Source organism: Hevea brasiliensis, chromosome 4, assembly GCF_030052815.1.
Source record: "Hevea brasiliensis isolate MT/VB/25A 57/8 chromosome 4, ASM3005281v1, whole genome shotgun sequence".
In the NCBI taxonomy this organism is placed as follows: Eukaryota; Viridiplantae; Streptophyta; class Magnoliopsida; order Malpighiales; family Euphorbiaceae; genus Hevea; species Hevea brasiliensis.
Window position 1 is genome coordinate 112,679,716 of NC_079496.1, and position 70,305 is coordinate 112,750,020.

A 70,305-nucleotide genomic window follows, 5' to 3' on the forward strand; every position below is an offset into this window, starting at 1 on the left:
TCCTGTCTCTGCTCAGATTCTGCAATCATTGCTGCCATTTCCCTATGCCATTCTTGTGATCGAGTCCCTTCTGCCATAGCTGAGAATTGTGAGCTCTAATATCAAATGATGCAAACTGAGGTTTTATTGAACTAGAAAGAGAAGTACATAAGGAAGAAGAAGAAATCAAGAAAGATTAAAGAGAGAAAGAATAACTTCATGAATACTCACACATGACTTCTCTACAATTACTTGAGCCTATTTAACAAGACCCAAGAACAGTTACAACAATGCAACAAACCCACAACAGAATGACAGCTCATGCATTCCGTTACAACAGCTCCCATCCTTCATGCAATGCTTCTCTCGCTATTTCTTCTACTTATTGATATGACATTGTCTTGTTATTGCTATCACAGCTCTGCATTTTTCTAATTAATCTCACACCCAGCATCTCGAACTTCTTCAATTCACGTTTGTATCCAAACTTGCGATCACTATAAACCCTGTGAATGATGACAACAAGCTATTTTTCTTTGGGAAACTCAACAGCAAGCCGACTTGCAACTTGTGAACTTGGAGCATCGATCTGGTCGTCTCCGGCATCGAATCACTCAAAACTTGATGCTTTTCTTTTACTTTTGCCAATAGATATATGTATGTATAACTCAAACTAAAACTACTGTCATCAAAATTAAATGAAAAAAATTAAGCTCATATGTTTTTAGTCGATGATCAAATAAGTTTAAAATTAAATTTTTGAGTAAATAAATCATTATACTTTCTAATTAAGGCTAAATAAATTATTACCGAATAATTTTTTTTAATAATAAAATATTATTTCTCAATTTTAAATATTAAAATTATTTATTATTTTTAATGAAAATAAAATTAAAAAATATATCAATAAAAACCATTTAATATTAAATTATTATTTTTAACATTTTATTATTAAATATTTTGAGAAAATAGTATTTTATTTTTTCTTTCAAACAATTGGTTTATTTGGCTTTAATTAAAAAATTCTGTCCTTATATGATTAAATACTTGATTTTGGACTTATTCCGCGCTCGATTGAAACTATAGGGGCTTCTTTGACATTTTTACCAAATCAAAATTATAGGGAATTAATCGGACTAAAATCAGAAATCAGATTTGAAATTGGACCGTGACGGCACCCAAGAAAGGTAAAACAACTGAATCCAACCCGTCCGTCTGTCTCACTCTCTCTCCCTCGCATTCCGCAGTAAAGGTAAGCGGCGAGGGAAGCAAAGACCGTGCTGTTCAGTCTCTTTGCCGCCTTCATTGACGCTTTCTCCATTTTCCTTCTTAGGTAAATCCTTTTTCTATTCACTTTCTTTGCTTCGATTTCTGAGATTACTCGGTTGTACTTAAAATCAGCCTTTTTTTCCCCATCAGATTTTGTTTGGTTGCTCTATTTACTTGTTTCTATTGTGTTAGATGCTTATATGCATGGTCTTGCATATTGTAGCTAGGGTTTTGATCCGTTGGCGTTTGTGCTTTTATCCCGTGCTTGTTGCTTATCCTCGTTAATGATAGCAATTAAGGTTTAAGTTTGATTTGGAGCTTCTTTTGATGCAAATAGTTTGCGAAATTATATGGATGCGTCATTTTCTTGTGATTAGTTAATTGGGTCTGCCTAATTGGCTGTTTTCTGATGGAGGAATCCCGTTACTGCTTGTGTTGCATTATCATATGCTTAGTTGAATTTTCTAGAATTCCTGTTTTATGGGTGACTTACGGGTCTTTGTTTTTGAGTAGTTTTTTTTTTAATCTGAATTTATGGTTACTGAATTTGATTTTTTTTTTGGTACGGTTTTAGGCTTAGTTTTTGGAATTGATGGCGTCCAAGTTGCAGCAGTTGCAGTCCAAGGCACGTGAAGCTTCTAAGTTTGTGTCTAAGCATGGAACTGCCTACTACAAGCAGTTGTTGGAGCAGAATAAGCAATATATTCAGGAACCTCCCACTGTTGAGAAGTGCAACTTGTTGTCAAAGCAGTTGTTCTACACTCGACTTTCTAGGTTTTTACTTCTTGTACCCTTGTTATCTTGGAATTCAATGTTGCTGATGAATGGTTTCGTCTTGCTTGGTTTTTACTTCTTGTACCCTTGTTATCATGGAATTCAATGTTGCTGATGAATGGTTTTCTCCTCTTACTCCTCCTTAAAAAAATTTAACTGTGATATGAATGGAGAGTTACTCGCATTGGAGGACTTGATGTATGGATTTTATGTTTTTCCTCACCTTAAAGTGAAGATTTGCATTATCGTTGACTGGATGTGCTAGCCAAGTATGACACTTCTTGCTGAAGAATGGATGTATCATTTTTTTGTTAGATTAATATATGCAACTATTGTTATGTAAATTTTGAAATGTTTTCTATGTCTTTATCCAGAACCTCATTGATAAACAAAGAGCGAAGCATACGGTTTGTGATTTAAGCTGTTTGGTGAAAATGAAATTCCTGAGCACATGGAATTCTTTTCGGTTATGGATTTATGGTTGGGTTTGATCAGATTTCATTGGCCATTCATAGTATTTCTGTATTTGAGTTGTAGAAAACTAGTTATTGAAAAGTTTGGTTGAAAGATATTACTGCATAAAGAAAAAGTGCCTTCTCTGCTAAGTGTCATTCTGTTATCTTTTTGGATGAAGAGTGTGCATTGACTTTTTCATTGCAAGCTCAATCGCCTTAACATCATCCAGATTCTTTATGAGCAAATTTTCAATCAATCCAATAAGTTGTTTTACATCTAGTGTTTCTTATGAGGGTATTTTTAGAAAATATTTGGCAGTACAAAATGGTTCTCTGTTTTTTAAATTTTATCAATCAAGTAGGGTTATGGTATTTTTCAAATTGGATGTATAAATTTATCTATAACATTATTTCTTTTTAGTTTCCATCATCATTAATTTGCCATCTTCGTTGAGGGTGGGCCTCTTATCGGTGCTCTAGTTACATCTGCAAACAACTGAAAATGTCCCTATAGATATGAACCCACCCGTGTTGGCACCTCAATCACAATCATATATTGCATTGACATTCTCATACTTGACATTGTTACAAGTGTTGAAGCCAAAGAAAGATTTTGTATATTTTTTTGGGTTGGAATAGTTACAAACCAAATGGAAACTCTTATCTTCTTTTCTAGTATCAGGCTCTCACAATCTCAGTAGGACTTGAATAGCGTCTAAGACTTAGAAGCCTAGTTTAATTTTGTAGTGCAATTGTATTTATAATTGATAATTTGGTTATTATTTTTCATCACATGTTAAATAAAGTTTTCCATGGATTGCATTTTCATAATTTTTGAAGTTCAGCGTTATATAAATGTCCCTTAGTGTGTGTTGGACTAGGTTAGCATCTCATCGATTAAGTGGCTTCTGATCTAGTGGAGTTCCATTTTACTGTTGTTCAGAAAAGGAGAAAGAAGTTCAGTTTTGATGGCATTTCATACTTGGCTCTAAGACCTTAGAGCCACAGTGATTCATATTGGATGATGCTGATGTCTTGGAGAAGGCTGGATTTTGATTTATATGGGAAAAGAAAAATAGTGAATAGAGTCAAACTCTGCTGCCTTGGTAATCAACTTTTGAAAATTTGTGTTAGGATCAAATAGAATGATTGTTTCTTGCATTTTTTGAGAATTATCCAAGGAGATTAATATTATTTTTTTTTTCAACCTTAGAGCATTTCTGTTGATATTGATGTGTTTTTACCAACTGTACCCTTTTCAAGTTGCATTTCCATTGCTAATTGAGTTAAGTTTTGCCTTTTATAAAGACTCATCAGTTGCCTTTTATTGAAATGATTGGTGATTAAGCCTGAGCGCTGAGTGTCTCTCGCATTTACTTATTTACTAATGTACTAGTGGAAAATATCAAAGTGGACGACTTAAAATTTTTATATTAATTTGTTTCTTGACATTTCTTTTATTTTTCTTTGGTACAGTATTCCCAATCGTTGTGAATCATTTTGGAAGGAACTTGACTATGTGAAGAATTTATGGAAGAATAGACAGGAGCTGAAAGTCGAAGATGCTGGCATTGCTGCTTTGTTTGGGCTGGAGTGCTTTGCTTGGTATTGTGCTGGTGAGATTGTGGGAAGGGGATTTACTTTCACTGGTTACTATCCTTGAGAAGAAGAGCTTCATATAATGTGTTTCACGGGATTGAATATGTGAGCTTCTGTTGTCCTTTGAGCGATTGAATCGCAAGCACTTTACTTGCAAATTTTTGTTTTTCTGCAAAATTTTTGAAGCTGGGAAATCAGTGGGTTACTGTGATTGCCTCAATAATTTTACATTTGAAGCTGCTTAGGATGTTACTGACGATCGATTAACTTTGTTAAAGTTCATCTTTACTCATGAATGATGATAATGCTACAAGTTTTTCTATGGCTTGCCTTCTACTTGATCATGCTCAATGTTTAAACATTTAATGATGGTCCTGTCAAAAAAAAGGCCAAGTAATAGGAACAGTGGATTGTAACCATTCAATCATGTTATTGCAGTAGCAGTGCTACTGTTGGCTGCATTGATGTTGCATTTTTACTGTAGTCAAACTTCCACTTTCGCCAAGTGTAACCTCCATTCTATAATGGAAATGGCTTTAATGCATTATTTCCTTTACTGTCAATCATGGCGATGAATTATTATACTGGGTGAGATGAATTAACTATTAATGAGGTGAACTAGCTTAATTGGGAATGCCTATTTGGTATTGAATCCCCTCAAGCAGGGTTCTAACTTATGAGGTGGAGAAATGCCAATTTGCTATATATTTTGTGTAGACTAGCTGAGCATATGTAATTATGTATGATGTGTTTGTGAATCAAGTTGCTGTTGTTTTTTTTTTATTTTTTTCAGTGTTGAAATTTATCTGATGCTGACATCTTTAATAAACAATCAAAGTTAGTCTTTCATCGGCTTTGCTACTGGTACTAATACATCCATAGAAGTGAATGCAGTTTTAGCCAATTCTCCCTGCATAATTTAGCTTGGTACTGAATTGCAACTTTAGAAGTAAGCTTACCGGTTGTCAGGGACTGGTAGATGCTCAAATCTTATTCGGTGCGTGGTTCTGCTGAGATTGTGTTCTCATGGCATGATAATGAGCCATGGCGCTGAGATTGTGTTCTCATGGCATGATGCATTCATGATAACCGTGGATCTCAAAAATTTCCCTGGATTATATAGGACTACCGATGCCTATGTTGGCTTTTGAGCTTCAATTGACTGAGCTAATATAAATCCATTAATCCTAATGCGTCGTTCTCTGAGATAATATAAATGGCCTTTTGAGCTTCAACTCTCTGGGCCTTTAGTCCAATGATTTCGGGTTTTTCTCTGAGCGCGCCCAATAACTGCTCAAGGTCCAGGTCCGCAGGGCGAATTGGCATTGGCTGCACTGTACACCCGCTTGTGCTGACAAGGCATTTGCTGATTCGACGAAACAGCGTCATCCCATTGCTGATCAACGAATTTCGTTCGAGTAAGAAACCTACACGCGGACAAGAAGAAGCAACTTTCAGGAGCCAAAATCAATACAGCAGGGGGAAAGGATGCTGCTCGATTCGTTTGTTCCTGTTAGAACTCGAGCCGCGGCAGTAGTAACATTCGCCATCGTTTTCATCTTTCTCTCCGTCTTCGCCGACTCCGCTAAAAACGATTCTCAGGTCAGTTCTCGTTCCTAACTTCCTATCCTCAATATCCGTTTCCTTACCTGGTGAATGCATGAAATCTAAAATAATAATAATATTTGTTGCTTGGATCTCACGATTTTCTATTAATTACAGGTGAAATGCAGTAGAACTTGCGTTGCAGAGAACTGTAATTGTAAGCCATGGAAATTGTCATCTCATTCAGTGTAAAAATTCATCTCTCTTTGTGCCTATTCATGTAATTGATATTTTCTTTTGTTTGTTGGCCAATGCTGGAAATTTAGCGGTCGGGATTAGATACGGAAAGTACTGTGGAGTAGGGTGGACTGGCTGTCCTGGGGAGAAACCATGTGACGACCTGGACGCCTGTTGCAAGATTCATGACGAGTGCGTTGAAAAGAAAGGTATGAAATATCCTGCCAGTTACATATTTGAGGATATTGCCCTTGAATGGATTCTAGAAAATTTGATTCCAATGAATTCCCGTTTGGTTTGAATTCAAATGAATTTCACAAAATTTTATGAAATTTAATTGAATTACAAGTTTTACATGTTTGATTTGAAAAGAAAAGTATTGATTTCAATTCCTCAATTTAATTCTATAAAATTGAACATAAATTTTATCAAAATAGGTAGAATTTCAAATGAATTCCGTAAGATTAACACAATCATATCATATCATATTATGTCTTTCTTGTACACTTTCTTTCTCACACACACAATATTTGAAGTAAATATTTTGAAATTAAATACTAAACTTAATTTGAACATATTTAAATAAACTTATTCATTACAAAAAAAAAATGTTGAGGGTATTTTAATAATAAAAATAACAATTCTAAATTATATAATAAGGATAAGCTTTAGGAAGTGGGGATTTTTTTTTTTTGGTTATAATAAATTATATTAAAGATAAATGAATTTCAACTATAAAATTATTCTAAACATAAATTATATGAAATTTAATTAAATTTCACATTTTAAGTTGTATCATACTAAATACAATTATCCACTAGAAATGAATTCTACGTTTCTGGTTCACTTAAATTTATCTTTCAATTTGCTGTTGTCAATTTTTTAGGGTCCATTTGGATGGGTGTGCATTTGAAATGAATATGGATATGGATTTTTTCATTTCAAGTGTAAAAATTATAATTTCAAATATAATAATAATATTATTTGCTTCTGTCCAAATGAACCCTTTACATTTACCTGGCACCTTTTTGAACTTCGCCAAAATTATCAATATTGTTTGCTTCTGATTTATTCCAAGCAATAAGAAAATGAATTCTAGCTCTATATGATTATTGTTGTACACTGCAGAAACGTGTAAATTGCAAAAAAACAAAGCAAATACACAAAATACTAATATTTACGTGGTTCACTCTCTCACATAGGGCTACATCCACAGGCATACCATCTTCCACTATCATCAATAAATAAATCATTATTATAAGCTCAAAATTATACTATCCATAAACCCAATTACACCCAAGAGAACCCATACAACATTAAACTGCTCATAGTAAATATATAAGTTAGTCTCTCTTAGTCTCCTCTATACATAACCCAATTTATTTACTATTATAATACTACACCACAAAGGTTGTTTTCAACTATATGGGCAAGAGCCCTCTCATCAATCGACAAGAATACCTTCTTCTCGAATTCTATGTCCTTACTCCACCTTAGGCCGAAACCTATTTCCACTGCAATGGGCAAAAGCCCCTCATCAATGGGCTCATCAATGGGCTGAGCCAAATCCACAGCAATTGGCAAGGCCCCTCTCTACAATGGACGACAACTTCACTCCATGAGCTGAAAATCATTTTCTTTAATGGGCAAAAGTCAAATAACTTTTTCCATCATTCTCCTATTTATAATGTTAATTCTCTCAATCTTATCTGATTAGGAGTCCTACTCAATTTAGAAATAACACTAAAATAAGAGTTCTACTCATTATAGGAAATATTCCTCCATCCTATTAAGTAATATTTCTCCCACTCAAATTAGGAAAAGATCTCTCTTGAAATCCCATTAGGATTTTGAGTCATAATTCTAACAATTATACTATACCATATCTATCTACTCACATAGGTTTCATGATCTTAGCCTTGTTATGTGATCTAAACTTGGTAGTAATATGAAGAAAGTAGAAATGTGATAATGTCTGTTATGTAGTCCAATAGTTTGTCAGAGCACAGAACAACTGTTACTTGCCTGTTCTTTTATATGTTATTGTGTCTGTTTTGTCTAGGTAGCTAATAATTAACATTGTACTGGGAATGTTTATATCAAATGTGTAGTTTCTCTTCCTAGTTTAATTTAACGAGTAGTAATACTTTTTTTCAGGTTTAATGAGTATTAAGTGCCATGAAAAGTTCAAGAGCTGCATAAAGAAAGTGAAGAAATCTGGAAAGGTTGGTTTTTCTCGGGATTGCCCTTATGAGACAGCTGTACCTACTATGGTACAGGGTATGGATATGGCAATTTTGCTGAGCCAGTTAGGTAGTCCAAAGACTGAACTCTGATTTCTCTGTGAAGTGCATTACCTGTGCTATTTTACTCATTTTTTCACTAAGCAAAATGACTTCTTTCAAGAATTATGGACATTGGTTTTCTTTCTCCATGATTTTTTGTTAGCCTACCAGTTCTGAATACAGAAATTATACTCTAATTTTTTTCAATGGATTCTCATTTCCAAAATCACAAATTTAAATTTTTCTTGCCTAAATCTATTATCTAGATCATGTTTGACAGTTTAGCTTCTCATCTTTCAAAATTCTTACAACTTTAATCATTAATTTTTCATGGTATAGTCTTCTGGTTTTGGTATCACCAACAACTAGCCCACTTATTAGGTTCATCACAAAGGGGTAGCCATCAATGGCTGAAGGACACAAGTAGTCTTACTAGGAAAGTGAACAACCATTTTAAATAGCAATCCTATAATAGCTTTAATGCTTTAAGTGATCCTGAAAATAGTACTTGAAAATTATCTGTTTACATGGTGAAGCCTTTTCCTTGGGATATTGAATGCATATGGTATATAAATTCAGCATATGCACTTTATTTTTGCTCTGGAGCAGATATTGAAACTATGAGGATATGATGACAAAAAGGAATATTGAAAGGGAGATTTATAATTTAATATCTACATATTGCCATTATTTACAAGCCAGTCTATGTATTTTGAAAAACTCACTAGAACGTCATTGTCCTTTGCCACCATTAACTAAATGGTCTTTCCATCCATTTTCTATTATTTTGCTGCTGAAGTACTGAAAAAAGACTAAAATCACTAAAATCTCTTTCCCCATATCTGTAAACCTTCCCGCATTTTCTTCCCTCTATGAATGAAGCAGCTTCTCCTCATCTCTTCCTTGCCCATATGACCATCAATGTATTCATAGAGATAGCATTTCATGTACTCATTTACTAAACAATCTCCTTAGCATAATCAAACAATCCAAACCTTGCTTACCAATGCATGCCCACAAACCCACAGATTCTCTTCTTTCTTATCATTTCTCTCAAAACACTCCTATATAACAACCACACATACCAACAAACCCAACTCACTCGTTTCAACTCCATTGACTCAGTCTCATCTCGCTCACCATGTTGAAAGGTGTTGAGAGAATTGAGAGGTCCGACGCTAGGTTTATGCTTTAAGGAGAGAAGCATTGTTAGTTTGTAGAGAGGAAATATGCCTGAATGGGCAATGGGCTTTGTGCGGCATCGACTAACTAGTTTTCCACCATGAAATCAATTGTGTCTCATTCTAACTCAACGATTTCACTCCAAAATAGCTTTGGTGACTGCAATCTCATGAGTTGTTGTTCTAAGTCACCCTCTCTCAACTTGAAACTTTTGTCTCCCATTACCGCGAAGCAAAAGACCAAGCACCTGACAAAAGATGACAAGAACAAGGGTGGATAGCAGCCGTTCTGTGTTATTTTGGATGGTGGGGATGGGTCTCGGGTTTTGTTGGATTTGTGGTAGCGTTGTGGCTTGAGTGGAGGAGAGCTGCGATGGTATCTCTAATGGGTATCTATGAATATTGGATATTTGTGAATTGGAATGGAAGAAAGAGAAACAGTGAACAAAAGGAAAAAAAACAAAAATGTTAATTGGGTGTTGGGTAGTTATGGATTTTAAGAATTTTATCTCTCGTCTGATTTAATGGCAAAATTGATTGAAATTGGATGGAATAACCTTTTAGTTTAACGGTGGCAAAAGACGTTAACGTTTTAATGAGTTTTTCAAAATGTAGGAATTGACTTATAAAAAATGAATGACAATATGCAGAGATAAATTATAAATCTCTCAAATTGAAATGTGGAATGATGATTCTATGCAAGGATGTGAACTTACTTTCCTTGGCTAGTGTTAAAAAATTAAGAGTTAAATATTATTTTTATAAATTTTAATATTTAAATAGAATAATTATTAATTTAATTCCTTAATATTAATATTTAACTACTTAAAATGACATAAATATTAATGAGTTAAAAAATTAATGTAATTTTTTAAATATTCAAATAATATTAATATATTTTCATTAATATGTATAATGTTAAAAGAAATAATTATTAGCATGTAATTACATTAATATCCAAATAATTGGAAAAAATATATAAATAAAAAGTAAAATAAAACATAAAATATATATAGAGAGAGTAAAAGTATCATGTAGTAGCATCATTAGAATAACTGTCTACCTTATATATGGATAAATTTATGTATACGTAGGATTTTTTTTTTTTTTTCGCTGGGGTACCGTGATCTTAGGCTAGCTTTTGCACATGACAAGAGTTTTCTATGATTTCCTTTGTGTGGGAAAGTTTTCCCTTCTTGTATTTGAACGTCTTCTAATTCCCTGGTAGTAGAGATCTCTGTTTGTTATTTTTCCTTCCAACTGGTAACACAGACATGAAGGTGAATAATTCTCCTGTATTAGGTTGTCCTATTATAATATTATTTACAATCACATTCCAAAAAGCATCTATTGTTACTTGTGGACAAGTAATTGCACCTGTCAGGTATTCTTCTTGGATAATCAAATGAAAGCTTCATACCGAAGGAAATAAATAAAATTCAATAAATGAGCGCGCACGTAATGGCTTTTGCATACTTTTTTGAATAAAAGTTTCTAGTTTGTTCCTTGTTCTAGATTGTTCAACTAGTACTATGTCCGCGCAAAGGGTTACATTATTAATAATTTAATTTAATTTAATTTTTTTATATAAAAAAGTAATTATATTGATAAAGATATTTTTTATTTACATCAAATATTATTTTCATCATTAAAAGTTTGGATATTGTGAAAATAATTTAATAAATTAGTTTAAGTGTATATTTGTTGAGTATATTTTATATATTTAAATTTTTAAATATTAAGCATTCAAAATATAAATTAATTATAAATAAATATTAATTTTTAAATTTAAAACAAATGTATTAATAGATCCATCATAACATAGAAAAAAAAAAGAACTCAAAGAATACTTAAAAATAGAAAAGTAGGTTTAAAATTCATAAATTCATGAGTAAGAAAAACTTAGCCATCCGAAATATTTCCATATGAATAAAAAACAACTTTTTCTGATAATAGAAGTGATAAATAATATAAAAATTATTTACATTAATAATAATACAACATTGTTCACCACAATTTTGATGATAAAAAGTTATTGCAATAATTTTTTTACCATTAAAGTGTTTAATTGATTTTAAATATATGAAAACAGTGATAAATTATGCACTTTAAGAATAAAATTTATTGTCTTTCATTAGAAATATTGAAAAATTATATACTGTAATTTATTAAGTAAAATCTTATACTATAAACTTTCATTAACTGAAAGACTATTAGACAAATTTAATTTTATCTCTATTTAAAATATTCATTGCTTATACAACAACTATTTCAAACTTCAATTTTCATAAATTGGAATTCTAAGAGTTTAGAATTGTTGTCAAATATCAATTTTACATTTAAAATTAAAATCCTAAGAAATTCTAAATAGTATTAGAAAATATAAGAAAAAAAGAAAATGAGATGTCATAATGCAGAAATTTAAATAAGAGTTGACATACTTATTAGCATGAGAGTTATTTAAAAATCTGTTAGACAATTATCTTTAGCAAGTTCATACAAAGGCAGATAGATCGTTCAAGTACCCCTTTGGTTTCCCCCGTTTAAGTGCAACCCTTGTAGCTTTTTTAAGTCTATTGAAATGATATTCATTTATTATTGAAAAATACAATCTTTTTGACAGTCCAGTTACCGTATGCATAAATAAAGCAGCATGCACCTCAACATCCTATAAAATAACCCAAAATGGCAATGCAAATCGTCTATTGTGATTTTTGTCACTTTTAAAATCTGAATAATATGTTAATTGATATAATTAAAATATATAAAAATAGATAATATAAAACTAAAAAATAAAGAGACAATCAAAAAATTGATAAAATGTAAGATTTGAAAGTAAAATTAAATTGAGATTAAATCGGTTATTATAGTGTTGTCTATCTTTTTAATTTTCCAATATAATGTACATGTTTTGTATTATGCATTATTTATAATTTTTAAAATATATTTTTCTCTAATGATTCACATTATACATAAAATAATTTATAATATAATTAAGAGAAAAATTACAGAAAAATAATCTAACAAAGAAAAAAAAAATTCCATAAACATAATTTGAAGAATTATGAAGAAAAAAAAAAGTGTAAAGTCCAAATAGAATAAAGAAAATTAATTAAAAAGTAGGAGTTATCAAATAATAAATAAGTCAATTTAAATTAAAATTTATTTATTTCTCTTAATTAAAGGTTGTCAAATATGAGTGAGAAAATTGTCTTTTTTTTTACACTTTTGTGAAAATTAAAAAATATATTTAAAACTCATAGAAAATATAAGTATAAGAGAGAAAAATACTATTTTCCTTTGCTTTTATATAATCATATAAATAGATGTGAATTGCAGCCAAAATTTGTGAGTTACAAAATAGTTTTTGGTTGTATCATGAATTAAATTTGAATAAACTCTATATACTAATAATAACAATGTATTAGATTTGAATGATCTGACTTAAGATTGATTTTAATTAATTTCATTTTAATTAATTTTTATTTAATTTGAATTTTAAATTAAATCAATTTAATTTCATTTTTAAATTAATCATGATCAGATTAGCTCAATACGAGGCAGAATAAAGAAAACTAATATTATAAAATGAAGGAATTTAGCTTTATTCTGAATTATTTTTGTTGTATAGTACATAAATCATTTTAATATTAACTGCTCTAATGACGTTAATCGTTTTAATAATTGAAAGTTATTTTTATTTATTGTGAATTATTAAATATTAAAATTTTATTTATTAATATTAATTATTTTAAGTAGCTATTAATGAGTAATTATTTATTAAAAAAAATAATAATATAATATTATTAATTATAATTAAAATATTTATTTAATTTCTAAAATTTAGAAAGAATAATTAATATAAATATTATATTATTAAATAATATAAATAAAAAAAATAATATTTTTATTTTAATAAAATATTAGATATCATTTTAAAAATTATTATCAAATGGGGTTTGGTGGTTGTTGAATTAATCTCTTAAATAGTCGATGATATTTTTTTTTTTCTGTTTAATTTTCAATAATAAAACCTTGACGTTGAAGATGGACACGAGACGACGTGGTTTTGCTTTCGAGAGGCACAACGGTGGGCCCAAGTGGGTTTAACGATTGGCCACAAAATCATTCAAAAATGAAACAGATGAACGCGTGTAATCCATGATAAATGCAGTGCCGTTGATGATTTGATTTCAGACGTCGACGTTGCCCTGTGGCTTTGATGGGTCGACGTCCTTTTATGTCTGACGCCCAACTAGGTTTAACCATTTAATAACTTTTAACTATTAGATTATACATATTCGCGATTTTAATAATTATTAATTATTTTAATAATTATCAAATAAAAATATTAAATTAATTATATATATAATAATTTAAAGTAAAAATATTTAATAAAAATAAAAATTAAATTAGATATTAAATATTAAAATAATGAGATATTTTATTAATTTTAATTAAAATATTTTTTTAATATCTAAAAATTAAATATGTTAATTTTTCATAAATTATTTTTTAATATTTAAATATTATATTATTAAATATTATAAATAAAAGAGATAATATTTTAATTAATATTAATATTATTTTAAAAATTATTATTAAATAGGGCCATAATAAAGCTAGCACTTAATTTTTTTTTATATATTTACGATTACAATAATGCTGTTCAAATGTCATCATAATTAACAGGTAAATTACTGTGTGAAAAAAAAGGAAAAAGATAGTAAATAGTGATTAAATTTAACGAGATTAATTTAGATTAAAAAGTATGAAAATTTCACCTTTTGTTAATTAAATTTAACTTTTATTTAACAAATTCAAATTTATTTTAAAATTTTCCAAAATAATCATTTCTGCCTAGAAATCGTCAATTTTTAATTTTCACAAGAAAGGTCAAGGTCCATTTTTTACAGGGCTCTACTATCATACTTTCACAACATAGAATTGTTAATCGTGATATCATTATTTTCAGCCGCAGGATGAACAGACTAGAAGAAGTGGAACCCTCTTTAACAGACCTTAAAGCAAAAGCGTAAATGGCAACGGACAGGGTGATTCTGAAAATGTCATGTTCAATTTCTAATATAATTAATGCTCTTAAAATTTAAATTTATCATAAATTTAATTAAATTTTATTTTTAATTATTTAAATTTATTTTAAATCTAATCATTATTATTTAAAAAATATTAAAATTTATTTAATTTTATATATTTTAATTAATAAGTTATATAAAAAATTATTTTTATTAGTAATTTATATTTTAAAAAATTTGATAATTTAATAAAATATTTAATTTTATTTTATATAAAATAAAAAATATAAAAATTTATAAATATTATTATAAATATATATATATATTTTATATTTAATTAAATATTTATATAAATAATCTTAGATAATGAATACTTAAAATATAAAATTTAAATTTAATTTAAATTTATTTTAAATTTAATTATATACTATTTAATTCTATTATGTTAAAATTCGATCGAATGAACTACTCATAAAAATTTGATCCGCGGTGATTTTTAAGTGAAAGGGGAAAAAGGTAGCACAGCAGCCGTAAGTGGTCAACGTAAAAAGTCAGAACTATGATTTGATTTCGCTGTTCCTTACCACACCAGATTTTGACCAACGCGGTTTCTTTAATAACGGAAATAAGACGAGCAGACGACTCTTTCATTGCGAAAAATCGATGGCAAAAGAGATTCCGCGAAATTTCGATTCCTTGCGCTTCAAATTCTCTGTTTATTTTCCAATTTAAGATCTCTGATAATTATTTCACGCAGATCAGAATCTCTTCTTCTCATATACAAATCAAAATTCCCTCTTTTCCAATCTATCATTCGTCCAAAAAAAAAGAAAAAAACAGAGCCTATTGAAGAGCTATGCTTCACAAGAGCTTCAAGCCGGCGAAATGGTAAATTCTTCTTTATTTGAGAGAATCGATTTTTTTTTTAATTTTTCTGCTTTATTCAGTTTGATTTTACGTGGGTTTTTGGGTAGTGTATTGAATTGATTTATTTCGTGCAGCAAAACGGCTTTGAAGCTAGCGGCTTCGCGCATAAAGTTATTGAAGAATAAGAGAGATGCACAGGTGAAACAGCTGAAGAGGGAATTGGCTCAATTGCTGGAGACTGGCCAGGACCAGACTGCCAGAATTCGGGTACGCGGAAAGATTTGTATTAGTACTATTAATGCTTTTTTTTAATTATTTTTTCCCTTTTTTTTATAGATATTGTTCACAAGTGATATTGATTCTTGATCCTCCCACGTTTTGTAATGAGGAATTGAGGTTTTCCACAGTATTGTGCTGTTCTACATGCTATGTTCGTTATGCTCTTTTGAGGCCAGACTTGAAGTATTTTGTCTACTTTCAAGACTTTGTGCTTAAAGTTAGAATGAAATTTAGGCCCAAAAATGAATTTTGTATTAGGGATGGCAGTAATTACAGGTAGAATGAGATGCTCGGAACACTTTGCAATTCTGCGTCCTGATGCAAAAGAAGCAAGCAAGAAAATCGTAGCTTTTAGTTTTGATGAAAATTTATTTATCTTGTATTATTATATTCTATGCAAGCATTGTATCATTTTGACTAGTAGTTTGATTAGGATATTGTTTTTGGAGCTCATTAGATAATTAGTCTAGTGTTGCTGCAGTGGATCTAGAGAGTTGCTGCAGTGCTACGGTTCATATTAATGCTCTTTCTTAATATTTGTTGCTGCAGTATTTGTAATCAAATGCTTGCTTACTAGAGAAGTATGTGTGGTGTTTGTTCTTTGCTGATACATGATTCTATTTGCGATTGGCTGGTGCCCCTGTTGGAGACATTGATAATGACATCTGGTTAGGTTAATGTAAGTTTCTTTTTTGCTTTCCAGGTTGAGCATGTGGTTCGGGAAGAGAAGACAATGGCTGCATATGATCTTATTGAGATATACTGTGAACTTATTGTAGCGCGCTTGCCAATCATTGAGTCGCAAAAGTATGTAAATTTTGTTTGATCTTGAACAAATTTAGTATCCTTTAAGTTGTATCCATATAAGGTGTGTCCATTTTAGAGAATCAGTCATTCAATGCATAGGTGCACATGTATTTTTATGAGTCAAGCAGTAAGTAATCACTTCAGTTCACTGGTATTAGTGTGTGCTTGTCAATGAAGGATTTCTGAGTGATCATGTGGTTTAACAACCTGATCTATTGGCATCAAATTTATCTGGCTTTGCTCTTGCGGACTGAGTCATGAAATTTAGTTAAGTGTATGGCTGCTCTATTTCAGCAAGAATTTCTAGTTTGGGTGTATGGGTATCTCATAAAGGTGTCCAAAGAACTGAAAATTTGCCCTAAGGAACGCATTTGTGGAGTGAGGAGAAAGCTTTTATATGATCAACATTGCTTTGGCCTATATTATTGACATAATCTATCCATCCTTGAATTATCTTATGAAGAGGATATTTTGTGAATATTCTATACTTGCGCCAGATAAAAAATGTTTTTCCTTTTAAATTTTGTTGGTTTATGATAAATGGTTCTGCATACTGATCTGTTTTGGAAATTTCCAGAAATTGTCCCATTGACTTGAAGGAAGCAATCGCAAGTGTAATTTTTGCATCTCCAAGATGTGCGGATATACCTGAATTGATGGATGTCCGGAAGCATTTTACGGCAAAATATGGGAAAGAATTTGTCTCTGCATCTGTTGAACTACGTCCAGATTGTGGTGTCAGCCGCCTGGTAAGTTTGTGCAGTATTAGTTAATTTGTGGGACTCTATAATTTATTGTTGCTGGTAATCATTTTGGTTGTCTTCTTGCAGCTGGTGGAAAAACTGTCAGCCAAATCACCTGATGGTCCCACCAAAATAAAAATTCTGAGTGCCATCGCTGAGGAACATAATGTTAAATGGGATCCTACATCATTTGGAGAGAAAGATATGAAGCCTCACGAGGACTTGCTGGTAAGATCAAATGAGTAATGGTCATTCATTTTTCACTTGATGTTGCTTTTTATGGCTCTGGCACAGAATAGCTCATAAAATTTGAAAGGAGCTGAATTTGCTTAATGTTTGCATTTGTTTGAGCAGAATGGACCAAATACATTTGAGCAGGCCAGTAAAATGCATGTAGAGGCTGCTAATGTCCAAGAGCGACCAAATAGTTTTGACAAAGGGCACCCTAATTTCAAAGCTCCTTCCAATTACTATGAAAAACATGAAAACGCTGTCAACTCATATGCATCCAATTCAAAATCATCACCACATTCCCAAAATGTTCCTTTTCCAGCTGTGGGTGCTAGTCAGGCAATGCCATCAGGGACATCCAATCTTGATCCAAGATCTATTGGTATGTCAACCATTTATATGAACATTGTGACTGATTTACTTTTTAACACTTACGTAAACTTGTTCTTTGTCTTGTTCTTCATCAATTAATCCTTGGATTCATGGTTCTAACAGGAACTGGATCTGAAGAGATAGAATTTAGGCATTCGTTTGCTGCAGAACAAAGTGGTTTTTCTGTGGGTATGCAGAGTTGGAATATGGAATTCAAGGATGCGACAGCAGCTGCACAGGCAGCTGCTGAATCTGCAGAACGGGCAAGCATGGCTGCCAGGGCTGCTGCAGAACTTTCAAGCCAAGAAAGGATAACCAGGCAGCACCCAACAGAATCAAGGAAGGCCTCAGTTTCCAGATCAAGAGATGAAGGGTTTCAAACATATGGCAGCTCCAGAGTGCAAGGTGAATATCTTGCCAAAGATCCTGTAACTAATACCCCTCATAGAAATAATTCTGGCATGAATCATGAACAGAGTTTTGAAAATGAACAAGATGACCTGGCGGGATTGGCTGAAAGGTTTAACAATCTTAAGAGCACTAATAAACCTAGTCAGCTGGAATCCTCTAAATCCAGCAGTTGTTGTGTGGATGATTACACACAGGGGAGTGATTTTCAAATGGCAGATAGGCATTTTAGGAAGAATTCATCTGAATTAGAGAGGAGTGACCTTAAGGGTGAAGCAAATAGAAAGGGAGAGTCTAGTGACTCTGAGGTAGAACTTGTGAGTGAATTGCATGATGGAATGAGATCTGAAAATTTTGGTTATTTTGGAGAAGCAAGCATCAGAAGACAGTCTAGCAGTGTTTCCTCACACACTCAAATTCCTAATGATGATCACTTATCCAGTTTTAGTGACCAGAAATTTAGTGAGGAAGCTGTAAGGGAGCCTTCTATTTTTGATGAAGGAAACTTCCAAAGAAATAGCAAAGAAACAAACCCATTGGACAATGGTTCTGTGGTTTTTGATGATTCTGGTTCAGATGATGATGAATTTAATCTTGATGAGAAGGGTGAACATAATGGCCAAGATTCTGGTTCATATTACCTGTCAGAAGATAGAAAATCATTGCCTCATCTTTTAGCAAATACAAATGCTAACAGCTCCAGGCTAAACATGGAAGAGTCACTAGGAAAGTTCGGTTCACAATCTCTTTTTGCATCAGACTTGCACACCACAAGTGTATTTTCTGAGGGCTTGACAAGTGATACAGTTCCTTCGCAATCTGATGAATTGTTGCCTGTGACTTTTGATGATTCAGATGGTCCAAGCTCAGAAAGTGAAGAGGAGCTCAATAAGTCTAAGCTTGTTGGGAATACATATTCCGGCACTTTTCCTCATAAACATATAAGCAGTAACACTGAGACAACCCAGAATGAGAGACCTCACTTTGTAGGATCTTCACTTGTGGAAAAGGAAAATGCGGGATCCAACAGCAAAAACCAGGGAAATGAAGTTGGGCCTGAAACTGATATGAAGTTTAATTATGGTTACTTGCATACCAATCCAACTTCTCGCAGGTTCACAAAATCTCAATCAAAATCCAATGATGATGACAATCCAAAAACTTCAGGGTTTTCATCAGTCATGGATGATATTCAAAGTTACCAATCACTGGATACATTGCAGGATACTAAAACTATTAAAGAATCGAGTTTGGAAAGTGGTAAAGAGTTGAATTTTGGAATATTGACAGGTGGCCTTCGAAATAAGGGTTATAGGCATCCACCATACCGTAGTAATCCATCAGATAGTTCTTCAGTGTCCAAACAAGCAGAGGAGGATAATTCTACCAGGTTTAAGCAGAAGTCTTCTTCCCTCAAGGTTGATATTGGTTCTGGAGTCCAAGATTCATACAATCAGATGGTGCACCCAAAAATAAATAAAAAAGGAAGCTTAGGAACCTCAGTTCCATATTCTGATGCTATTGATGATGAGTCAGATGAGGAACTTCCACAACAGACGCAAGAGCCACACATTCGAAAAGCAGCAGTGGAAGTGAACAAAAAATCAGGTGTAAGGAACTATTTTGACTTGGATAATAGTGATTCTGAGGAGGATCTTCCTAAACAGACTGAAAAGAGCAAAACTCATTCGGGTCCTGGATTTTCTAGACGAACAAAACAGACTGTTACCAGCAGACCTCTTTCAAATTCTGAGAGAAATTTGAAGTCCAGGGTACCTTCTGATTCTTCAATGACTCCAGGTTATGCTGCGGAACACAAATCATCCTCAGTGAGTTCCTACACTGCTGAAGCTCAAGTGAAGCCCACTTCTCAGGAAAAGAGCTCTGGTTATTGGGGAAGTTCTGAGCAGCGTAGATCAACAGAACAAGCTATATCTAAGCCAATTTTACAATCGAAGAGGTCCTTAATGAAGGAATCATCCTCTAGAAGTTCCTACACTACTGATACTCAACATAATCCTCAGTCCAAAAATTCAGATAACCGGGGAAGTTTTGAGCAGCGTAAATCAGCAGAATCATCTAAGCTGATTCAAGAGTCAAAGAGGTCCACACGAGAGGAAAATCTGAAGTCATCAGCCAAGGAGCAAACATCTAATCCTCCTCCAAGAACAGTATCATCAGGTGGCGGTGAAAGCAAGAAGACATCCAGTTCAAAGGCTGATACTCCTTCCAGGGGGAATTCCTTTAATAAGGCCAGTCATGTGCACCCAAAACTTCCCGACTATGATACTTTAACTGCACACCTACTGTCTCTCCGACAAAATCGCCAATAAAATACAGTTACTTTAGAAGATAGGTAGTTTTGTTCTGGTTCATTATTATTATTATTTTTTTTTTTGGTTGCCCTTATGGGTTTACCATCAAGAGTGGAGTAAGGAATAAAGTTTACAAGTTCTGGGATTATAGTTTTTCAGTTACATCTTTTCCCCTTCCTGCGATGGTGCTGTGATTATTTCTAGGGATGTAATGTAAATTGTCTTCCCATATGCTGGATGACTGTATACTTTGTGATGTATTTCAATGTCTTCTATCACAAAAATGAGGCTATATGTGCATTAAGTTGCTGTAATGATACCGTAATGTTTGATTGTAATGAGATTGTGGATAACAAGTTGTTTCAGTTAGTTGCTTTGCATATCCCATGCCTGAATGTCTTGGTTCATGGTGTTGCTTGTGTTTTGATTCTGATAAGCACAATTAGCTGTTGCAAAAGAAATCTTTGTTGGGTTGGTTGTGTGTATAGGAAATGGTAATAGCCTTTTTAGGGAGAAATTGAAGCAACCTGCTGATGAAAATATAGTTCCACAGTGCATGGAATTCTATTCTATACATGCCTTTCTATTGGACGAGTAACCTCACAAGGGCACTGCAAAAGAACAATGACAATCCATGAAATGCCTTCTTCATGGATATGTCCCCATAATCTGATTAGTTCTTGTCAAAGTTTGATTTGGGTTTGCACTTTGCTTGATAAGAACAGGAATCGATGAACAGCAATGGGATTGCTGAACTGTTAAAATGAAACAGTTCACTGGCCAGGGATTTCTTGTGGGAGCAAGCATTGTTTTATTGAATTAACGTTCACGCCAACACTCCCACGCACTTGAACTAACGGGCTTCGCCTAGTTTTAAAAAAAATTACTTATTTGTTTGCATAATTTGTCTATGGGCAACTCCTACCTTCACCAGCATTAAGAGTCACTGTTAATGGAATCAAGCAAGTAGAAATTTTAAAACAAGAAAGCAAGGTGTTGGGTTTGAAAGGAATAACTACTCCACCATTTGATTGCCTAATAAATACAATCACAGTTCCATAGATTAATCATTCAATTCTTTGGCTGCTTGAGGGTAAAAAACAGGAGAAATTCAACTATGATGGCGCCTAAGGTTGCATTTGGAATATGAAATTGGGTGCGGTTGCGAATTCTTAAAGCTATTGACTAATAATATTATTAAGTAATCAACCAGTTGTTCTTAAATTATATAACTAGTGAACTGGATAAGCGAAAAAAATTAATCATGTAATTATATTTATTCGCTTAAATTAAAATAAATATTTAGTCTAATTTAATTTAGTGACTAAATATATATCATTTATTTGGTAGAGTAATGTTTGAGTATGTAATATTCTATTAAAAAAATAAAAAAAACTCTCAAATATATGATTGGTGATATTAATTTGGTGATTAGAGTTACTTTTGAAATTAAAAAATTATGAGTTTCAATTTCAATTGAAATTCAATTAATTAAAAAAAAGTTTCCCTTACATGGCATAAGTAAATAATAAAGTAAGCCTATTTTAAAAATAAATGTTAAGATTAATATCTCACTGATACAATATAAAATAATCATTTATAATATATATCTATTTTATTTAGAATATATCCGTAAGGAATATTTCTCAAGATATATTAAGGAATATAGCTAGAAAAAGGGTTTCCCTCCTTCTCTTTATGCTCTCTCTCTTCTCTATTCTCTTCTCTTCGTCTCTATTAGAATACCACTCCTAGGTTGAGTGGATTCTTTACTAGGACCTCTCTAATGGACTTCTGATCATTCTTTCTTTATTTTATAAGTCTGAAACAATAAAAATGTGAATTATATTAATAAAACTATAATTTCAAACTTCATCACTCATTGATATAAAATCTTCTTTTTAGTGCTAATAATAATAATAATAATAATACCACACAGGAGCATCCCAAATGGTAAATATATATATATATATATATATATATATATATAGTACTTATCCTAATTTTCATTGTGAAATTGACATTGAAATGGCACTATTAAAAAATTTTAATTTGTAGATCACTTGAACAATAATTTCTATACAAATCTCACAATAGTCCAACCAATTACTCAGTCCCAAATGGTGAAATCAAGGAACTTCACTAGTAATTAAGCTTGCTAGAGTACAATTTACAAACTCTCTTAATGAATATTCAAGTTCCTGCAGGGATTAAAATTATATATTAAATATAAGAGGATACTTATTTTATTATTGGTTTTTGGGTGAGTCAATGAATTAAGAAACCATTTATTCCCAACATGTATAATGTATATTGACAAACTTTTAAAAGTGCAGCCTTTGAATGGATCAAATACAATCAATAACAAATCTAGCGGCACTTGCCATGCTACTGTAGCATCAGCCAGCAAGTTTCATGCCCTTTCCAGGATTCTCTAGGCATGGCAGGATCCTTGCCCTTTAGCACATCTTAAAAGAAATTTTTTTATATGGACGTATATGCCTAGTCATATAACTCATCTAGCAGACTAAGGTTTAAATCTCTACTCTCAATTTCTATTTTATTAAGATAATATTATATATCATATGTATAATTAATTGATAAATGACTATTTAGTCATTTATATAAAGAGAGATATATTAATATAGTATTAATAATATTGTAATTTTTAATATAAAATTAATTATAAAATATTAATATTATATTTTTTAATATTATATTATAATTTATTTTATATATATTAATAAAAAAAAATTTCTAGATACACCACTAGTATTAGATTCTTCACTCTGGTAAGATATTGTTTTCAAAAATTTCTTTCTTCTACTTATTTAGCATTGGTGCTATGAAGGGAAAAAGAGGGGATTCATAATTTCTCAATACTCCTTTTATAAATATATTTATTTAATTAATTATAAAAATATTAAAAATAATTTTAATTTAGTTGCCCCAATACCTATAATTTCCTTATAATTTCTAATTTCTAATATAAATAAGTCAAGTAAATATAATTATTTTTATTAATAATTACTCAATTAATTAGCTCTTTAAATTAAATATTTTAGTTTTTTTTTGTGGAGAGATAAGACACACACATTGGCTCAGTGAGAGAAATAGACGCTTGTTCAAATCATGAATGCTCTTTAAATATTCTAGTTCGATTTGTCACTGTTTACTGCCTAATAACTTTTTTTATTTATTTTTAAATAGGTTTTATTGTAGAAAAATTATTATCTAGACCTAGTCGACCATGAATTCAAAATACAAATATATTAAATCCATGCATTGCATTTAATAGTTGAATCTTACTATACATCTTATATCTTAGGTTCATGATAGATTGAACATAAGAAAAAAAATCTCTCATTATATAATTTTTCCTCAGAGGCATTGTCTTGTATCAGAGAATAGGAAATTTCTTACCTACACTAAAGTGTATAAACACCTGATTAATAGAAAATCACCTACATGTGTATTTTTAAGTGACACTTGTTATAGGTTGGATGTTCACACCAAGAGTGTAGGTGAAGAGAATAAAAAGGATTTTTTTTTCTTACCTAGACCCGATCTTTCATAGACCCAAGACACAAGATTTAAGATGTGATATATCTATTAAATACATAAATCATACATATTTATATTTTAAATTCAGATAAGAGTTTCTCAAATACAAAATGTTTCTTAAAATAAGCTAACCAACAGGCGTAAAACAATTAAACAAAAAGCCTGTGATAGTCACCCACCGAAACTAATTAATTATATCCTAATTATCAATTAATGTCTGCGTGTGGATGTGTATATATATATATATATATATATACATATCTCATTTGGGTGCAATTGCAAACACAGTGAGTCATAGCTATAGACCTTTTACCTATCATCTCACTCGTTCTTTTGCAAAATTTCAGAGATTTCCTCAAGTATATCTGTTCTCCTGCATTCTTTCTTTGTCTTTTGCTTTATTTTAATAGCATATATTATGATTTTCCTAATTAACCTGAAATGGAATTACAAGAAACTGATATGAATTTTGAAAATGAAAAAGAAATCCATGGTTTCTTGATCTTCCCTCTTCCCTGTTCATCAATCTTGGTTAGTCTTTTTAGAAGAATAGGGAGATATATATATCTATATATAATTCTTGTGTATTATTTGGTGACAGCTGCAATGGGAAGCATCAAAAACGAAATAATCAAGCCTCATGCAGTGTTGTTGCAGAGCCAGGAGTTATACAAGGTACCCTTCATGTTTTCTCTTTGTTTTTTACTATTTTGGATTCTAAAACCAATGGATCAAGTTGATCAAGTTTGATTTCTACATGCATGGCAGTACATACTGGACACAAGCGTGTACCCACGAGAACCCACTCCCCTCAAGGAGCTGAGGGATGCTAGTGCAAGCCACCCCAAGTAAAAATTTCCCCCCTCTCCATAACCCCCCACCAGCTGCCATTATTATAGTATATATCAACTGGAAGGTCTAAAAAAATCTGATAATTGTGCAGGTTCTTCTATGCTACAGCACCAGATGCTGGTCAGTTATTGGCTTTGCTTTTAAAAATGGCGAATGCAAAACAGACAATTGAAATTGGAGTTTTCACCGGATACTCTCTTCTCCTTGCAGCCCTCACAATTCCTGAAGATGGAATGGTGTTGGTCTTTCTTATACATATGTAGTTTTATGCACTAGAAATTTTTTGTTTTCTTTATTATTTATTTGGCAACTGCAATGTGAATGATATATATATATATATATATATATATATATATATATATATGTCCATGGCAGATTACAGCCATAGATATCGACCGGAAAGCGTACGAGATGGGCTTGCCTATCATAAAGAAGGCTGGTGTTGAACACAAAATCAACTTCGTTGAATCTCCGGCTTTACCAGTTTTAGATAAACTCTTAGAAGACGTAAGAAAACCATCCACATTTCTCTCTTTATATTTTTTTTAATTGCATTGACTGTTTGTTATAACGGGTTCTGATTGTTGCAGAAAGACAAGGAAGGGAGCTTTGACTTTGCATTTGTGGATGCTGACAAAGAAAATTACCACAATTACCATGAGAAGCTAATGAAACTGATAAAAGTTGGCGGGATTGTTGTTTACGATAACACTCTCTGGGGTGGAACTGTTGCTTTGCCTGAAAAGGATGTTCCAGAGGCCAAAAGAGATATAAGGAAACATGCTTTGGAATTCAATCACAAGATTTCAGCTGATCCTCGCGTTGAAATCTGTCTTGCTCCGCTTGGCGATGGAGTCACCATTTGCAGACGCATTTGCTGATCAAATGTAGATCATATGATTCTAATAAGTATTAATTAACTAATACATGCATATTAAGGAAAATGAATGGAAATTCTTGCCTAAATTCTGTCTAGACCCAAATACAAATGTATGGAACTTACTATACATTTTGTATATTGGATTTATAATAGATTGAATTTAAGCAAAAAAATCCAAAAATTAAATAATGGGATTTGCTTGTGTGTGTGTAATTTTCTTTGTTCTGGCTGAATTCGTAATGGATTTATATAATAAATGAATTACAAGATGGTGATTATTTGATGATGAACATCTTAATTGCCCTTGAAACTGAACAGTGTTATTGCTATTGATGTTGCATTGGATTGTTGGATTGGAGTCTAGTATGGCAATTCTTAGTTGTAGATATCATATGTTTAATTAGTCAATGACAATTGCTAATAAAATAATCAATAATTAATTTAATATAAAGTATAACTAACCTCCAACCTTTGAATTGTCAAGCACAGACTTTTTAATACAAAATGATAAATAAATTTTCTGCTTAAAAGCTCAATTTCACCTTATATTTATCAGCGAAATTTAATTTAATGCATTTTTAATTTTTTATTTAAATTAATTTAAAATTTTTAATTTAAACTAAAAATAAAAAATTAAGAAATTGACTCTTTTTATTATTTTTCAAATCAAGAAATTAATATATTTAACATAAAAATTAAGGATTTGAGCTTTTTATTTTTTATTTAAATAAAAAAATTAAGAAATTTAACTTATAAATTTTAATTTTTAAATTAAATTAAATTTAAATTAAAACTTTCAATAAAAAAAAAGTTAAGTTAAACTTTTCTGATAAATATAAAGACGAAATTAAGCATTTGCTCTTTTTTTTTACAAGAGCTTTTTTTTTTAGCTTAAAATTCAATCATCAATTTAGCCATTTTTAATTTTTTATTCAATTTAATATAAAAATTTTAATTTAAACTTAATTTAGCTCAAAAATAAGAAAATTAAGAAATTGTGACTTAAATTAAGAAATTAAAAAATTTAGTATTTTAGTAGAAAACTTTAAAAAAAAAATTAATATATAAAGAATTTTTTTATTAATTAATTTTTATAAGCACGTGCATTGCATATGGGTGTGTGGCCTATGTAATTTTTTTTAATTTCTTATTTGATAAGCTATTTTTATTGGAAGTTAATTAATTTTTAAATTAGGATTAGATTATTCTAATTTAGGTTTAATTTAGAGATTACAACAATTGAAATGTTTAATAAAAATATTTTTTTTTAAAAATAATTTTCATAAAAAATATTTTTAATATATAAAATATTTTTCTCAAAATAAATAGAATTTTTCCTTTAGGGGAGCCAAGGTTTTTAATTTTTGGTTAAAAAGGTTTTCAAAGTTTTTATGAGCTTTGTTAAAAAAAAAATTAAATGCTTTGTCAAGTAAAATCTTAAATTAATCATTAAATTTAAATTTTTATTAATTTAATTTTTAACTTTGTGTAAAATTAAAATATGCATACATTTCTTAAAAATGTAAGAAAATATAATAATGAGTGATTTTAATATATATAATTGAATTCTTCCTTTTCTAATTCTTTTGTAATAAGTTTTATAGTAATAATAATTTGTTGAAAATTAAATTGAGAAAGTGAAGATTAAAATATCAAAAATACTAATTTTATCTCAAATTCAATATTTTTACTTGTACAAATGAGAAATATATGATTTTCTCAACTCTATCTTTTTTACTTAATAAATTTATATATTTATTATTAATTAGTTAATTTTTTATTTAATGTGTTAAATTTTATAAAAAAATATATTGATAATATATTATAATCAATATTTTTAATAAATTAATAATTTAAATTAAAAATATTGATTGTCAATTAAATATTTAATAAATTATAATCACTTTAAGATTTTGATTTTAGATTATTTTTAATTTTATGATTAATATGCATTGCAAATATTTTATATAAATAAAAATAACATTTAATTTACATATGAACAAGAAAATTAAAATTATTTTTCATTTTAGTGAAATATTAGTTAGTTAAATGAAGTAATTAATAAATTTATCCTATCTTATTTCAAAATTTATTATTATTTATAAATATAAATGAATCTAAGTTTGGCCCTTCCAAAGGTAAAGGCCTAGCTCTGCCTACTGTTATGGAACACTTAGATATTCCAGAAACAATGAAGTAAATTGTACATGGAGCCCTCGAAAATGTTTTTGTAAGGAATTTGATTGTATCTCATCAGTCGCCTACATGAAAGACTTGTCAATACAAAAACTAGAGTGGCTTTATATTAAGCTCAATAATCTGGCACAAGCTAGCTATTCTTGTTTTCTTTCAAGGGTTTGAGCATTGCCACAACCCCATCAAAAGTCGATTACCTTACTAAAATAGCAAATTAATTCAACTAATTAAAATGTTAGCGAGGATTTGAGCATGAACCATTCTGAGAATCTAGAAATTCAAATTGCTTATAGCCATTGAGATGGAGATGATGGCGGTTGTTAGTCTCAAAAGTGAGCCATGGATTGAAAGAACATGGCCATTAAGGTCATTGTAGGTGCAGCTAATAAAAGCTTCACCTTCTATAAGAATGAATTTATCATATTTTCGATTAAATATTTATATTGAAATTCATGCATGATCAATTAAAATAATGAGTGCACAGATCTCGATGTAAATATTGGATATAAGTACTATTACATTTGTCCTTACAAAAAGTTGAGCTTATGGTAGCTGCACCCTTGGAAATTCTTGCACCAGAAGAAGACGATTGATGGACCAACTCTTAAGCCTTCTTATCTTCTGTGGCAAAGACAACAAAAACTGACAAAATAAAAGTTATCAAATGACAACACTAATTTGTTTGTCATCCAAGGAATTGCAGATAAGAGCCATCGATAACAAGCAACTTTGAGCAATCAAATCTACCATAGGCAGAAATTTGGAAGGTATGATCAGCTACATAGTAATTCAATGACAACTCGATACCTCGTGAGATTCATTGATAGCAAGTTATTTCTACCATTCATCACAGTTTGAACAAAATTTTAAAATTTAATCAATGGCAGACATTACACTTTTTGCCCATCATCCGCCTAGAAGTGTTAAAGGGCACCACAGACATCTAGTGAAAGTAACCAAGAACTTGACCTCCCACATTCCGACCAATTGCTTCTTCGTGGTCCAACACACCATCTGGAGTAGTTATCACAACATACCCATACTGCATGAAAGAGATTAAAAGAATGTCAATGCAAGCAATACAAAATGTTTGAAATTAAATGAACAAAACTGTGATATATTTCCCTATTTGATAGTATAACTGTATAAGATTTAGAAAGATTCGAAAATTAACCTGACGAGTGGGAAGTATTCGCAATCTGTATGCTTCTAGATCCTTTGCCTTGATGTCTTGCCTGTACGTGAGTGCCCGACAATCTTTTATCCTACCTTGTAATTCAACAGTTATCCTCCCCACTCTATGTGGATCATATACTTGAAAGTTCTTGATATACCCTAGAAATATCACACAAAGTTGAAGGTGCTGAAACATGGCACGCACAACAACAACATACTAAACATGGAAGTAAAATGAAACAGAATTGGAGTCATCTCCAAGGCTACAAGGTCTTGAGTTTGACCCCACTGGAGACCATATATATATATATATATATATATATATATATATATAACAGAAAAGCAGCAAAATACCAGAAGTCAGCAAGTTTCATTTGCTAAAGAAATATTGTTGTCAAAGGTGAAAGGTGCAAGAAAGCAAAGCGTACATGGCTTGACAAAAATACAAATGTAGACAATGCTGTGAGGCAAATGTTTATTTAAAATATGCATAAACAAATTGATCTTAGTTTCAATGTGTTAGTTTTAATAATTAAATAAGAAACCCAAAATAAATTTTAGAAAAACAATAATACCAACAAGAAAATTACTATGCTAGTTCAAACTAATTCAAAAGAATAAAAGAGCCAAAATCACCCTCTTAGATACCTTTGGCAAAAGTAATTTCTTTTCTACTTCTGAAATGTTTTGGTTTTCTATGGCCAAAGCATCCTAAATGCACTTAATCAAAACATTGAATAGGGTACTTTTCACAATAGCAGCTACAACTTCAATGCTATGCAATCTTTAGTCACAGCTCAACAAAACACAAATGTAAAATTAAAATGCCTATTGAAAACACAATATAGGCCATGTGCACATACCAGTGCAAAAAATACCACCACCACCACCAAGCAAAGCACACAAAATCACACAGGCTCAATACAACTTTGCCATTTGATTGCGTGCTTCTGTATGAGTGGGACATTGTAGTGTGACTGGGTTAATCCACTATGAAGGGGGGAAATCTTTTTAATCTTAATTAACAGAAACTAAAGAATGTCAATTGGGAAGAGCAGCAGTAGCATTGAACAACGGACAACCAATCCAATGACAATGAGATAGGAGTTGTTATTCTGCAAAAAGCATAGATTCCTCAACGTTTCTGGCATCCCCCCTTCCAGCAGTTTAACATAGTTCAAGAACAAGCAAATCAGACTGACCACATCAGTTGCAACAGAACCAGGGAAATAATTCACACTTAGATCAAGTTGTCTAATATTGCTATAATTAAATAACCAGCCCGAGTGGTGTAATCCAAGGTGTTGCAAAGATTAAGAAACACAAGAAATATGAAATTGACATGCAGAAAGCAAGAAATGAGGCAAATCCACATGAAAACAAGTATAACTCTTGTAGGGAATGAAACATGCTTATTCCAGTTACTGGCTTTGGTTAGGTACAAAAATCAGATAGCTTCAACTATGTCAAGAGACAAAGAGAAAATACAAATGGAGGTTTCCCAACGTTCCCATCATGAAAGGGAAGATTTTTTTGTGAATAATGCACATTAAAAAAATCTCAAAAACCAACTAAATAAAACCAGAGGTCAGCGATTGGAAAGAATTTACGTGACTAAATACAGAAAATCTAACATTTTACTATTTCATAAACGAAATTAAAGCTAACCCATAAATGAAAAGAAGGAATTTTGTTAAAAAATAAAACAGAGTGATTAGATTTACCTCGATCTTTCATGATCTTGAGGAAAGAAGACATGATTGTAGAGATGGGTCGCAACTCCACCGAAGCTTTCCCTCTCTTCTCTGCATTCACTATTGTCCTCAAAGCATCGTTTAATATCCTTCTCCCCATTTCTGCTCTCCACGTCTCTTTCTCTCTCCACACAAAGCCACAAAAACCTTAAATCCAAAATTTAGGCAAATTAGAACAGCAAAAGGGTTTAGAGTGGCATTTTTGTTATTCTTTCTTAGAAAGAGGGCTTTTTATAAAGACTCCCACCTGTGTAGCATACACGCGCCGTTGAGACAAAATAAAAGCGGGTTTTCAGTTTTCTGTCTTTTACTGCAACCAAATGGTCCAAATCCTCTCTCTATTTTTCAATGGACGATCTGCCTCCACCACTACTCCTTGATATCCTGAGTCGACTCACGGACTCAGCCGATCTCGCTCGGTGCCGACTCATCTCTAAAACCTTTAACACACTCTCTCGCGAGGTTCGGTCCATCAACCTCGTCTGCACCTTTTCCCGATATCTCAAATTGAGGTCGCCGGAGACCAAAGACGTAACGACACCCTTCAAGACTATATTTAACAACCTGATCCTCAATTCGTTGGCCCTCGAGTCCATCTCGATTAGCGTGGAGAAGTCTCTTGGCGGAATGTCGTATGACGATGTCGAAGACGAGGCTGACGATTTGTATTTGACAGACGTGGGGTTTGTTAATGAGTGGCTGCCGAGGGTTTGTAGGGAGCTAAGATCTCTGTCAATTTCGGATTTTTGGATTCAATCTTGTTGGAGACGATCTGATATTTTGGCGCTGCTTTCTTCTTGCTGTGAGTTTCGCTTAATTTGATCGTTTTCGTTCAATTTCTGTTATTTGGGATGTAGCTTTTTGTTCTTGAAAGTTGAAACTGATAAATGCCAATGTTGCTTCATATGTTTATGCTTTCTGGTAGACCATCGATTGTTGTATGATTATGAGTATGGTTTGGTTTGATGAGACCATAAATGGAATTAGGGGAAGAAAGGACGAAACTTTAGCCAAATGATGCTTTTGAACATACGTTGCTAAAGAACTTTCTCAGACTCCTGCATGGCTGAGAATTTATCTTATGTTGCTTAAAACTCCAACATAAAACTACGGTGATTTAGCTGATGGTTACACTTATAGGTTGAGTGATCAAGAGCACACAGAATAAAATTTGATTAAATGCATTTAGTAATTCCCCATACTCTGGCTTGCAGTGGCCGTGGGCTAGCAATTATGGGCAAGCAAGATTGTGAGGGAGTCTATGTACTCCAAAGGAAGCGCATCAACCACTGATCCATTATACTTCATTTTTTATTTCTTTAGAAATTTTCTTTCTGATTGAATTATCCTTTAGAACTCTTTTTGGAATAACTTAATTTTATTCATGTATGACACTGAAACTTGTGCTTGCATTTCCAGGTCATAGTCTTTGTGAACTTGAGGTGAAGAATGCTTGGCTCTCCATTAATGGTTTGAATCCAATGCCCATGCTTACAAGTTTAACACTCGAATCTGTAAGACTAGATGATGAGGACCTTAGCAAGGTTAATCATTGCTTCCCTTGTCTCCAAGTTCTCAATTTGATCGGAGTTGGAGGACTTACAGAACCTAAGATCCAGCTTTTTCACCTTAGAAAATGTCAATGGACTGTGTCAAATGCTCCACAATCTCTGACTATTTTTGCACCCAAGCTTGTGAAACTTGAGCTAAATTGTATTGAACCAAGATCACTTGTCCTTGAAACGCCACTATTGTCCGATTTCTATCTTTCCCTTCGGAAAGCAAATAAGTTTGAGGTAAAAGGGTTCTTGGACTTGAAAATCCTACAGCTTGAATCTGCAGATCTTTGTGGCCTTATATACTCATTTCCATCTAATAATTCAATTAAGAGGCTAATAGTTGATTCATCGAAGCGTGTTAAACCTGGTGATATGAGTATGCTTAGCCTGGATATGTTGTTTGAAGTGTTCCCAAATGTGAGCTCACTCACTTTGCGATCTGGGGCTTGGTGTGAAATGGAGACCTGTTTTGTGGCTGGTGGTTTTCAGAGTCATACCGGAATGCAGGGGCTAAAAGAATTTGTTGCACAGTTAGTGATCCGTGATATTGATGTTACTTTGTTATTTATTTTCACTATCTTGGATAATTGCACCAACTTGTCAGATGTTGCACTGCTTATTCACTGTGAAGTTGATCCGAAAATTGCTAGCAACTTCATCTCTCGATGTACAGCTGATCGTCCAAGAGTTAGATGGAGATGGGGAATTTGGAATACTGGCTCAATAGACACTTGGACCTCGGACAGCATCTAATTTCGCTACCCTAGTTGTTTAAACGAGGCAAAGAGAATAAGCCTAATCTGTTGGAGCGGTGCTACGATCTGGAAAAAGGTTGCACTCCTTGGAAATTGACGTACAGGAATTTTGGGGCACAAACTTTTTATTGCCTGTGAAAATAATCTAGATGCATCCAGATATTTTATGGGACGATTGGGGTTGAGGGTCTCACCAATTACAAGCTATCAGACTTGGTATACTGTTGCGTAAAAGCTTCAATGCATACATACTTATGATATGGATTCTGATGTTGTCCGTGCTGTGTGCAAAAATTATGGCAAATATCTTATCATCACACCCTGCTCTATTTCAAAAGAGAAATGAGGTGAGAGAATTCCCTGATGTGTGTTGATAGTACAGTTACTTTTACATCTTATTGGTGAATGCCCACAGAATTTGGGCAATAAATTGTCAATCGTTATACGTCTGAACTAGGATCTCCTGAATGTGTATTGCCCCCCAACACCACCCCACCCCACCCACCCCCCCGTCCTCTCTCCTCCACACACCCACCCCCCATCCCTTTTTTTTTTTGCAAGAGGTAAAGTTTCTATTACAATCATCATGTAGCACTTCCGTGCAGTATTATTACCCTATAACATGAAACCTCCTGCAAAACTTTTTTTTTTAATTTTTAGTATTTTTTTACTGCTTGGCAATCTTGCTTGACAAAACACCAACTATGCTAGAGGTTAATAGAGGATAAATGTTCATCTTATATTTAAGGGAAGGAAAGAAAAGAAGGTAGCCATTGTTTTTCTTTTTCTATTTTGAGCTAGAGAATCATGGATTCCTTACATCTCATAGCAAACATAAGAGCTTGATCAGCAGAAGTCAATGCCTCAAGTGGAGGTGGGAAGCTCAATCCAAAGCCCTAGCATTCTATTCTGCTGCTCTATTGGAATTGGCTGCTTTATTAACATAAGCAAAATGAACAAAAATAATACATTGCATGATCTTAGTGGTGGTGAAAAAATTGCAGAGACCAAATTTCTCTGACAATAGCTGAAATCTCCCATGGGATAGCAAAATGCTTCTAACTTGGGCCTTGAACATCTCCATACTTTATATTTATGCAAGTTATAAACACATATCTTTCTATATCTATAATATAATAAAAAGAGGTCCTTACTTTGATATAGTTTTATAAATTTTATTAAATTTTCAATTGCACAAGAAAATTCTTTATTTTCATAATTACTACATCCATCTATTTTTATCTTTTCCAAGGATAGTAGAAAAAGGAAGAAACAGTTTTTTATACTAATTTTTGCATAATAAATATAATGCATTCCAATTCAATGGTTGAAAATCGAATTGAAAGGTTCACCGCAACATGGGGCGATGTCTAGCCCATGGCCTTGGGCGCACTTACTCCAGCTAGGGAGCCTTGGGAAGCGTATGTGTGGGTTACATGGATTAATAGGCTTGATAAAATTATTATAATTTTATTTAATTTTATCAAGATATGGATCTTATCTTTAGTCTAAGTGTGAGTGATTAATGTTTAAAAAAAAAACTTAATATTAAAATAAATTAGCCAATATATAGGAGGGCAGCCTAATTTACATAAGTCTCTCTGTGAAGGTGGAGCTGAACCTTTAAGTTCTCGTATTGACTGTGAAAAACATATTTATGGATTATAAATTAACTTTGATAAAATTGTCATGATTTGTCAATCATGATTTGTCAAAGGCGCCTATCCTGTCTCTGACCTTGGGCGTTCTATCTTTGAAAAAAAAAATTAGGGAATTGAGACCCGCGCCATCTCTCCAGTCTCCACCAGCACTACAGGAGCATATATTGAGTTAAATATCCCATTTGTACTGTATAATTTCCCGCCTCTCCTTTCTCATTTCACGCTCTGAAACCCTAACCATATCCTTCCAAAACTAATGGGGCAGAAGCAACAACCCACCGCCGATCCGACCGTCGAACCCAAGAGATATCGGTGAATGAATCCAGCTCCCATTCACTGTTCTCGTGGTTTTTCTACAACACTTCATCCAAAGACTTCGCTTGAGTTCTTTTATTTCGCATTTGTTTCATTTATCTAAGATGCTTTTGATTTCTGGCTGATTTTTTTTATCTTTGCATTCTTTCTAGTTTCTATCTGCTTGCCATTCATTTAGAAACAACTTTCGCTGCAGATGCTGGAATCGAGGCCAAAGAATGCATTAAAATTTACCTCGGAATGATGATTTTCATGCGTGATGATTACATGTTTCTTATGTTGAACTTTTCGTGTTCCTGATTACTGGTGTCACAGTTTCCAGCAAGGAACAAGTGGATGCTTTTGAAAGTTACTGCATTGATCTAGTTGACTTGAATGGCTTTTTTGATGAGGATGACAAGGGAAAACTTGAACCTCCTATAAAATTGGGAACTAGGGTTAGGGTTTGATGTGTGATATTTAGGAACGGTTAATGATAAATCTTTCCCTGCATGATTTCATTAGGCCACTTGAGCTCCACTTAGACTAAATGCCAAAAAAGTGATGTTTTTGGTACCTGGGGTAGAGTGCTCTTTAAGAATTATTATTCCTATGCCTTGTAAACAAGTGTAAATTTTTATTTTAATTTATGTTTTGCATTTTCTTAATTCCATTTATTTGTTAGGGAAGAAAAGGTGGTGTGTTTGTGGTGGGGATGTTGACACAAAATGAGCAGTTTACACACACACACACACACATATATATAAACTCTTGGCTTTCCATTTTTCATGTTCATTCTGTAGAGGTTGTATGATTGAAACAGAATGCCAAGGTTAATGTTCTCTCCTACTGGGTCAGGTAGTTCACATGGTGATAGGCAATGCAAGTACTGGACATCTTCACAGTCGCTTGATCCCTCTTGTTCTTCTTCTTGTTGATGGTAATATCCTCGGTTTATCTAAGGAAATCTTTATTGCATTACTTTCTTGCTGCCTGGCAGAAAATTCTGTTTTTGAAATATCTTTTTTTCTTAGTCAGGTAGCAATCCTATTGATGTGACTGATCCAGGATGGGAGTTACATGTATTGGTTCAGGAGATGAATGATGAGCAGGGGGACATTCAACAAAGACTTCTGGGTTTTGCAGCAGTTTATCGCTTCTATCATTACCCTGATAAAACATGATTACGACTCAGTCAGGTTCATTTCCCTCCATCTTTTTACTTCAGTTGTTTGACATGCTGAGAGAACAAAAATTATAATTGTGTACAAGCACTTTTGACTGTTTTTTCGTGCACATACACTTCACTCATCAAAGTAGTTGGACGAGATGTTTCTTTAATAACAGATGTTGGTTTTGCCTCCTTGCCAACACAAGGGTTATGGTCGTCACCTTGTTGAGGTGGTCAACAATGTTGCAATATCTGAAGATGTTTATGACTTAACAGTTGAAGAACCATTGGATTACTTCCAACATGTGCGCACCTGTATTGACGTACAATGCCTGCTTTTTTTTAATCCAATGCAGGATGCAATTAATTCAGCTGTTTCAAATCTGAAACAAGAAAAGCTATCAAAGAAAACTCTTGTCCCTCGATTCATGCCACCTTCAACAGCAATTGAGGATGTTAGGAAAACATTGAAAATCAACAGGAAACAGTTTCTTCAGTGTTGGGAGGTTTTAATTTATCTAGGCCTTGATCCTGCTGACAAATGCATTGAGGATTTTGTGACAATCATTTCAAATCGTGTAAAAGCTGATATCTTAGGGAAAGATTCAGGAGGTGGTGGAAAACAGGTGATTGAAGTCTCAAGTGATTATAATCCAGAGATGTCATTTGTCATGTTTAGATCAGGGAATGGGAAATTTAGTAGTCTTCAGATGGTTGAAAATCAAACAAATCAGAAAGAGCAAATGCAACAATTGGTGGATGAAAGGATCAAGGAGATAAAGTTAATTGCACATAAGTTGCGTCCTGTCTGAATTACTTGTAAGACATTCTAGCGGAATAGTTTTTTGCATGTTGAATTGCTAATTCACCTTTCAAAAGATTCTTGTTACGGGGTCCTAGAGATGCTCTGCGTCCGGTGACCTGATGCTGGCCTACAAATGATTGGGCTGTAAAATTTATTGTAGAATAGATAAAGACGACTGATTTCTCTTTTTTCGGTCAAAATCAAAGTAATCATCTAAAGCTTATATCGTAGTCTAGTTTGTGCACTGTTCATTTATCCTTTATTTTTTGTCAGCTACTCTTGTAAATTGAGGTGCATCGTTCCAATCTTAAAAGTTGTTCGCATTTCTGCCTTGCATAATAATTGTTCGCATCCTTCCTGCAGGTAGGGGTGTGTAAACGGTCGGTTTGGTTTCGAATCATATCGAATCAAACCAATAAAACTGAAAATTAAAAATAAAAAATTTTAAAAATTAAATCAAATCGATTATTAAGAGAAAATCGAGCTGAACTAAATCGATAAATATTAATTTGATTCGGTTTTAAATCGATCAAATTGAATTTTGTAAAATTTCATATTTTCAACATTAAATCACAATAATAAAAAAATATAAAAAAGAAACTTATAAATCAAAATTCAAAAATCTTAGGGTTTCCTTTATATATATATATATATAATCGAATCGAATCAAACCAATAAAACTGAAAATTGAAAATAAAAAATTTTAAAAATTAAATCAAATCGATTATTAAGAGAAAATCGAGCTGAACTAAATCGATAAATATTAATTTGATTCGGTTTTAAATCGATCAAATTGAATTTTGTAAAATTTCATATTTTCAACATTAAATCACAATAATAAAAAAATATAAAAAAGAAACTTATAAATCAAAATTCAAAAATCTTAGGGTTTTTTTTTTATATATATATATATATATTAGTAATTTCGGTTCAGTTTATTTATTTTTATTTTTTATAAAAATAATCAAATTGAATTGATTAATTGAAATTACTAAAATTTTAAATCGAATCAAACCGATTAAATTTTAAAATCAAATTGATTAAATTGAATTGATTCAATTCAATTTAATTTTTTGATTTAAACCGAAATATACTCTCCCCTACCTGCTGGTCATGTTCCGTGTTCCAAACAGAAAATTCAGGGTTGAGAAAACAAGGCATAGCTCCTTTCAAGAATCAAGGCACATTTGTCTAGTTGCTTGCAATAAGGACTCGTTCCCTTTCACGATACAAGGAGGAGTACCTTGACTCTTAAAAGGATCTATGTCTAAATATCAACAAGAAATTATTTGTATTTTTATGAAATGATAAGTTTATTTTTTATTTCTTTTAAATAATCATTTTATTAATAAAAATAAGAAAAAACTTAACAGATCATGTCCAAACTAAATCCTAATAGGTCTCCTCAATACACCCCAATATATGACCCAAAGTGTTAAGTTAAAAAATCTAAACTAAAATCAGAAAGTAAGATATTGCATAAAAAAACTTAGAGGCTCAAATTAAATAGTAAAACTAACAAGTAAAATAGGAGGAATTATTAGGTGCACCCGGTGTACATACACTTTCTCTCACAATCATGTGGGACTCACTTCCTATATAATAGGAAGGACCCACTTTCTGTGAGAGTATGAGCACTATTTTTTAGTGCTCCTAGTATACCTAATAATTAGCCAGTAAAATAGTTGTCATTGCGAATAAATGAGTTGCTAAATTATGTTGTTGCTAAATCCAAATTAAAGTTCAACTAGACTCTTGTAAAAATGAATTCTTGTCATACAACTAAACTAAACACAGAAAAATTTTTTCTTCCACGACATAATGAATAGTTTGAAATTTTTTCTTCCAATAACAACTTCTCTACAATCCATTTCAATATCCACATTTCTCATATTTGAAATTTTGAACTACAAAAAGATTTCTCTTAACCTAATAACTTCTACAATTTTTTGAGTAAAAACACTATATTAAAAGCTTGACATACCTATCAGAAATGATCAATTTAAATCTCAAAGGATCGTACCAAAATTAATCTGAGATTGATGAAATACAGCTGCATCCAAATTACATTTAGCACGACCTGCAAGAGGTGTTAATCAGTAAACTTTGACATAAAGGCATAACAACTTGGTGATCGCTACTACTTGGTGACAATTTCCTGCGATGCAATATCTTTACCTTGTCAGATCAACAAACTGCGACAATAACATAATTACCACAGCACAATACAAATTTTTTTATGTAAACTCATAACAACATTAGAGAAAATAAAATCAAATAAGTCACATATACTGGGAAAAGCTTGTGACTAAATAGGGATGCCAAAAAATTGCCAACAAGTTTGAGCCTTTGGGCAATGAATAAAAATGTGAAAAATCTTTTTCTTCGGACCCACAAAAAGGACACACAGAATCCAGACCAATGCCCTTACACCGCAAGCTGGCCTTAGGGAAGGATATTTCTGAGAGCTCTCCACACAAATTTTTTTACTTTGGGAGGTATAGGAAGCTTCCAGATTCATTTTCACTCTTAAAAATAACAAAATATGATAAATCAGCATTGGAATTAATCAAGGCATGATTCCTAAATTTTAATATATAATTAATGTTTCATAAATATTAACAAGATAATTATTTATTTAATGTTTAGAATTTAAATATTTTTAATATTTTCATATTATATATAAATATAACTTAATAAATATTAATTAAACTTATTAAATTACTTAATAATATAATATTAAATTAATTTTTTAATATATACAATTAAATCGTTAATGAACTAATTGAATCAATGTTCCATTAACCCATACCTTCAACCGTTCAAGCTCGACCAAGTTTGATAAATATGCTCATGCAACGACAGAAAAGCACAAGAAATAAAATCTTCACCGAAATAGTAAAAAAGAGCCGCCATTCCGATGCTTTGAAAATTTATAGTAAAATATTAAAATAAGTAAATTACTTTTTAATTTTTATATTTTATTATTATTTTATCTCCATATTTTTTTTATTAACACTTATATCCTTTATTTTAAAAAAATAAATTATAACATTTTAAAGTTGGTTTCAACTGGAATATTTTTTATTAAAATATTAATAATTAAATTCTACATCATTAATTATTTTTTTAATTTAAATAAATAGAAGTAATAATAATAATAAAATACAAAGTTAAATTTTCACACTTTAATTTTTTATATTTTTCGTGTATAAGAGAAATTAATTATAACTGAATAATAATGATAATCTACAGCTGAGAGGGAGGAGGGATGGATTTGCTTCCGTCGGAGACGACGTCGCAGATCGCCAAGAAACATGGCTTCCGGTCACTGAAACTGGTTAACGTAGACCTGGACCAAGTTCTAGAGGACCAACCAGTCGGCGCTGACTATGGCCGCATCGACAATTGCCTCTTTTACTATGTTCGCCGGAACTCCAAGCCTAGAATGCATGCCGCTCTCGCCCTCGCCGTCAAGGCTGGGTAATATCACCGATTTTCAAATTGTATGATATGTGTCGGGATTGTTGTGTTTTTAGGGGCTGATTTTAGGATTGTGGCAGCTCAGTTTTGGAAGAGGAGGAGGAGCGTGGAGTGGTTCACATGGTAGAGCATCTCGCTTTTAGCGCTACTAACAAATACACGAATCACGATATTGTTAAATTTCTTGAGAGTATTGGGGCGGAGATTGGTGCTTGCCAAAATGCGGTCACGTCTGCTGATGAGACTGTATATGAGCTGTTTGTGCCTGTTGATAAGCCGGAATTGCTATCTCAGGCCATTTCTGTCTTGGCTGAATTCAGTACTGAGGTATCAAATGACCTCATTTCTTTGTCTCTTTTGGGTAAGGCTTACTTATACTAGTGTGTATGCCCATGCAAAAATTGTGTAGGTTAGGGTATCCAAAGACGATTTGGATAAAGAGAGAGCTGTTATGGAAGAGCATAGAGGGAATAGGAATGCTAGTGGAAGAATGCAGGATGCTTATTGGATTCTTATGATGGAAGTTTCAAAGGTATCTCTGTTGATTTTCAACCTTTTGGTTGGTGTTTGTAGATTCATTAGCTAGTTATTGCATGATAAATGCATTTATGAGGCTCCTTTAGTGAGCTGAGGCCTGGCTGTTTTGCCTTGTGATTGTTCTTTCCTTACTTTGAGTGATTTAGAATATCATGTTATTTACAAAACCTTGTTTCGTTGCAGTATGCTGACCGCTTACGAATTGGATTAGAGAAGGTGATTCGAACAGTTTCTGCTGAAACTGTAAAGCAGTTTTACAGGAAATGGTACCATCTTCAAAACATGGCAGTGATAGCTGTTGGAGATTTTTCTGATACCCAGGTTTGAAGTTGCTTATGTATATAAGTTCTTTTGCAATTTTATTGAGTTTTCTACTCAAAATTCCTTAACAATATTTGTTCTTCTCTAGATCTCGTTGAATTCTAGCTTGTGCTTTACTTGAAATTTCTCAACAATACCTGATCCTCTCGTTTTCCTTCAGAGTGTAGTTGAGTTGATAAAGATGCATTTCGGGCACAAATATCCTGAACCTGACCCCTTATTGATACCAATATTTGAAATTCCAACCCATGAGGAACCACATTTTTCATGTTTTGTTGAATCTGAAGCTGCTGGGGTTAGTGCACCTTGAAACTCAAATATGAATGGGAAATTCAAAAAAATCTACGACAACATAGAAATTGTCTACTTTAAAACTGTTGTCCTTATTCGCTTGTGGCAGTCTGCAGTGATGTGTTAGGGTTCAACCCTAATTCAACCTCTGAATGCAAAGATTGAAAATAGATCTAGAGAATAGAAAGTAGATGAGAAGAGAAAGAGTAGAATAAGACAGAGCAAAGTCTGTTATTGATTCATTAATGGAATGAATGAATATAGATGAGGATCTTTCCTTTTATAAAGCAGTTACACAACTAACTGTGACTAATTAACAAATTCAGTTCTTCCTTCTAACTTCCTCAACAACATTTCCCTCCAAAACATTCTCTACTTGATTTTCTGCCTAACAATATTATTTCTCTTCTTCCTTCTATAATACGTAACAATACTCCCCCCAAGACAATTTTCTTGTCCCCAAGAAGATTTAAAGTCAGGAAATTGGCTCTAGATAAAAGATTGATCATCCCATGTAGCTTCCTCCTAAGGCAAATGAAGCCATTTAATGAGGCCTTGAAGGACTTGCTGCTATTGCCTGGTTACAGTTCTTATCTTCAACACCCTCTCAGGAGCTACAACAATCATGTCATCCTGAAAAGTGGGAAGATCTTGGACTACAACAGTACCTTCATCTACTTTTCTCTTTAAGAGTGACATGTGAAAAACAGGATGAATGGATTCTGTGGGAGGTAACTTCAATTTATAAGCAACAAAATCCGCTTTAGCCTCCACCTGGAATGGACCATAGAACCTGGTTGCTAGCTTGAAATTCTTTCTTAGAGCCACTGATGTTTGTCTGTAGGGCTGCAACTTAAGGTAAACCCAGTCCCTCACTTCAAAAGTCCTCTCAGATCTCTTTTTATCAGCATACTGTTTCATCCTATTCTGAGCCATTAGTAGATTCTTCCCTAATTAGCTGAGACATGTGCTGCCTATCCTTCACAAAGTCAACAACAGCACCTACAACAGTATTATCCAAAGGCAAAAATGTCAAGGGAGGTGGTTTGTAACCATAGAGAGCCTCAAATAGAGTCATTTTCAAGGAAGAATGATAGCTAGTATTATACCACCACTCGGTCAATGGTAACCACTTGGTCAATGGTAACCACTTGGCCCAATAATGTGGTTGTTGATAACAAATACACCTCAAGTACCCTTCCAGATTTTGGTTTAGCCTTTCAGACTGACCATCTGATTGGGGATGGTATGCTGAAGTATAAGCCAATTTGGTCCCCAACAACCTGAATAGTTCTTTCCAAAAAGAACTAGTAAAGGTCTTATCTCTATCAGAGATAATAGTAATAGGACAGCCATGTAATTTGAAAACAAAATCCAAGAATAATTTGGAAACATCAGAAGCAGAAAAAGGATGCTGAAGTGGCAAAAAGTGAGCTACTTAGTAAATTTGCAAATGACCACAAGAATGGTGTACTACTTAGTAAATTTGCAAATGACCACAAGAATGGTGTCTTTGCCTTTGGACTTTGGCAACTGCTCCACAAAGTCCATAGTGATGTGCTGCTAAGCTTGATGAGAAATAGGCAAAGGTTGTAACAGCCCAGGGGTGGCACAAGTCTCAACCTTACGCTTGGCACAAACATCACAACTTCTGACCCACTCCACTACTGCGTTAAGCATCCCAGGCCAAAAGAAATGCCTGCTAAGTCTCATTGAAGTAGCATTAATTTCTGAGTGCCCTCCTAAGTGTGAGTCGTGATAGAGAGCCAATAAATGCTCCCCCAAATGCCCTGTTCTGTCCACATAAAGTCTGTCTTTGTAAAACAACAGTCCATCTTTCAAAGAGTACCCAGGATGTGCATTTGCATCAATAGAGAGGTGAGAAATTAAGTCAGTAGCTTACTTATCAGTAGCATAGCTATGAATTAATTGTGACATCCATGTAGACTGCAGAGAAGAAGAATGCAAGGCCAGTAAAGTAGCTTCCAAAGGTGCAGGTCTCCTAGACAGGGCATCTGCCACCTTATTATCCACCCCTCTTTTGTATAGGATTCTGAATTGCAGACCCAGCAATTTAGAAACCCCTCTGAGTTGCAAGTTAGTATGCAGCCTCTGCTCTAACAAGTGTTTGATACTCTCATGATCAGTCTTTATGAAAAATGGTCCCTGTTCCAAGTAATGTCTCCATTTTGACACAACAATAGCCAATAATTCCCTTTCATAAACTGACAAAGACTTTGTCCTAGGACTAAATGCCTTAGAAATAAAGGCAATTGGATGCCCATCCTATTGCAGCACAGCTCCCATACCCATACCACTAGCATTAGTCTCCACTATGAAAGGTTTTGTAAAATTTTTCAAGGCTAACATAGGAGCTTGGGACATAGCAGCCCTAAGTTGCTCAAAGGCCTGTTGTGCCTTCTCATCCCACTGAAATGCATCTTTTTTTAGTAAATTAGTAAGGGGCTTGCTAATTATTCCATAATGAGGAACAAATTTCCTATAGTAGCCAATTAATCCCAAGAAACTCCTGAGTTCTTTTACTGATTTGGGAGTAGGCCAAGATACCATGGCTTGTATCTTAGTAGGATCAGTTGCTACACCTTTGCCAGAAATAATGTATCCCAAATAATCAATCTCATGCTTCCCAAAAGAACACTTGCTAAGCTTAGCATATAGTTTCTGTTGTTGCAGGACTTTAAACACTTCTTCTAGGTGTTGCAAATGCTCTTTCCATGAAGAACTATATATCAGAATGTCATCTAAGAATACCAAAAGAAACTTCCTCAGAAAAGGCTGAAAAATGTGGTTCATAAGAGCTTGAAATGTAGCTGGAGCATTTGTCAACCCAAAAGACATGATAGTAAACTCATAGTGCCCATGGTGTGTTCTAAAGGCTGTCTTATGAACATCTGAGGGATTCATTCTGATTTGATGGTATCCAGCTTTCAAATCAATCTTAGAAAAGATTGAAGCACCATGAAGCTTATCTAGAAGATCATCTGTAATAGGAATTTGAAATTTATCTTTAATGGTGAGATCATTCAATCTTCTGTAATCAACACAAAACCTGCATGAGCCATCTTTTTTCTTGACAAGCAACACTGGAGAAGCATAAGGGCTATTACTCTGCTGTATGACTCCACTCCCTAACATTTCTTTTACCAATTTTTCTATTTCAGTCTTTTGGAAGTGTGGATACCTATATGGCCTGATATAAACAGGCTGAGCAGATGACAGTAAAGGAATTGAGTGATTATGGCTTCTAAAAGGTGGCAACACTTTAGGATCCTCAAATATACAATGGAATTTGTCCAATAATAGTTGCAAATCCATAGGATAAATAGTAGAGGATGAATTAGTTGCCATGGCAGCACTTTCAGTAATAGGCCCCTGCAGTGGAGAAATCTGTGGACAGAATAATGGGGTTTGAAAGTCTCCTCCCTTCTTATGAACTAGCTTACCACAGCTCATACAATTCAAAAGTGTTTGCTGTGGAGTGGCATCTGTGATTCCTTGCGATGTAATCTTTGTACCAGCCCTGTGGAAACTGACTGAGGAACTCGCAAAGTCAAATAAAATTGGATTAAAAGTTTTCAGCCAATCAACTCCAAGTATCATATCAAAGCTCCCCATATCCAGCAACCTGAAGTCAAAACAGAAAGAATAATGATGAATTTTCCAGTTAAAATTAGGACTGATACAAGTGCTGGAAATTCTTCTACCATCAGCTACTGTTACTGCAAAAGCAGTCACATCTACCACTGGCACCTTCAAATCCCTTGCTACTTTAACATCTAAGAAGCTATGAGTGCTGCCATAGTCAATTAAAATCAATAACTCCCTGTTCTTATGCTTCCCTAACACCCTTATAGTTTTTATCCCCTGTCTACCCTTAATAGCATGTACAGAAAGGGTTATCTCATTTGCAACTCCACTTCCATCCCCTTCCATAACATCATGCCACACTTCTTCCCCATCTTCCATTTCCTGCCCTTGTATTTGGAATGCAGATTCCTCATTTTCACAAGATTGAATAGCCATCACAGATTTCTGTTGCTTACATTGATGACCAGGAAAGTACTTATCTCCACATTTAAAGCAGGGCCTTGGTTGTCTAATATTGTTGGAATTAGGTGCAGTATTAGTATTTGGTTTAGTAGCAGTTTGGTTGACAGAAGCTTGACTGGTTGCAAGTACTGGTTTTTGGGTGGAGATGGGCTGTTTCAGGTTATTATTTTGATTAGAATTGGGTGGTTTGGGTGCATAAGGAAAATTTTGATGAGTTGGGGCAGGTTTGTAAGGAAAAGATGATGATGTTGGAACAAAGGAAGTTCTGGTACTGTTCTGGTAGGTTCTGGTGAAAGAATTAGGTTTCTTATTACAATTAAGTAGCTGTTCTTGAAATTTGGCAATTTCAAAAGCATGGGCAAGGGTAGTAGGTCTCATCATTCTCACCATGGGCCTAATGTCCTTTCTGAATCCTCCAATGAAACCAGAAAGGAAATATGCTTCTCCCAAACTAGGCATCACCCTTTCCAACCTTATTCTAATATCCTCAAACTTATCCAAGTATTCTTCAATAGATCTCTCTTGTCTCATCTTCATAATTTCTTCCACTATATCCTCTAGCCCATCCTCTCCAAATCATCCACAAAATTCTCTTTCAAAATCATCCCAAGCATGAGATCCATCCCCTTTCATCCAATTGTGATACCCGGCATCAGCCCTATCTATTAAAAATAGGCTAGCAATTCCTACCATTTGATCTTTAGGTACTCTATACACCTCAAAGTATTTGATACATTTCCTAATCCAAGCCCTAGGTTCCTTCCCATCAAATGTCACTAATTTGACTTTAGGCAAGATCTTTGACATACCTTCATTGTCCGCTGTAGATCCAGCACTATTATCTTCTTTTTGTAGCTGATTCCCATTCTCATTTGGTTTGGGCAGAATTCCCTTCCCTCCAAGAGCAGCAGTAACAGATCCAGCTACTTCATTTTCTCCAGAATTATTTCCCTTACTTTTATCCATCATAACAACTGCAAACAAGGATCGCATCTCCTCCAAGATCTTGTCTGCATTTTGCTTAATTTCTCCCCTCAATTCTTCCTTATCCTTCTTCTACACCTCCCACATAACCCTAATCTGTTCCTCCAATTCAGCTATTTTAGCTGAATTAATTGAATCCTGAGTAACTACTCCAGATCTGGTCATCATGCGACTGCCAGAATCACAATTGCAGATCTGATCCCTTCATAACCTGCTCTAGTACCAAATTGTTAGGGTTCAACCCTAATTCAACCTCTGATTGCAAAGATTGGAAACAGATCTAGAGAATAGAAAGTAGATGAGAAGAGAATTAGACTTAGATGAGAAAAGAAAAGAGTAGAATCAGAGAGAGAAAAGTCCGTTATTGATTCATTAATGGAATGAATGAATACTAATGAGGACCTTTCCTTTTATACAACAGTTACACAACTAACTGTGACAAATTAACAAATTCAGTTCTTTCTTCTAACTTCCTCAACAACATTTCCCTCCAAAACATTCTCTACTTGATTATTCTGCCTAACAATATTATTTCTCTTCTTCCTTCTATAATATGTAACATGATGATTAGCTATAAGATGCCTGCAGATGAGCTGAAGAAGGTGAAGGACGACAAGGATATGCTTGTAGAATCCATGTTTCTCTGTGCTCTAAACTAGAGATTCTTTAAGTTATCTCGCAGGAAGGATCCACCCTATTTCTCATGCTCAGCTGCAGCAGATGTTCTAGTTCGTCCATTGAAGGCTTGTATAATGACTTCAGCCTGTAAAGAGAAAGGCACTCTGCAGGCTCTAGAGTCAATGCTCCTTGAGGTGTGTCTTCATTTTGATTTTTAAACTTATTTGTTTTTTCTTTGTTGTTTTTGTTATTGTATTCCCAGCTAACTTAAATATCAGGTTGCAAGAGTATGATTACATGGTTTTTCAGAATGTGAAATATCTATCGATCGAGCTTTACTAATGGCTGAGATTGAGTCTGCCTATCTAGAGCATGATCAAATGCAATCAACCAACTTGAGAGATGAATATTTACAAGTACATTGAAACATTTGTTTTCTTGTAACTTCACAATGATTAATTTGGTGTCTTCAATGGATGCATCCAAATAATTTCTGCTCTGTTTAATTTTGCAGCATTTTCTCCGAAATGAACCTGTTGTTGGGATTGGGTATGAAGCTCAACTTCAAAAAACAATTCTACCGTTTGAGTACTTACTGCATGTTTACATCAACTGGTTTCTGAAAACTGTAATAGATTAGGTATGACTGCTTCTGCCATGATTTATGTTTCCTTAGGGATATTGGCACTAGAGGTATCCAAGGATTCTGAGAAGTTGCAAACATCATGTAGTTGTGTTATGAAGACAATTGAACACCAAGCTTCTGCAACAGTTGATGATCTGAAAAAAGTGCTATTGAAAATAAATATTCTTGAGGGGGAAGGAAGCATTAGCCCTTGGGATGATGAAAAAATTCCAGAGGAAATTGTTGCTACAAAGCCAAATCCAGGGTAAATTCAACTGTTATGTTGCTTTGGAAGTTTGTATTAATATGCCAAGCTCTATCTCTCTCCCTTGTCAAAATAACTTCAGAATTATATAACTCTGTTGGGTTGTATTGTTTCTTATACTTAGCTCGTTTTAGTTTGACTAAATGTTTGTTTTCTATGTTCGAAATGTTGTAGTTTCATGCTTTGATATAATCCTATATTCACTGTCAGCCAAATAGTTTCTTTGCAAGACCTCATTTTGTGTGAGTGTTTGCATTATTTGATTACATTATTATGAACTTAATTAATTAAAGAATTACTCCAGGAGTATCCTACATTAGCTTGACTATTCAAATGTTGTAGCTTCTGAATTAATCCTATCAAATGGCATGCGAGTTTGCTATAAGTGTACAAACTTCCTCAATGATCAGTTACAATTTCATGTAGAAAGTGCAAAATCTGTTTCTAAAATTACCTATCTGTTTGAACTTCTGTTCCATGGCTCACACAATTTCTGTATAAGAATCTCAACATTGCATGTGCTCTCCAACTGTGATTTTTTTGTTTGTAGAGGCAGCAGCACCCTGTTCACCATTCTATGTAGTCTTCTTGGCTAGAGATGAAGCAGATTAGAAGAAAAACTAAGTATAAAATTTCTGAAAATTTGTTGGGTGCAAGCAAAAGGTTATTACTTCTAAAGTTACTTTAGGAGTAATTTTAATTGTTGAGGTGGTCCACTTTAATCATTTTAAACAGATTGCCATATATAGCAGTGAAATCCAATGGGATGGAGTCTTGACAGCCAGATCTCTGATCAAATGAATTTTGAGAAGTGAATAAATAGAGAATCATGACTCAAGTCAAAAAGAATTATAATTTCTTATCGCATGAAGCTGACTCCTCTAATTTCTTTTCGGCGTATAGCTGTGTTTGAGGACCAAGTCCTCTGTCAACTCTTATTATCAAAAATGCCCTTCCTATCTTGACTTGTGCTTTTTCAGCAATTCTCTTGCTCCATCAAACCAAAACATAGCATATATTTGTGGAGTGGGTTTTCCAATCGTTGGCACTATACAGGTTACTATATTTAGTCTTTTGGTTAACTCAATGTTGGTTTGGGCACTACCAAAGCATCAATGGAAGTTTATTTACCAATCCCAAGCTTGATATAGCTTTATGGTCATTACAATTGTGATAATAAGCACATAGAGAACAAATGTGTCTAAATTGATGTGGTGTACCTGTCAGATTTTTGGTAGATGTATTTTCTGCTAAACATAAAAATTGGCGCCACTATGATTTTTTTTTATTTATCTTATTTTTTAGATTTCTGTTATGGTTCCTATTTTGCAATTGAATTTTGATGCCCATATAACAGCACCATATTAATTAATGCATTTAATTTGTGTCACTAGTGAATTAAGAATACAATTGGTTATGTGGAAGCCATTAATTCTAGTCAAACACTTGTTCAACAGGTTCTCTTTACTGGGTTCTCATATGGTGGATTGTCTGAAATCCCAGAAAGTTATTATTTTTCATCCTCAATGGGATCAACCATTGCTGGAGAAATTGGTGTATTTGGTTATAGACCATCCATTCTAAGGGATATGGTTGCTGGTAGGAGAGTCGAAGTTGGTACAAAACTTGGAGCATACATGAGAACTTTTTCAGGTGATTGTTCGCCCTCAGATCTGGAAACAGCTTTGCAGGTTTGCTTTGTTATGTTTGTTACATTTATGGCAATATTTATTTATCATGCTTTTATGATGGATACAAGTTTGATGCAGCCAAGGAATTTGAGAAAATTCATAGTGAAATACTCAAGAAGCTTAGTATCATGTTTCAGTTTTAATGTAGAGTTTACTGGGGAAATTATAAAGTACTTTCTAGTTCTTTTAGAGTTTTACTTGTGTGTTTATGTAAATATATTAGATGTTGGTCCTTTATATAAGTCATAGAGATAATTTTGTAATTTCATATTTGCTGGAAAGATCTAGATTTCTTGAGGAATCTTTATTTAGAGTCCTTTTTGGTTAATAATTACTTTTTGGGATCACTTAAAGGTTAAGGTTTACCTTTAGAGTCCAAATCCTTAAAGTTTAATTATTACTTTATAAGTCCATTAAGTACCTGTGTTTGTAATGTTGTTTAGAAGTTTTTTATCAATGTGAATTCTAGCAATTATGCTTTGAGTTGTGTGATGCAATTTAACCCTATTTGTGATGCCTAAGGAAGTTTAGATATGAAGCATGAACCTTATTTTACTGTTCACTGCTCGCAAATCATTTCGTCTTGTTTAAATTTACTTCTTAATTCCATCATTTCACAAATCCTAATTCTCCACCCAAATTCTTGCTCATTTTAGCCTTCATAAAAGCCTCAATTTTCAACATTAATTCTAAGACCTTCAGGTTGTCCTGCATCATAGTTGTATCTGCCTTTCTGTGTCTCTTAAAAAGGAATTTCATTTTTTGTTTTCGGTTAGATTTAAATTGGGAACTGTTCTTGAATCTATATGATCTTTTTCCCCCTTCTTTTTGTTTGGATGGTGGGGTGCAGGGGACAAGATCAGAACACCGATTTGCACACTGCCAAATGCCAATGTCACTTACACACTGTAGCGGTCATTATCAAATATCTCAATTCAATCATACTTTATTCCAACAAAGTGCAGTAAAAGAATGCTACATGTCATTGCCTTTTCTCCCCATCTGGTGCAATGCTTTTTGTTAACTTATGTGTCTTTTCTCCCGTTATAGCTTATATTTGGGTTTTCCTTGACCCTGTAGGACCTTCATGTCTAATCTCATCTTTTGATGCTGGTGGAGTAGTCATTCCGCATAGTATCGGGCAAAACCAAATTTCTCCCCTATTATCCCCCTGTTGACCCATAAAAGTGTAATTGCAATCATGAACATCTTATGTTCTGTAGAAAGAGAATTAGGTTGTGTATATTTTTATCAAATAGCTACCTTGCTCATCCTTTCTGTTTCATTTTTGGTGTGGCTTGAATAGCCTATGGGAAACTTGGCTGATGGGGAAGGAGAGGACAATCATGCCATACTGAGTTGGATGTATCAGCAATAAGATGTCTCCTAGATCATCATATTTGCGTTCAATAACTACTTCATGTCTGACGATTCAGAAGACATGAGGAAATATTTTGTTTCTTTATCTTACATTCAAAACTAGAAATGACCATCATGCTCTCCTATCATTGACAGTATGAACTATCCTATCCTGATTCACTGAACCTAATATATAGAAGGATTATCTTTAAGTTTTGGCAAAAATTGGCCTCTTATATTAATATGCTTGTTCCAACAGCTTGTCTATCAACTATTTACAAAAAATGTAATACCTGGGGAAGAAGATGCCAAAATAGTGATGCAAATGGCTGAGGAAGCAGTTCGTGCTCAAGAGAGAGATCCTTATACTGCTTTGGCAGACCGAGGTAAGGAGCTCAACTATGGGAACTGCTATTTTTTTAGGGTATGCTGGATTTCCTCTGTTGGGCTCACTATCACTTTGAAGATAGACGTGCCCTTCTTAAAATTTGGGCTTTGTTTATGATTTTGCAGCCTATTAGAATAAATGATCTACGAAAAGTTGATCCACTAAAAGCTTGCAAATATTTTAACAGCTGTTTTAAGGATCCTTCAACTTTTACTGTTGTGATTGTTGGAAATCTTGATCCCACTATTGCACTTCCTCTGATATTGCAGTATTTGGTGAGTTGGTAGTCCTTTTAATTATGCGAATGTGGAGATATTAATGTTGCATTGACTGATTGTGATTTTCCATGCAGGGTGGAATACCAAAACCTCCTGAACCTATTCTCCACTTTAACTGGGATGACCTCAAAGGTTTACCGTTCACATTTCCTACAAGCATAATTCGGCAATTAGGAAAGTATTCTATTATCTATTTTCAGTGGTAGAAAAGGTATGTAACTTTCATGAAACATTGAAGACAGTTAATCAGAAGGTTCTGGTATGACAAGGGGAAACGGTAAAGTTTTGATTTTTCTATGACGAGGAAACAGCCAATCATACTCTCGCTCTTTCTTTCTTGATCAGACAATCAATTACCTTTTTCTGTCCCAGCTGAATAGATATCACTTCTGGTCCCTGTTTTTCTTTTGAATTTGAGACAATAGTGAAACTTCCAATATCTTCATTACTAGCACTTATGTCTCTGTGCCTGTGAGCCCGTATATTTTCGTTAGGTTGAGATGTGTTCTAATGCACTTGCTATTCTTGTAGTAAAGTGGTATGAAGCCCCATGGTGGAAGCACAATGTTCAGTTCAGCTAAGCTTTCCTGTGGTGCTGAAGAACGGGACAATGGTTTGTGGCTGTTTATGATAGTCCTTGATTTTTCATGACTTCATCTCACTGATAATTGAGAATGTCCTTTTATTCTGTTGGAAAATTTTAATTGACAGGTAGAAGAGATTCACCGTGTTGGCTTCCTAAGCAAACTTCTTGAAACAAAAATCATGCAAGTGCTACGTTTCAAGCATGGGCAGGTGTGTATCTCATATTCTTTAGTTTACATGTTATTAACGGTTCGCTGGATTGTTCTTGATTTACCTTTCTGCCCCATATATACTCAGCTGGTGTTTGCGTGTTCCTTGGCGGTAATAGACCTTCTAAAACTGATGATATACGTGGTGACTCAACTCAACTCAACTAAGCCTTTATCCTAAAAATTTGGGGCCGGCTATATGGATTCGCTTTCTCTACTCTAAACGATTTTGGGTTAAGTCCTCAGAAATGTGAAATGCTTCTAGGTCGTGTTGTACTACTCTCCTCCAAGTCAATTTAGGTCTATCCCTTTTTTTCTTTCTATCCTCTAACCTAATGTGCTCTACTTGTCTAACTGGAGCCTCCGTATTTCTACGCTTCACATGACCAAACCACCTTAATCTCATTTCTCTCAACTTATCTTCGATTGGCACCACTCCTACCTTTTCTCTAATACTCTCATTACGGACTTTATCTAGTCTAGTATGGCCACTCATCCACGTTAACATTCTCATCTCTGCAACTCTTATCTTAGACGCATACGACTCTTTCAGTGCCCAACACTCACTACCATATAACATAGCCGGTCGTATGGCTGTACGGTAAAATTTTCCTTTCAACTTATTGGGAATCTTACGATCACATAAAACTCCCTTGGCACGTCTCCACTTCAACCATCCGGCTTTAATCCTATGACTAACATTTTCCTCACATACCCCATCTACTTTAAGGACTGAGCCTAGATATTTAAAGTGATTACTTTGGGACAGTATCACTCCATTCAAACTAACTCCTTCCCTATCACCAGTTTGGCCTTCACTGAACTTGCAATGCATGTATTCTGTCTTCGTTCTACTTAACTTAAAACCCTTTGACTCTAGAGCACTTCTCCAAAACTCTAGCTTTCTATTGACTCCTTCTCATATCTCATCTATCAGAAAAATATCAACCGCAAACATCATGCACCAAGGAATATTTTTTTGTATATGTTTCGTCAATTCATCTAAAACTAATGTAAAAAGGTAAGGGCTTATAGCTGAGTGTCAATTGGTTCATTTTTTTTCCCTGTTGATATGGCAATACTTCTTAATAGGTTGATCTTGCTTTGGATGAAATATTACGGCTTCAAGAGGAAGGGCCTTCAGATGAGGATGTTTCAACTGTACTTGAACTTGAGCAAATGGCCCCCGAAAATGGATTGCAGGTTAAGTTTATTAACTAAAGTTACCAACTTTTAATTTCCTTTTGGAAACCCAGGTGATATAGAATAGAAATTTTGGAAATGTTTCTTCTACCATCTCAAATTCTCAATCCTAAGTAGTTGCAGAACTCCTAATTTTCTTCTTTTTGTTTGTTTTAGGTGATCTCACAGCAGAAGGCTCTTGAATATGTGAAGATTAAGCAGATTATACTACTCTAATCTTAGTGCTGATTTCTGATTGATCTTTCAGGAGAACTTCTATTGGCTGGAAAGGATTTGACGGAGCTACCAGTCAAGAATCTAAATGGTGATATGGCCAATGCCTTTGAGGTTGGTGGTTTATCCAAGTTTTCCTAAACTCTATATTGCAGTTTCTCTATTTTGTGCCATTGACTGTTTTTTAATCTAGAAGTCTCATGGAGTGATGCTCTTTATTGAGGTAATATGGAGTTGCAACCACAATCATAGTTAATAAAGAAGCTGAAAAACCAAGCTTAAAATTTATGCTTTTCTTATTTTTTTTAAGACCATATCATACAAGAGTTCTGGAATATGTTTTAACCAGTAAATTGTTATGGTGTGCATGAATCATTTTATATAAAGTTGGTAGTGGTAACATCCATACGAGATGGGTAGTTGTAATTCCTTTTTCCCCCACGTGATAATCTGAGTCAGTTTTACTTGTGGAAAAAAATGGTCATTCTCTGTGTTGGATTTCACTTCACGATGTGATTACTTTCTATAAGTTCCCTAATTAGGACAGAATACCTGTGTGAATGGCAACAGCAGCTCTCATTGTTGTCAGACGCACAAATAGCCCCTTCTTTTTTCCCTCTATCATGTTCCCTCAGTGCTATGATTATCAGAATTTTATTTTTGGTTCAGATTCAAGATTAAGGACGTTCTAATGTACAATCTCTTGCCACATCAACAGTGCAGTTGACACTGCAAAGGATACTGCCTTATCCTTGCAAAAAACAGTATACTGCAGTCGTTTTAATGCCTCAGACATCGCGCTTTCAATTGCTGAGGTCATTCTTCAAATCTACTCGTACCAGTTATGCCAGAGATGCCAAGGTCTGTTTGATTGTTTTAATCTCCCAAATGTCATTCAACATCTTTCACTAAGATTTTACATGATATTTATTTAGCAGATCTATGTAGTTTGGAAATCAATGTTCTGTACATGAATTAAAACTTGTAGAAACTGCTGAAATAGCTAATTGTTCAGATCAAGTGTCTGCATCTTTCCCTCCTTTATACACTCATATATTGCCATTTCAAATTTTGATGCCCATTTAACACATTAGTGTATTGGTGATGGCAGATCATAGCAAGTATTGCTGGTTTAACTGTTTTGGCTCTCACTTTCTGGAGACATTCAAGAAGTACCCTGAGATCTTAGGAGGCTTTTGGTTAGATGAGTTTTCTTATACTCGGGAAGAGCAGAGAATTTCTACAGGAATTTAGAATTATTTACTAAAGATTTGATTATAGGCATTTAGCTCCAAGAAAAATAATATCACCACTGGTTTAGGCGAAGCATCTAGTTTTATACATGAACCTCTTGTGTATTAATCATTTATGATCTGATCAGTCTGTATAATTCGTCAATTATTCAATAATAATAATAATAATCATAATAATAATTATTATTATTATTAACTTTGTAACGCTGATGATAAATAATACTTGATTCCCTTCTTAGATTTTTGCCTTGGACATCACTAGATGTGAAATTTGATTATCTTAGTTAACCATTTGAGAAATTCTTACTTAAATTTGATTCATTATTAACTCAAAATATAAGGATGTAGGACTCTATTTAATGGATTGATCTTATCATACATTTTGTATTTTAAATCCATGATAAATCAAGTTTAATTAAGAAAAATCTCATACATAATTAAAAAAATATCTCCTTGTAACAAATTAAAGGCATGTACTACATTTTATTTGTTTATTTATTTTTATTTTTATTTTTATTTGTTTCTTTTGTCATTAGTTTGCCTCTGCTGTTTACCCCGGACGCGGAATTGGAATTTTGCATGTTAAAAGTGGTGTCTCCTGTCTGAAAATACCCTAATTTTGTTGGTTGCAAGACGTGGAAGTGCAAGGGAAGAGCTTTAATAAGTTGTGTATTGTCATGGAAAACCTGAATTGTCTTCAAATGATGCATGTCAATCTTAAGAATTATTTTTTAAAATTCATTTAATTCTGAAATATTTTGATTAAAAAAAATCAAAACTAAAAAGTTGACAGGGAGCGCCCTACCATCACAATCGGAGCAAAAAACACAAAAACCTAGGAAACCATCCATCACCATCGGAGCAAAATCAATTCCATTTCCCTCGGTACATGCAACCATGAAGGGAAAGTGAGCAATCAAGAAGAGGTGACCACGTCAATGCGAACCAACCCTACATCAATAGCCGAAGTCATCGATGGGGTGGATGGATAAGGCAACACGCAGGGTTAAAGAAATCAAAGGAAAGAAGAAAAAAAATTACTAAAGCAAGGTTTACATTTAGTTTATAGGCTGCGCCTGGTAGATAAACTTGACTTGTGAAGTTGGGCCTCCAGTCTTTGGGTATATAAACAAGAAAAAAAAAATTAAAAAAAAGGGAGTCTAAGACTTAGTTGAATTGATCCGATTGGTTCTATTGTTTCAATTTTTTTTAATTAATCAAATCAAATTAAATAATCAAAATTTTCTTAAAATGTTAATTGAATTGAATTGAAATTAAAATTTGAAAAAATAAATTGACTGAATTTGATTTAATTTTTAAATTATAATAAAAAAATTGTTCACCCTTATCTTTGCTCTCCTCATATTAGGTGTAAATGTGATCTTTTAATTTGTACGACAATTAGGGGTGAATAATTAAAAAAAAGAATAAACTTCACATATTAATATCTTAATCTTGGACCGAATTTAAATAAGAATGAAGGATCAATATTAACATAGGTATCAAACTGAGCCATTTAATGGAAGAAGACATTAGATAAACTTCATCTCCATTCATTTGAAAAAGAAATTAATGTATCTCAAAAGAAAAAAAAAAAAAGAAAGTTAATGAAGCTAAATAATTAAATAATAACTTATCGTAAAGAAATAAAATAATAATAATAATAATAATAACTTAACGTAATTTGTAGAAACCCGGGCCATGTCGAGCCCACATGGCCCATATTGACCTCTATCCCCTCAAGGATAAAATAGTCATTTCGTTAAACCGTAGATCTTTATTAGGGTTTTATGTTCTAATTTTTCAGTTCATTATCATTCTCGCACGCCTCTCTCCTCCGGCTATCCATCGTAGGCGAAGGTATCTTTCTTCTCTCCCTGTTTGAGGTAATTTAGTTGGAAAAAAAATATATATAGATTATGGGTATTGGAGATCTTAAAGTGAAGTGCGTTACTGAATGCAGGTAAGTCATCTGGGTGAGTGAAAATGGTGGATAAGACCAAGGGGAGAAAGGAGGAGGTGGTTACCAGAGAGTACACTATCAACCTTCACAAGCGCTTGCATGGATGGTAATCTGTCTTCCTTTATATATGTTTCAGTGTTTGTGAGCGCTTAGTTCTAAAAGTTTCTTCTTTTTTCGTTGGCTCTTTGGATTGTTTTTGGTACTGCTTTGTTAACTGGATAACTTGTTTATTTACGGCTTTGGATTGGCCTTTATTTGAATCTGTTAATGTTTAGATTAGTAGTTATGGTTTCAATGTATTTATCATTTATTAATGGTTGCTTGATGGAGACAGAGAATAGTTGGGTTGTACAATTGATGGAGATGGAATTTAAAAGATGCTGGATACTGATGTTGGTTGCAATAGCCATTTTTTATATATATTTATTGGGAAATGGGTATTCTTAAGTAACCATGGCCTCATTATGGTATAGGTAGTAACATAGCTTTACCTTAGGATCATAAATGTTGGTTTTAGGGATTTCTTTCTTATAGCCAAAAAGCTTGCTGTTTAGTTGGGTAGGGTTTATGATGAAAATGGCATGCCATTAGGTGTGCTTTGGGAGAAAGAAGACTGGTAAAGTTGGTTTAGGTAATGCAGATTTATGAATTATCTTATGTCATTTTGAACTGTTGATTGGCTTCACCTCTGCTCTCGTAAATCTTAAGAGCTTCCAATGTGGCAACCTTCCTGCATCTAGACACATCCTTGTGTTACTAACCTTGGAGAATATCATTATATATTCCTGTGTTTGAGTGGTGTAAGTAGTTCATTTATTTATAATTGCATTTAGGAGTGAGTTTGTCTTTCCTTCAGTGAAGTGAGGAATTTTTATCGTGTTCTGGTGGATGGCAGCATTGCACAATTTGCCATCATGTATCACCTTGATATTATTTTATGTTGATGGCAGCTTATTGTACGTTTTGATAATTGAATGCTGGTAAATCTAATTAATTTGAAAATGGACTTGCACTCCTGCAAATGTTAAGGTTACCTGATCTATTATTTATTTGTTCATATTGCTGATCCTTGCTAAATTTTGGAAGAACAGCACCTTCAAGAAGAAGGCTCCCAATGCTATTAAGGAGATCAGGAAGTTTGCTCAGAAGGCGATGGGAACAAAGGATGTGAGAGTGGATGTTAAGCTGAACAAGCACATCTGGAGCAGGGGGATCCGAAGTGTTCCTAGGAGGGTCAGGGTTCGCATTGCTCGCAGGAGGAACGATGATGAAGATGCAAAGGAAGAGCTCTACTCTCTTGTCACTGTTGCAGAAACTCCATCTGAAGGACTAAAGGGCCTGGGCACAAAGATCATTGAAGATGAGGACTAATCCTTCTATTTGTGTGAAAAAGATTTCCCATCACAGGCTATAGGTTAAATGGGAGTTCTTTTTTGCAAATGTTGAGTGTTTTCTGACGGATGAATCTTTCTTTTTCTACTAAGATAATTTCATTGCCGTTACTTAGATTTTCATACGGTATTTGCCATATGGTTATTACCTTAACCATACTGGACGCAGTTACTATCAGTGCTTGACCTTAATCTTTGTTTTTTCAAACAAAATATTACCGCCTTTGCCATATGGTTATTACTATGTTTATTACATGCCACAACATTCAGATAGAAATTTCATCAATACGTGCAACTTAAAAACCTGAAGAAACTCGTAACAATCTACTTTTAGAACTACCCAGAACAATGGAACAAGTTGATTTAATCAGTAAGTGCCAAATCCATGCTTCCCATGTTGTGATCGCATGTGAAATTAAGCGAGTAACCATTCATTTTTATAAAAGGGAGCAAGTAGGTAGTTTCTTTGTATGATATAATTCTTCATTTTGAAATTAGCCATCCAAGTAGCTTCTGTTTTTCCAACCTGCTATTCTTGAAAACCTACTCCATGAGTTCAAACCCAATGAAGTAGAAAATGAAAATGCAGGTCAACAGAAATTTAGCTGGCCTTAAAAGCATACATGTAGCCTCTTAGTTTTCTCACTTCTGATGATGACAGGGTAAGTAGATAGTCAACATAGAGACAAATACCAGCTCCCTGCAATTTAAAATATATACGTATGAAATTATAAGTGAACTTATTGATTAAACGATCATAACTAAAGGGAGCCAGGGATAAAGGGTCCAAATGGAAGCCAGAGGACATCCCATCGAAGTCTTGACATCCTATGGCACCGATAAGTATCATAGTAACATATCTATGTGCTAGAATATTGAGCAAGTTACACTGGACTCATTTTCAGCTACCGTGAGCTAGTCCAGCAGCAGCACAGGGGCAAAATTTTAGACATAGTAAACGGACAAAGTAGATATGTACGGAACTCCATAGACCTTAGCATGTAATATAACCAGAAAAATGCCGGTATAAGCCCAGTAAACAATGAAGTACCAAATCCATCGCCTTTGATGTTCTGAATTATAAGTAAACCCACAATGGCCATTGAGCATGCTAAAACAGCTACCCAATCTATTATATCAACAAAAAATTAGCAACAGAAATACATTTTACTATTATGCAAGGACAGCAATAATATAACATAGAACTAACAGATAGAAGATTTCTCAATTTGAATGGTAAAAATTAAGTATTCACCAGTGTAGTCCATTAAGCAGAATCTAAGTGAGGTCAAATTGGCATTTTAGAAATAATTTGGAATTGAAAAGGCAAACACATAAGAGAAAATCAATAATCAAGAGAATTCCATTCAACTATTTAGAGTGAATGACTGATCAAGCTCCATCACATTGTCATTCATTCCACCCTTTTGGGGTAGAACCCACTTTTCTATTAAGGAAATACATCCAACAGTTACCCCTATGAATTTCGAAGGAAGATTTATTTGAGGCATAATCAATTGAAAGAATAGGATAAGAAGTAAACCATATAATTTCCAACTTGATCCTTCTAAATGCAAGAAAGAAAAGCAGCTTTACTGCAACCAAACTGTACTATTAATTTCCTTTTGACAATGATAATGCAAGTCTGGCTGCAGGCTAACAAGGAAAATGATATCTTTCCATGCGATTCCTAGACATGTAAGCATGTGACCCTATGTGGATACTATACGTTAACCATGAGATGCAGGAATGAAGTCATCATTTTGCACCACCTTTATAGCAAAAGAATAATTCCAATTAATATCATTGTCGCAACGCGTTTTGCTTTTGCTAGGCAATTCACAATGAAATGAAAAGAAGAGGAGCCACTACTCTAATTTTTGTAGGAAAAATAGAAAAAAACTTTTTATTATATTTTCAAAACTTTTGTTTCAAAGAAAACGATCTACTTTTATTCTAGAGATTAAAGGTTCGGGCTCCTTATACGTGTGGGGAAGGTGTTAGGCATCATACGTCTCCCAAAATGGTAGATAGATTTAAGAATGTGCTCAAATAAATTAATGTCAATAATTTAAAATGGAGCTTAATTTATAATATTGATTCATTGCATTTGATCGGAAATATAAATGTAGAAACGCTTAAATATCTCACTATTAGAGTAAGTCAAATACACAAGTAAGTGAAACGACCTTAAAAGTGAATTTTGACTCCATTTGATATTTTTTTTATTTTCATTTTTTGAAAACTTTTATTTTAAAAGAGGCTCCTAAATTCCACAATTAATTTGATCTTAATATGAAATTTTATTTGAAAATTAAATTTGATTTGAAAAGTAAATTTTGCTTGAAAATTAAATTGAGCTTTGAAAATTAAATTTGTTGAAATATAATTCTGCCTCAAATGAAATTATCTTAAAAAATGACTTAAATTTTTTTGGAAATTAGATTAACTTGAAAATTAAAATATGTTTGAAATTGAAAATGGATTTTAAAATAGAGTTTTTTGGTTTTAAGATTTTTTATTTTTTATTTTTATTTTTTTTAAAACCATATTATTAAAAAAATAGAAGCCAATTATTTTTAAGAAATTAAATTTTATTTTTATTTTAAAAAAGTTTCAGTTATTTTCATTAAATACAAATATTGTTAAAATGAGTCAAACATATATATGATACAAGTGATGCCTACTTAACATTTTACTAATTTTTTCCATTTCCTTGATTAAAACTTTAATACTGGGAAAGGTGTCATTTAGTTCCTAGGGATTTCGATAGACCGTGAAAACTTTCAACTCTCCATCGTAAATCCCATCATCGGCGTCCGAATGACTAAGGGTGTTATGTGTGTGGTGCGCCTAATTATTTATGAAATGCAATTTATGAATTGAACAAGTATGTTACTTACAAGTTGACCGAGAGATTTAACAAGATGCCCCCAAAGTCAAATTTCCTTCCGATTTGCAACTCTCAATCAGCCAAATAATTCATATCACAATAATAATGTTATCTATTACATCTATCGCTACTTTTGATTATTTTGATTTATTGGGTATTATTATCTCACCCAACAAACTATTATTTATTAATTTTAGGTCCAAGATGTAATTATCATCGAACCCAAAATTTTCATTTTATTTCATTTTGTGGGATTTAAAATGAAATTATCATTAAATTTTCCAAAAATTTTATTATTTTAATTTTATTTGATTTATGGAGTTTAAGATGGAATTATCATTAAACTTTAAAAAAACTTTAACTATTTGACTTATAGGATTTAAGATAAAGTTATCACTAAACCGAAGCATTTTTAAATTCGTAGGATTTAAAATTAAATTATAATTAAATCCTAACAACCCTTAGATTTTAAAATCACGAGGTCTAAGATGCAATTATCATTAGACCTAAAATATTTAATTCTAATTTTGTAATTAATAAGGTCTAAGATGAAACTATTATTAGACCTCCAATTATTTTTAATTTTGTATTTTAATGCATTGTTATGGAGTTCAAGATTATATCTTATATTTAGGTGATGAAACTATCAACCAACCCAACAAATTTTAATTAATGATTGATTTCTTTTTTAAAATATGTTTAAGGTGAAATTACCATCAAATACTAATTAAGGTCTATAATGAAATTATCAATAAACCCAAAGATTTAATTAATTCATTTCCATTGGACTTTAATAGGGCTTAAAAAGAATTTTCCATTAAAACCCACAATTTAGATTAATTATTTTATTTTAATAGGTTTAGGGTAAAATTACCATTAAACCTAAAACATTAATTATAAAATTTTATTTTAAATAGGATTTAAGTGAAATTACCATTAAACTCCAAAGCTTTAATTTAGATTTTTATCTTTAGAATTTATGATAAAATTATCAATAAGCCTAACAAATTAATATGATTTTGTGAGGTCTAAGATACAATTATCATTAGACCGAAGATCGTGTTTCTTTAATCCAATTTGCTCATTTTCAATTTATTTTTTTGTTTTTAGGATTTATGATCAAATTATCAATAAATTCCAACCAATCTTTTAATTAATATTTTTAATTACAAAGTCTAAGATGCAATTATCAATAGACCTAGAATAATTATTCTCAAATTCATGACAAACAGGATCTAAGATAAAATTATTATTAGACCTTCGATATTTAAATTTTACTTTAATTTAATTTGTTTATTTACTTTGTTTTTTGAGATTTATGATGAAAATATTAGTAAATTCAAATTTTTAATTAATTTTAATTTTATTTATTTAATATTTATTTTCAGTATTTACAATGGAACTATCACTATTTTTTTAAATAAATTATCTATCAAAATCACAACCCGATGTAAAAATCCATTCTTTAAAAATCCACTTGAAGGCCTTATATTTAGACTCAACAAAAAAGAAAAGAAAAAAAAAATAATAATAATAAATAAATAAAAATTTATTGATGAGATCTAAAATGAATTAACAAATTTTTCACACTATGTAAATTACAAATAATCCGAACACCTATATCTCATTTCAACGTGATAGATAATTTTTAAATCCATAGAAAACTGAATAGTCAATTCATATATCAATAGATCATCTAGCAGAGCACATTTGTAATTTACCCAGCATTATAATTGATTACTAACAAATAACAATTAATTTTTCCTTTTCTCAATCACTATCAAAGCAAAAAGAAATCAACTCAACAACTAAAAACAATATAAATTTTAAAGCTACAAATTTCAAACATTATCTTATCAAAGCCACAAATTTATTTATTTTAACAAAACTCATTAAGATTGAATGAAAATTAATCTAGCAGAGTTGTTTGAGATCAAGAAAGAGACCTTAATCCTTGGAGCAAAACTGAGAATTGGACAGAAGAAAGCTGATGCGAGAATCAAATCTTGGAGGAGACAACATTTTTTCTTTGGAGAGGAAAGAAGATGAGTCCCCTTCTAGAAAAGTTAATGACGTTGCTATCAAGAGTCCTCAGGAGAGGATTCATTCTCCCTTTTTAAAGAGAGGCTTATGTCTTTTCGAGAGAATCAAATGGAGTAAAAAGGTTGCTCTTTTGAAACTGGGTTGTTTTTAAAAGAGCAATCAAAGGGAAAAGACAGGTAGATAAAAAGTTTAGGAAATTTAATAAAATTAATTCCTCATTAATTGATTTTATTTTCTTTTATTTCTTTAAAAAAATTTATAACTAAAATTTAATGGCAACAAATTAAAACCCAATAGAATATTTTTTTTTCCTAAAATAAATAAATAAAATTTAGAATAAATTAAAAATGTAAAATGAATCTCAAGATCAAAATTAAAATCAAAATTGAATCCAAACAAACCTTTTAATTCGCACTTTTAATTAAATAATAAAAATAAAATTACTATTTGAAAACTAAAATAAAAAAAAAGAAAAATGAAAAGAAAGATTAAAATTGACAATGTCGAGTAAAATTGAGACTAAAAATTGAAAATAGACTAATTATTTTTCACTTTCCTATTTCATTTTATTTAAAAATTTTATTTTAGATCCGAACAAAATATAGTATTTACAATCATTAAATCAAAATACTAGAAAACAAAATTTTCTTCAAAGCATGAGAAGAAGAGTAAGAAGAAGGAAGCTGAGACAAAAAGCATCAAACAATTCCTTATTTAAGCAAGATATAGTGTGTTTACAAGAATTTTGCAGTCGCTAGGCAATTCCTACTGAAGTGGGAAATGAGGAGTCCCACTTTAATTACAAGGAAAATTAAAAATAAAAAAACCATTTAATTTTCACCTTTGGATTAAAATTAGTCAAAGTAAAGAACACAAATTTTATACAATTTAATTTCAATCATTGATTTAATTTGTAAGGACAAGCTCTTGACCCATTGATCAAAAGAAACAAAAACAAAATAGTCCTAATTTAATTTAAACCTTTGATTTTTTATCTCCTTAATTTTTTATCACTAAATTTAGGGTAAATAATAATAATAATAATAATAATAATAATAATAATAAGGAAAATAAAAATAAAATTTAATACTTTTAAATCCCAACGCTTTATTTTTTCTCTTAAATCCTCACCCTTAATTTTAGGGTTTTAACCCTATATAAATACCCATTTTTCTTTTTGTTGCAAGGGGGGAAGTGGGAGAGAATAGCAACTTTAAAAGGGCTATTTTCAGTGCAAAGATTAAAAATTAGAAATCTCCCCAAAACGCTGTTGCTCCTAACTCCTTTGTTTTATTTTCTATCCTTCTATACTTCACTCACGCAACACTTCCATCCTTCTCTCTATACAGATTCACGCTGCTCTCTCTCTCAAATCTCTCTAACCAGCACTCTGTCCACATTTACATCCTCACATCACTTTCTCTTAGCTTGGTGACATACCGATTAGTAGTAAAAGGAAGAAGACCCATTCCCTTGCCACCATCTTAATAAGCATTGTGAATACTTTTGCATGTAATATAACCAGAAAAATGCCAGTCTAAGCCCAGTAAACAATGAGTACCAAATCCATCGCCTTTGATGCTCTGAATTATGAAGTAACCCCACAATGGCCATTGAACATACTAAAACAGCTACCCAATCTATTTTATCAACAAAAAATTAGCAACAGAAATGCATTTTTCTATTATGCAAAGGCAGCAATAATATAGCATAGAACTGACAGATAGAAGATTTCTCAATTTGAATGGTAAAAATCAAGAATTCACCAATGTAGACCATTAAGCAGAATAGATATATGTACTCTACATGAGGTCAAATTGGCATTTTAGAAATAATTTGGAATTGAAGAGGCAAACAGGTAGGAGAAAATAATTAATCAAGAGAATTCCATTCAACTATTTAGAGCGAATGACTAATCAAGCTCCATCACATCTGTCATTCATTCCACCCTTTTGGGGTAGAACCCACTTTTCTATTAAGGAAATACATCCAACAGTTACCCTTATGAATTTCGAAGGGAGATTTATTTGAGGCATAATCAATTGAAAGAATAGGATAAGAAGTAAACCATATAATTTCCAACTTGATCCTTCTAAATGCAAGAAAGAAAAGCAGCTTTACTGCAACCAAACTGCACTATTAATTTCCTTTTGACAATGATAATGCAAGTCTGGCCGCAGGCTAACAAGGGAAAATGATATCTTTACATGCGATTCCTGGACATGTAAGCATGTGACCCTATGTGGATACTTTATGTTGGAAATAGCACAGATAACCATGAGATGCAGGAATGAAGTCATCATTTTGTACCACCTTCATAGCAAAAGAATAATTCCAATTAATATCATTCAAATCAAAATACTAGAAAATAAAATTTTCTAAAGAGCATGAGTAGAAGGGTAAGAAGGAAGCTGAGAAAAAAGCATCAAACAATTCCTCATTTAAACAAGATAGAGTGATTCAACTACGGCTCCATTTGGTCAACTTGCTAAAGATTTTCTTTTTCTAATTTTGGTGCCTAAAGTTGGTCCTCGTTGGGGAGAACCTCAAACAAGGTACTTGATAAAAACCATGTAATGAGATAGTTATAACAGAAAGATAGATATGATAAAAATCATGTAATAAGCTGATAAAGAGTGCAAATTAGTTTGGGTACAAACCTGCAGATATTACCATCCATGAATCAATATCTTCCATAAAGTAAGCACGATACCTCTATTAATAAAAAAAAAAAAAATCCAAAGAAAAGCACACAATCTATCCACTTCCAAAATCATTAATCTCATTCTATTGAGTGATTGATTTAGTTCACCAGTTCCCGTGGAGAAGATGCCTGCTGGTAGATGGAATATAGCTGAAGCACAGCGTAGCAGAAGAGAATTCCGGCGAACACTCTCTACCAGATAAATCAATAATAATCAAAATAAAAATTTAAAGAATAATCGTTATGTAAAAGAGCTATACTTAATAAGCATTGTGAATACTATACCCTCCATAAAAGAGACTGCTAAGCTTGCAAACTTTCAAGCGATCGATCCAACTCTTCTTGCTCTGTGTATTCAAAAAAAAAAAAAAGAAGTAATAAATCCTTGTTTGGTTGCTGATAAAATAATTTTTGGTGAAAGCATTTCTCGGCATCCTGAGAAAAAAAACCTTCGGTGTCCATGGGACGAGAATTATCGACGGAGGAATAATCCCAAGTTGGGAGAGATGAGTTATCGTCATGAGATTTTCGCCAATATCTCGCCAGCTTCTTCCTTACTTTTGCCTTCGAGTCTATAGTCGACAACCGTCGCTCAGTCGGCCATGTAAAACGATTCGGGGCTCGTCTTTGTATTTTGAAAAGGGGAATTTATTTTAATTAAATTATCTGGTAATTATAATTAGACAAAATTTATTGTTTAATCTTTATTATTAATATTATTAAATAATATAATTTTTTATCTAATTAGTTTTTTCAAAAAAAAAAAATCTAATTAGCTCTTCCTCTTATTTATAAATAAACACCTAGAAACTTTTTTTTTAAGCAATAATAATATTTAAATTTAAACATTTCATAAAAATCAAGCATTTACGGCATATTTTAATACATTTTATGTAATTTGCTATTTTTAAAAAATTAAGAAGATGCATTTTTTTACTAAATTTTATAAATTATTTTTATGAAAATTAAATTATTTTTTAATTTACTTTGAACCTATAAAAAAATAAGATATTGATTTTTTAAAATTTAAGAATTAAATCAACGCATGTAATATTAATAATATGAAACTTCTTTATATAATATGAAACTTCTGTAAGGCTAATGCAAGGAATTTTTATACCTTTAGACAGTGTATCACTTTGAGAGAATATTTTGGTATCAAGAAAGGCAAAAAGAGCTCAAATTCAGAAAAAGCCACATTCATCATAATCCGCACAGACCACCCAAAGCTTCTCAGCTCTCAACCATGGTGCAACAATTGGTTGAATTAGAATGCTTTTCAGCCACTAAGATTTTATTGAAATTCTACTGAAAACAGCAGAAACAAGAAGCTTATTTTCAGATAAAACCATTTCTCAAAAATATTGATGATACAGCTTACAATCCATTAAAAAAAATAATACCATCCGGCAGAGAAACAGAAATCTTCAGCTCAATCTCCAGTTTGCATCACAGTATCTGCAGAATGGATCTGGTCAATACATTAATAGTGTGAACAGATAGAACCCTGAATTTCCTTTCTCAAGTAACTACTACTAAGCCTTAATCTTAACTTAGTTGAAATCATCTATATAGATCTTTTTTCGTCATTCGGTGCCATTAGACACCAAGTCCACGTCAATATTGTAAATCCTTCTCCCAAATAAAATAAAATGAAAAATAATAATAACAATAATTTTTCAATAATGTTCAAAATCGAAGTAGCCAAATACATTTGAGAGGAAATTCAGATAGAATAATCTGTATTGAATTCTAAAGCCAAAATACTAACATCAAACATGTAATTAGTAAACTAAATATCACAGATCTGCTCTCCCTGGATATCTGGGGAAGGGAATGACATCTCTAATATTGTCAATGCCAGTGGCAAATAGTATCATCCGTTCAAAGCCTAAGCCAAATCCACAATGCTTCACAGTTCCATAGCGCCGCAGATCAAGGTACCACTCATATGGTTCAATAGGCAGCCCCATATCAACAATTCTGCAATGATGGTGAGCATTCCCAATAAAAATGCACCCATTACCATAGAATTACAATTTATAACAACAAAATAAAGAGACAGTACAGGCACTTTTGCATGAAATATTGAGAAACATTCAACCATATCTCATACCTTTGCTGAATAACCTCCAAGCGTTCCTCTCTCTGGCTTCCACCGATCAACTCACCCACCTGAAATATATTTCGAATGTTAAATATGTGCAAGAAGAATGTAGAAAAATAGAAACTACAAAATCAAACATAATGGATGATGCAGCAAGTTAGAGATGTATTAAATAATGGATACCTTTGGTACAAGGACATCCATTGCAAGAAGGTAGAAAAATAGAAACTACAAAGTCAAACATAATTGATAATGCACCAAGTTAGAAATGTTTTAAATAATGTATACCTTTGGTACAAGGACATCCATGGCAGCTACAGTCTTTGAATCATCATTGAGCCTCATGTAAAACGCCTTGATCCCTTTTGGGTAATTGTACACAATCACAGGCTTCTGAAATAATACCTCTGTCAAGTATCTGAATGAATGGGAAAACCAAGATATTAGCAGACAGACATTATGCTTAAAGAACAAAGCAAGAAACAGAGAGAAAAAAGAGAAACCTCTCATGCTCAGATGCCAGATCTATCCCCCACTCCACCTTGTTTTCAAACTTCTTACCACCTTGCACAGCCTCCTCTAGTAGTTTCACTGCTTCTGTGTATGATATGCGCTTGAAAGGGGTAGATGCAACCATTCTTAGTCGATCAATGCAACCTTTATCATAAAGTTTAGCCATCAGTTCCATATCATCAAGACACTTATCAAGTAACCACTGACACATATATTTCACATATGCCTCCGCACAGTTCATGTCATCCTGAAAAAATACACACCATCTCAGAGCTAGGGACAAAAAAAAGTACATATTGCAAATTATAGAATTTAACATACCTCAAGATCTGCAAATGCTATTTCAGGCTCCACCATCCAGAATTCTGCCAAATGCCTGGATGTGTGTGAGTTCTCAGCTCGAAAAGTTGGTCCAAATGTGTAGACATTGCTAACGGTGCAGGCATATGTTTCAACTTGTAATTGGCCAGAGACGGTCAAAAATGCTTGACGGGAAAAGAAATCTAGAGAATAATCGATCTTCCCATCTTTTTTAGGAATGCCAGGCTTAAGATTAGATCTTTCCTCCAGCTTTAAGAGATTCTCCTTTGCATTTGTCAGTTCAGCCACTGAAGCAGCTATATCCTCCTTACTTGCTTTAGCAGATTTCAGTTGGGCGACAGCCCCCCCTTTCTCCTTAACAACAAGCTTTGCAGCTTCTATGTCAGCCTCTGATGGAGGAGGTTTCTCACTCAGCTCCTTCTCTATCTTTTCAACTTCATTAATCAAGGTTGTAACTTGAAACATTTCACCAGCACCTTCACAGTCACTAGTTGTGATAATTGGGGTATGAATATATAGAAAGCCATGCTCTTGAAAGAATGAGTGGGTAGCAAAAGCAAGAGCATTACGAATTCGAGCAACTGCAGAAATCTGGAAAGAAGCACAATTATCAACATCCAGTTACATTAGAAAAATCAAAGAAAACAATATCACACCAACAACAGTTGAGATGAGAGAAGCAGAGAAAGAGTAATCTAATTAAACATTTTCAGAATCAATACATCTTAATACTGGATTTATAAAATTGTAACGCTTTGTTTGTTTTGAGAGAAGTGAGAGGAAATTAAAAAAAAAAAAAAAGGAAAGAAAAGGAAATTAATTTGCTTGGACATTTAGATGAGGAAGGAAAATGAGGGAATATTAACACCCCCCCCCCCCCCTCTCTCCCTCTCTTCTTCATCTTCTTCTCCTCCTCCTCCTCTAATAGGACTTCCAATTTTTTTTAC

General features: G+C 33.0%; 8 protein-coding genes, 1 long non-coding RNA gene and 2 pseudogenes across 9 annotated transcripts in view; 8 read left to right on the forward strand and 3 right to left on the reverse strand.

Moving 5' to 3' along the window:
- The first annotated feature begins 1,094 nt into the window (after positions 1 to 1,094).
- Positions 1,095 to 4,639, forward strand: LOC110633705 (uncharacterized). Its single transcript, XM_021782428.2, has 3 exons — positions 1,095 to 1,312; positions 1,823 to 2,022; positions 3,954 to 4,639. Exons 2-3 carry the CDS (start codon positions 1,841 to 1,843, stop codon positions 4,138 to 4,140), a joined length of 369 nt encoding a protein of 122 aa, XP_021638120.2. The 5' UTR covers positions 1,095 to 1,312; positions 1,823 to 1,840; the 3' UTR covers positions 4,141 to 4,639.
- A 644-nt stretch (positions 4,640 to 5,283) lies between these two features.
- LOC131179328 (probable phospholipase A2 homolog 1) lies at positions 5,284 to 8,350 on the forward strand. Its single transcript, XM_058145996.1, has 4 exons — positions 5,284 to 5,678; positions 5,799 to 5,838; positions 5,948 to 6,067; positions 8,016 to 8,350. Exons 1-4 carry the CDS (start codon positions 5,565 to 5,567, stop codon positions 8,192 to 8,194), a joined length of 453 nt encoding a protein of 150 aa, XP_058001979.1. The 5' UTR covers positions 5,284 to 5,564; the 3' UTR covers positions 8,195 to 8,350.
- A 6,649-nt stretch (positions 8,351 to 14,999) lies between these two features.
- On the forward strand, positions 15,000 to 20,747 carry LOC110633685 (uncharacterized). The gene is made up of 7 exons (XM_021782401.2): positions 15,000 to 15,248; positions 15,362 to 15,494; positions 16,210 to 16,313; positions 16,891 to 17,062; positions 17,144 to 17,284; positions 17,411 to 17,669; positions 17,783 to 20,747. The coding sequence occupies exons 1-7, from the start codon at positions 15,217 to 15,219 to the stop codon at positions 20,398 to 20,400; spliced, it is 3,459 nt and encodes a 1,152-aa protein (XP_021638093.2). The 5' UTR covers positions 15,000 to 15,216; the 3' UTR covers positions 20,401 to 20,747.
- Positions 20,748 to 24,275: 3,528 nt separating this feature from the next.
- Positions 24,276 to 25,988, forward strand: LOC110633683 (probable caffeoyl-CoA O-methyltransferase At4g26220). Its single transcript, XM_058145997.1, has 6 exons — positions 24,276 to 24,305; positions 24,548 to 24,621; positions 24,715 to 24,794; positions 24,890 to 25,034; positions 25,174 to 25,305; positions 25,389 to 25,988. Exons 2-6 carry the CDS (start codon positions 24,553 to 24,555, stop codon positions 25,677 to 25,679), a joined length of 717 nt encoding a protein of 238 aa, XP_058001980.1. The 5' UTR covers positions 24,276 to 24,305; positions 24,548 to 24,552; the 3' UTR covers positions 25,680 to 25,988.
- A 2,350-nt stretch (positions 25,989 to 28,338) lies between these two features.
- On the reverse strand, positions 28,339 to 30,963 carry LOC110633700 (40S ribosomal protein S15a-5). The gene is made up of 3 exons (XM_021782423.2): positions 30,775 to 30,963; positions 29,049 to 29,209; positions 28,339 to 28,916 (listed from the first exon to the last, which is right to left on the reverse strand). Exons 1-3 carry the CDS (start codon positions 30,902 to 30,904, stop codon positions 28,818 to 28,820), a joined length of 390 nt encoding a protein of 129 aa, XP_021638115.1. The 5' UTR covers positions 30,905 to 30,963; the 3' UTR covers positions 28,339 to 28,817.
- A 136-nt stretch (positions 30,964 to 31,099) lies between these two features.
- LOC110633699 (F-box/LRR-repeat protein At4g29420) lies at positions 31,100 to 33,571 on the forward strand. The gene is made up of 2 exons (XM_021782422.2): positions 31,100 to 31,606; positions 32,224 to 33,571. The coding sequence occupies exons 1-2, from the start codon at positions 31,153 to 31,155 to the stop codon at positions 33,114 to 33,116; spliced, it is 1,347 nt and encodes a 448-aa protein (XP_021638114.2). The 5' UTR covers positions 31,100 to 31,152; the 3' UTR covers positions 33,117 to 33,571.
- Positions 33,572 to 35,034: 1,463 nt separating this feature from the next.
- Positions 35,035 to 37,279, forward strand: LOC110633684 (histone acetyltransferase type B catalytic subunit-like; annotated as a pseudogene).
- A 3,001-nt stretch (positions 37,280 to 40,280) lies between these two features.
- Positions 40,281 to 55,582, forward strand: LOC110633682 (zinc protease PQQL-like; annotated as a pseudogene).
- A 1,746-nt stretch (positions 55,583 to 57,328) lies between these two features.
- Positions 57,329 to 58,900, forward strand: LOC110633708 (60S ribosomal protein L31). Its single transcript, XM_021782431.2, has 2 exons — positions 57,329 to 57,492; positions 58,478 to 58,900. The coding sequence occupies exons 1-2, from the start codon at positions 57,410 to 57,412 to the stop codon at positions 58,755 to 58,757; spliced, it is 363 nt and encodes a 120-aa protein (XP_021638123.1). The 5' UTR covers positions 57,329 to 57,409; the 3' UTR covers positions 58,758 to 58,900.
- Positions 58,901 to 65,574: 6,674 nt separating this feature from the next.
- On the reverse strand, positions 65,575 to 67,025 carry LOC110633681 (uncharacterized). Its single transcript, XR_009148353.1, has 2 exons — positions 66,374 to 67,025; positions 65,575 to 66,026 (listed from the first exon to the last, which is right to left on the reverse strand). It is a non-coding gene; the product is annotated as an uncharacterized LOC110633681 (long non-coding RNA).
- Positions 67,026 to 68,077: 1,052 nt separating this feature from the next.
- Positions 68,078 to 70,305, reverse strand: part of LOC110633697 (asparagine--tRNA ligase, cytoplasmic 1) — a 3,349-nt gene continuing 1,121 nt past the window's right edge. The window contains exons 2-6 of the mRNA XM_021782420.2: positions 69,359 to 69,949; positions 69,028 to 69,284; positions 68,813 to 68,942; positions 68,534 to 68,592; positions 68,078 to 68,400 (exon numbers count right to left, since the gene is read on the reverse strand). Coding sequence (XP_021638112.2) covers positions 68,217 to 68,400; positions 68,534 to 68,592; positions 68,813 to 68,942; positions 69,028 to 69,284; positions 69,359 to 69,949 — 1,221 coding nt within the window. The 3' untranslated portion in view covers positions 68,078 to 68,216. The remainder of the gene's footprint in view (positions 68,401 to 68,533; positions 68,593 to 68,812; positions 68,943 to 69,027; positions 69,285 to 69,358; positions 69,950 to 70,305) is intronic.

What these genes read in the sequence shown, in the direction of transcription:
- LOC110633705 (XM_021782428.2), top strand. Translation starts at nt 1,841, where the DNA reads ATGGCGTCCAAGTTGCAGCAGTTGCAGTCCAAGGCACGTGAAGCTTCT. An exon ending in TTCTACACTCGACTTTCTAG is followed by an intron (nt 2,023 to 3,953) that starts GTTTTTACTTCT and finishes TCTTTGGTACAG; the next exon opens with TATTCCCAATCGTTGTGAAT.
- LOC110633700 (XM_021782423.2), bottom strand. Translation starts at nt 30,904, where the DNA reads ATGGGGAGAAGGATATTAAACGATGCTTTGAGGACAATAGTGAATGCA. An exon ending in CAAGATCATGAAAGATCGAG is followed by an intron (nt 29,210 to 30,774) that starts GTAAATCTAATC and finishes TGATATTTCTAG; the next exon opens with GGTATATCAAGAACTTTCAA. An exon ending in GAATACTTCCCACTCGTCAG is followed by an intron (nt 28,917 to 29,048) that starts GTTAATTTTCGA and finishes TCTTTCATGCAG; the next exon opens with TATGGGTATGTTGTGATAAC.
- LOC110633683 (XM_058145997.1), top strand. Translation starts at nt 24,553, where the DNA reads ATGGGAAGCATCAAAAACGAAATAATCAAGCCTCATGCAGTGTTGTTG. An exon ending in AGAGCCAGGAGTTATACAAG is followed by an intron (nt 24,622 to 24,714) that starts GTACCCTTCATG and finishes CATGCATGGCAG; the next exon opens with TACATACTGGACACAAGCGT. An exon ending in TAGATAAACTCTTAGAAGAC is followed by an intron (nt 25,306 to 25,388) that starts GTAAGAAAACCA and finishes TGATTGTTGCAG; the next exon opens with AAAGACAAGGAAGGGAGCTT.
- LOC131179328 (XM_058145996.1), top strand. Translation starts at nt 5,565, where the DNA reads ATGCTGCTCGATTCGTTTGTTCCTGTTAGAACTCGAGCCGCGGCAGTA. An exon ending in CGTTGCAGAGAACTGTAATT is followed by an intron (nt 5,839 to 5,947) that starts GTAAGCCATGGA and finishes CTGGAAATTTAG; the next exon opens with CGGTCGGGATTAGATACGGA. An exon ending in CGAGTGCGTTGAAAAGAAAG is followed by an intron (nt 6,068 to 8,015) that starts GTATGAAATATC and finishes ACTTTTTTTCAG; the next exon opens with GTTTAATGAGTATTAAGTGC.
- LOC110633708 (XM_021782431.2), top strand. Translation starts at nt 57,410, where the DNA reads ATGGTGGATAAGACCAAGGGGAGAAAGGAGGAGGTGGTTACCAGAGAG. An exon ending in CACAAGCGCTTGCATGGATG is followed by an intron (nt 57,493 to 58,477) that starts GTAATCTGTCTT and finishes TTGGAAGAACAG; the next exon opens with CACCTTCAAGAAGAAGGCTC.
- LOC110633685 (XM_021782401.2), top strand. Translation starts at nt 15,217, where the DNA reads ATGCTTCACAAGAGCTTCAAGCCGGCGAAATG. An exon ending in CCAATCATTGAGTCGCAAAA is followed by an intron (nt 16,314 to 16,890) that starts GTATGTAAATTT and finishes GGAAATTTCCAG; the next exon opens with AAATTGTCCCATTGACTTGA. An exon ending in AGCCTCACGAGGACTTGCTG is followed by an intron (nt 17,285 to 17,410) that starts GTAAGATCAAAT and finishes TTGTTTGAGCAG; the next exon opens with AATGGACCAAATACATTTGA.
- LOC110633699 (XM_021782422.2), top strand. Translation starts at nt 31,153, where the DNA reads ATGGACGATCTGCCTCCACCACTACTCCTTGATATCCTGAGTCGACTC. An exon ending in GGCGCTGCTTTCTTCTTGCT is followed by an intron (nt 31,607 to 32,223) that starts GTGAGTTTCGCT and finishes TTGCATTTCCAG; the next exon opens with GTCATAGTCTTTGTGAACTT.